The sequence below is a fragment of the Dromiciops gliroides genome, chromosome 6 (assembly GCF_019393635.1).
Source record: "Dromiciops gliroides isolate mDroGli1 chromosome 6, mDroGli1.pri, whole genome shotgun sequence".
Taxonomy (NCBI): Eukaryota; Metazoa; Chordata; class Mammalia; order Microbiotheria; family Microbiotheriidae; genus Dromiciops; species Dromiciops gliroides.
Window position 1 is genome coordinate 4,211,544 of NC_057866.1, and position 51,289 is coordinate 4,262,832.

The 51,289-nt window shown below is 44.8% G+C and overlaps 1 protein-coding gene across 1 annotated transcript; it reads left to right on the top strand.

Moving 5' to 3' along the window:
* Positions 1–5,782: 5,782 nt before the first annotated feature.
* Positions 5,783–19,075, top strand: LOC122730469 (actin, clone 302-like). Its single transcript, XM_043969607.1, has 9 exons — positions 5,783–5,819; positions 6,359–6,498; positions 9,640–9,768; positions 9,899–10,009; positions 11,163–11,247; positions 12,728–12,889; positions 14,049–14,234; positions 16,667–16,848; positions 18,932–19,075. The coding sequence occupies exons 1-9, from the start codon at positions 5,783–5,785 to the stop codon at positions 19,073–19,075; spliced, it is 1,176 nt and encodes a 391-aa protein (XP_043825542.1).
* Positions 19,076–51,289: the final 32,214 nt, after the last annotated feature.

The window sequence follows — 51,289 nt, forward strand, 5'->3', positions numbered from 1 at the left end:
GCTAATCTTGAATTTGACTAGAAACCTGGTGCAGGTGCATTTTATATGCTAGCAGTTATGAAGAATAGCCTAGTTCTGGGGGCTGTGATACCAACCTTCTTATCATCTTAAAAATGATTTAGGTCTCCAAGAACTCTTATGACCTGATCTACTTTAAGTTAAAATAACTTTTGTGAATGCATAGATGCTCTCTTATTATGCCTTTGTCTTTCTGGACTTTAAAATAGAGATAATGCATAAGATTGCCATTGTAGTTTCTTCAGAACAGGCAGTAAGTAGGCTCAGTGGTGCTTGGCCAAAATTTTATTAATGATTTTAGTCAAGGGCAGTGAATTATTTTTATAGCAAACTCCTTCAATTCAATACAATTCCACAAGCATATATTAAAAACCTATGGGGGCGGTTAGGTGGCACAGTGGATAAAGCACTGGCCCTGGATTCAGGAGTTCCTGAGTTCAAATCCGGCCTCAGACACTTGACACTTACTAGCTGTGTGACCCTGGGCAAGTCACTTAACCCCATTGCCCCGTAAAAACAACAACAACAACAACAAAAGCAACAAAAAACCTATGGTGTCCCAGGGACTGTTCTAGGCACTACTAAAAAATAGAAAAAAAATGGCCCCTGACATCAAGGAATTTAAATTCTACTGGAATACAAATAATACATTGGGTACTTCCCAGTGATTTTTAATTAAATAAATCCAGTGTAGAATTTTTTGTAGAAATCAGAGCTGACTAGAGACTGGATCACAAGAGTTGGGAGATAATAATAAAAGGTTGATTTTACTGTGAATAGTCAGCATGGGGGAAAAGAGAGAAAAGTTAATGCATTGATTAAATAAAGAGGCAACCAAGAAGCAAGAATGCACAACCAGTGTCCATGCTTCCTTACCTGTTATGATGATCACAAGATATTCATTCGCTTGTTCAACAACCATTATTAAGCACCTACTGGGTGTCAGGCACTATAATAAGTGCTGAGGATGCAAAGGCAAAAAGCCAGATGCTGCCCTCAGTGAGCTTACACTTTTGGGGTTAAACAATGAAGTACAAACAAGATTTGTGAAAAATCAGTTGGAGGCAATCTCAGGGAAGGACAGGAGGGGGACTGGCAAAGGCTGCTTGCAGCAGGTGGGGACTTGAAGGAGTCAGGAGGCAGAGGGGAGGGGGGAAAGAACTCTGGTTCCTTCTATAATCATCCCTGTATTTTCCAGCAGGTGGGGCTGAAGGAAGCCAGGAACAACCCCCCTGCTCCTGATTAGGATGACTGTTTTGGAAATCACTTGGGGATTAGACCAAAGTCTGACCCAGTGATCCCATGACTAAGTCTCTATGTCCTGAAGGAGGTTATTGTAAAAATTAAAAAGTCCTTTCTGTAGAAAAACAATTCGCAGGAGTGGTATTCGTAACTGCACAAATCTGGAAATTTTGTGTCCCTTGATTGTAAAATGGCTGAGTATGTTGTAGTATGGAAATGGGATGGAATATTATTGTGTGTGGTAGGAAATGATGAGTGTGAAGCATTCAGAGGGATGTGGGGAGATTATATACAGTGATTCAGGATAAAGAAAGCAGAGCCATGGAAACTATATACTTAGCAGCTTCAAGAAGGCAAATGAAGACAATTCTGAAGGGAAGCAAGATATAGGGGTGCAACAGTAGATGTGGGGTTGGTCTTAGCTCATAAAAGTTAGATTTCATGGCCTTCCTTTTTTGGGGGTGGCCCATGCTACGTATTTTAGCTCTCTCTGCGTTGGCTTAAGTAGCAGTTTTCAGGAAGGATGATGCTTCGTTCAAGTTGGGTGTTTATGTTTGTATGCTCAAAAAATATGTCCATGATAAGCTAATAAATGCCACATGAAAATGTTATTCCTGATCAGCATAAGCAACATTTTCTGGCCATATGAGGTAACAACCACCTCCATGAATTCATTTCTTCACTTCATTAGCCAAATATTAACTAAATGCCTACTGTGTGCCACATCCACATCCTATGGGCACCTTGGGATTGGAGTGAACACAGTAAGTACTAGATTGCAATATAGAAGATCTCAATTAGAATCTACACTCTGCCACCTGTGAGCTGTGTGACCTTGTCCACAGTCTCCTTACCTCTCTAAGCCTCAGTTTCCTCATCTGTAAAATGAAGGAGTCAGGTGGGATCATCTCCAAGGTTCCTCCCATCTTTGTGATTACAATTCTTCATCTTGGGGAGTCCCACTATCAAGCATGGGTAAAAGACAGCAACTCAGAAACTCACTACAATACACAATGATACATTATGAGGTCCTCAGAGCTGGGTCATTTTTTCTTTGTTAACAAGGTAGTAGTGTTCCATTGAGGTGGGGGTTGGAAATAACTGTGATAGTAAATCAAAAATAAACAAAATGCATATTGAAAACAACAAAGTATTATAGAGATGGACAACCAAAGTAGAGCTCCCAAGCATGGAGAACCAAACAACTTTATGCCAAGACCTGCAGTATGGCCCAAGGGACTGTTAAGTTCCTTCACTGTGACTGGTTCTCTATCCAATATACAACACTGCCTCTCCCTGTAGGATAGCACTTCAACAATAAAGCAAAAGTGTGCTTAACCTGGCAACATTTGCTATCTGCCACAGAGCTGAAAAAATAGTAAGTGAGCAAAAAAAAAATGCTAAACCTCCAGAAGATGTTGCAAAGTCCATGCATTAAATTAATAATTCATGTGCTCCCCCCTCATAGCAGAGCCCCTCAGGCCCTCACCACCCATCTGCTCTATTCTTGACACAGCACTAATGAACCTGTTATTTGGCTTCCCAGCCCACAACAGATGAGAAGGTGTAAACTATTACTCACAGGAATTAGTTATGACTCCATGGCTTTTTAAGATTTTCTGAGGTTTTCCTTATACACAACTCTTTCCCATGATTCTTTCTCCTTAATGCCAGTGTCTTCCCTCCAAGACTGTCTCCAATTTATCCTGCATATAGCTTGTTTATACATGGTTGCTTGTTTTCTCTTTTAGTAGACTGGTAGCTCCTTGAAAGCAGAGACTGTGTTTTTTGAAGGAGAAAAAAGGAGAAAGAGGAAGAGGAGGAGGAGAGAGGAAGGAAGGAGAAGGAGGATGAGGACAAGAATGGGAAGGAAGACTAGTAGGATGACATGGAAGATAATCAGGAGGAGGAAAAGGGAAAGAAGAAAAGAAAGAAGGAGGAGGAGAATCAGAATCAAAGAGCCTGCAACAGACTGGGGCCATTAAGTGCAGGGACAAACAGCTCTACACACCTCAGCAACCCTTGAGGTCATTGCTTTATGAGAGCATAATATCCAAAGCATGGATCCTCCTAAATGACCCTGAAAACATAGAAAAAAGCTTGAATTGTTTTAGGTGTCCTTGTTGAAGATGGCCGGGAAGCGTGTCATGAATGTGAGGAAGATTGTCGTCTTGAAATGGAGAATTTCTTTGAAATCATCAACTCTTCACTTTCCCTCAACCACCACACCCAGTCACATCAATTGCCAAATCTTAACCATGTTACCTTCATGATGCCCATCCCCTTCTCTCCACTCACAGTCACTACCCTGGTTCTGGCCCTTATGGCTTCCTTCCTGAATTCAGTATCGGAGTCACTTCCTAACTGTCCCCCGACTCCAGTCTTTCCTCTCCCCTCTTCGTAGTCAAGTACAGGCATGGCCATGTCACTCCCCTCCCCACTGAAACTTCAGGGGTTCTATACTGAGTCTTTGATAAAAGGCCCACTACCATTTGGCATTTAAGCTAGTTCAATATCTGGCCCCAAACTATCTTTCTGACTTGAAGTCACTTCCTCTCACATACTCTATCTTCCAGCCAAACTTATGACCTTACTGTGCCTTATAGGCAACATTCCTTTGTATGTGCCACCTCCTCCCCCACCCATGCCTGGAATGCTCAGTTCCCTCATATTTGCCTTTTAGAATCCATAGGTCCCTTTGATTCACAGCTCAAGCATATTTCTCACAAGAGGCCTTGCTCCTGAAGGATTATGCTGAGTATTGCTGTGTAGGCGATTCTTGGTTGGAATGTTAGCTCCTTTGCCTTCCAAAAAAAAAAAAAAAGCCAATCATTTATTCTCTGTGAAACATCAGCATGGATCCCATTCCCTTTTTTCCTTCATGGCGCTAAATGGATATACTTATCCTCTAGACTAGAATCACCACAGTCCATAGACAACAAACTACTTGACCCAATAAAACTGATCGTAATGATTTTTACCCCTCTTTAGGCAAACTCTTGGGAAAATATATTGATCTTCTTGGAAGTCAATGCTTTGAGCAAAGCCAGCAGTTGTGGAGTAAAGAACAGGTAGGTTCCTCCTCTGAGAAAAACTTAGGGTGGGGAGGGCAGCTAATTGCTCCCTCCATAGTACAGAAGCAGGGTTTAGCATTCTGCTTGACTCCGAAGGGCAGAACCAGTCACAACCAGTGGAGCATTAAGAGGCAAACTAGGGGCAGCTAGGTGGTGCAGTGGATAGAGCACCAGCCCTGGAGTCAGGACTACCTGAGTTCAAATCCGGCCTCAGACCCTTAACACTTACTAGCTGTGTGATCCTAGGCAAGTCACTTAACCCTAATTGCCTCACCAAACAAAAACAAAACAAAACAAAAATAAACACAGCCATTTAGAAGTCTATATTAAAAAAAAAAAAAGAGGCAAACTGATGGTGAACATCAGGGAAACTTCCAAACAATGAGAACTGTGCCAAAGTGGAATGGGGCTCCTGGAGAAGAGGTGACAGCCCAGAATGAGGCCTTGGAGGGATAGTTATAAGAGATATCAGGGAGGGATTCGTGCCCAGGTGAGGATCCTTGCGGTCCTACCCACCTCTCAGTGGGTATCTCTGTGAACCTATGAGAAATAGATTAGGATAGGCTATGTAACCTTTTATTCTATGAGAAACTAAGGGGATTTAAAGAAAAAAACCACAAATTCAGAAGTAATCATTCACTTGATCAAAGAACTCACTTCTGGGTTCAATCTCTAAACACTAGCCCCGTTTTAAATCACACCACCAGGACATTCAAAATACTTTAAAATATTTGATAACTAGACAACTTTTCAAGAGAACCCCCAAAGTGACCTTTGTTTTTACTATGGTGTTCAGAGACCACAGTGATGAAGACAAGATTGCAGCTTTCAAAACTGTCTCAGAGAAGAGCTCATGGATGAGGAGCAGAATGAAAACTCAGTTCTAGAAGGAGTCCTTGAGCAGAGAGAGAAAACAGCTGATTTGACCTATCTGTGGCATAGGCCTAGTGAAGACCGCTTCAGACTACTCAAGTCTAAGGAGATGGGTACATCTGCTATCATATAGGTTCAGTGTCCATGTGGAGTTAGATCACTGGATCTGAAGTTGGGAAAGTCCCTGGAACAATGAACACAGAATGGAAGAATGAGAAGGATCTTTAGAATTTACCAAGCCCAAGAAGCCCCTCATTGTACAGGCTCAGAAACTAAGTCCTAGAGAAGAAAAGGAATGTAGCCAACATCATGGGCAGCAAAGCCAACCGGAACCCAGGTTCTAGGACTTCCCATCTAGGAGCCTTCCCATTATCCAACATTGGTCAGGAAAGTGTGTAGAGGTGAATAGAAGCTCAGGCAAAAGCTGTCACAGTCCAAGTAGTTTAGACAGAAGTGAAGGCCAGGATACACAGGGTCAGAGATGTAGGCACTGGAAAGGTCACAATGCAGACAGGCCCTGCCAAGTCAGGGCCCTAGCATGTCTGGGTCAGTAAGCAGAGAGAGTCACTGTAGAAATGGTGATAAGTGCATGGGGCCATCAAAGCCAAACATGTGAGAGAATGAGGAAGTGGGAGGAGGAGGGGAACTAGCAACAAAGACAGCCAATGAAAGCTGGTTCTGACATCTCCCTGGGTCCCCAAGTGGGTGGGATTGGACAGCAGGGTGCTGAGTGACCTTCCCCGAGTGGAAAGGGCTCGACTTCCTGTGGGGCTCAATCTCTGCTTAGCAGCTGCCTTCCCCAATCTGGTTATGGGTGGGAGGAAGGGTGACTCCTCAGGGACCCAAGGATTGATCTCTTCCAGGTCTCTGAGGTCCATAGTCTTTGCCTCTTTGCTGAGGACCCAGAGGCCTTAAGACTGGACCCAGGACAAGGCAGGACTGTGCTGTCTCTTTTCCTTTCTTTTTTTTTTTTTTGTTTTTTTCTTGTTGTTTTTGTTTTTGCAGGGCAATGAGGGTTAAGTGACTTGCCCAGGGTCACGCAGCTAGTGTCAAGTGTCTGAGGCCGGATTTGGACTCAGGTTCTCCTGAATCCAGGGCCGGTGCCTTATCCACTGCGCCACCCAGCCGCCCCCACTGTCTCTTTCCAATAGCCACAGAAAAACTGGGAGAAGGTGAAGTTTGCTCAGCTGTTATATTTGATGGCGGCTCCAGATACTTCAAAGTGGGGTTTGGTGGAGAACAGGCCCCCCGATTTGTTTTCCCATGCATGGTTGGGCGCTACAAAAGGCAGGTTAGTATCCACTATGATAAGAAGTCATGTCTGTGGAGCCCTCGGGATTGTCCCAGACAAAGGAAAATGTTAGCTCTGTGATATTACAGAGTGTACAAAAGGGGAGTCTCTGCGTCTCAGCCACCACAGCTGCTCTGGGGACTCAGAGGCTGTAACAAAAGAGACAGAATGACTGACCAGTGATGGGAAAAAGCCAGAGGTCTTCAGCATAGGCACCTTTAAATTCACACAAAGGACATTTTGAGGCTGTCCCTAAGATAGTGAGGACCATGAAGGACAGTGAGGTTCAGGACAAAGGATGACTGGAAAAATTGTAGAAGAGATCAATCATTAAAGAGATGGTTGCTGAACAATTAGAAAGGGAAGTGGTGATCACAGAATGCAGATGGGTTTCATACAGAGCAGGTCATGCCAGACTAATCTCATTCTCTTCTTTGACAGGACTACTAAACTATAATAGATGAGGGAAAGAAAATTATACTTTACTTAGATTAGCAAAGCTTTTAACATGGTATCTCCTACAATTCTTCTGGAGAAGATGACGAGATATAGGCAAGAATGCAATAATACAGTCAGATGAATTCAGGACTAGTAGGGATTGATGGTTCAGTGTCAAGACGGAAAGTGATCTCTACTGGGGGACCTTGGGGATCTATGCTTGGCCTATTGCTCATTGACATTGTTATCAAGAACTTGGAGAAGGCACCAAGAACGTGTTAATCATTCACAGATGACACAAAGCTAGGAGGGAGGAAGAGCTAACATAGTGGGCGACTGAGTCCAAAAGAATTTTGACAGACTAAACCATTGGGTTGGATCAAAAAAGATAAATCCACTTTATCCAATAGGGATAAACATAAAGTTTTGTACTTAAGTTAAAAAACCAAGATGGGGGACATAGGAAAAGACCTAAGGATTTTAATGGTTTGCAGGCTCCTTATTCATTACCAGTGTGGTTAATGTGATTTGGCGCTCTATTAAGAGAGGCATTTCTTCCAGGAATAACCTGATCCCACTGTACTTCTAGACACAGTGGGAAGAAAAGGAAGGGGGTGGGGGGTCACTGCTCACGCCAGAAGCTGCTCTCTGGACTTCGGACACCAGATGACACCAATCTCTTCACGCCTCTGTAAGTTTGGTAGGAGGATGTTTGGAGTTCCCTACTTCACTCTCAAGGCTAATCAGTGACCACAGGAAGAGGTCTGGGAGAGGGTAGGGTTTCCCTCAGGAATATCTGATTGGCTTCCCATCCTTGATGTCATAAGTAGACAGAAGTCAGGGATTGGCTAGGAGGTCCAGACAGTACAAGTGTCCAGCACAGAAAAAATATAGATGGAAGATTCCAGTAAGCAGGACAGAGAGCTTCACATGAGTCTTATGATTCTCAAAGAGGTCCACAAAACTGAAGGCTTTTTTGGATGGCCCCACTTGGGTTCTAGTCCTGGATCTGTTCCCAATCTCTGTGTGACCTTGGTCTAGTCCCTTCTACTCTCTGAGCCCCCTTCAGCCTCTCTTCCTTTGGATATATCCTATTCTGCATCCCCCTGTTCTGACTTAAAGGAACCAGATGCCTCACTGTGCCCTCTCTGGTTCTGTCCCTTTCCTGTATTCCAGGTGGCTTATTAAAGGTGCTTTAAACTCTATAGCTTGTTATACCCCCGAGCCAACGGCCTCCATCTATCTCATGAAGCTTTCCAGGTAGAAGCCAAGAAGAGATAGTAGTATTTGGGGAGATTTTCTGCAGGATTCATTCATGTATTCCTCTTGGGTATAGCCCCTCCCTGCGTCCTTCACGATGACTTGCTGGGCCACCTTGGACCAATCCCTTCACTCCTGTGGGCTTCACACTCTCACTCCTGTGACATTGGGGTCATAACCACACACATAAGCCTTAAAAGGCTTATCAAAGTGAGTGACTCTCAGTTATCCAAGAGGCTCTGGATTTCTGGGCAATCTAAAGTAGCAGGGGTCCACATTCAAGGGCCGATTGTTTCTATTTTGCTTTGGGAGACAAGATAGGAGTCATCAATAGCTTTCCAAATCATGTTTGACTCTGGCTGATTTTGACATGAATTTATTTTCCCAGAAACCCGGCTTGGTCAGGGTAGAAAGATTCTTGGTTTGAATCATAGAATCTGGGTTCAAACTAGGGCTCGGATACTGGGGGAAAGGAATAAGCATTTATATAGCCCCTACTGTGTGCCAGGCACCACAGTAAATAGGTACTTTACAAATATTATTTCATTTGATCCTCACAACAACCCTGAGAGGGAAAAATTATTATTCCCATCTTACTGTTGAACAACTGAGGCAAACAGAGGTTGTGACCTGCCCCAGGGTCACACAGCTAGTAAACATCGGAGGCTAATTTTGACCTGAGGGCTTCCTGGCTCAAGGCCCAGTACTCTATATTCTGTGGCATCACCTAGTTGTTGCTAGTTGTATGACCATGAGTAAATCTCATTTTTCTGAGCATTGGTTTGCTCATCTATGAAATAAGATTGGACTAGCTCTGTATGGTCACCTCTAGCACTAAATTCTATGTTCATGTATGTCCAAGGAAGCAGCCAGGAAAGGCAGCTTTGGGTGAAGTAAGGAAGTGGTCCTTGAAAAGTGCTCCCGGTGACCCACAAGTCAGTAGTTGGCACACAGATCACTGAGCGTTTGACTGAGTTTTGTTCTCAGCTTCCCTCAAGAGCACAAGAGTCCTGAGGCAGGCTTGAAGGTGGCCCGGGGTGGACACCAACAGGCCCAAGAACCCCCAGACCACAGACAGGCACCAGACATAACCCTACCACAGCAGATAGCGTAGGGAGAGGATAAAAGGAAGCCCGCAGAGCAGTTCAGAGAAAAGGGGCTTTGAGCTGGGAGGTACTGGGGAGAGGATGCAAATTCTGCAGAAAATCCAAGGGAATGAGGGTCATCTTCCTGAAACATCAGACTGACTGGGTCAGGGAAGGAAATGGGTCTCATTTTCTTTATCTATAAAAAGGGTGAATAGGGTGCGAATGAGCACACTCAGCTACCCCCCGGAGGAGTAGCTGGGAGGCGCACCCGTGCAGCACTGCCCCCTCCCCCAGTGCCCTCCTCTTGTGGCACAGCGGGTGCAGCCCGTGAGAAGCCGCTACCTGCCTTTTGCAGAGTGTGATGCCCGGAATGGACGCAAGGGACACGTTCATCGGTAACGAAGTCACCGATAAGCGGGGAAAGCTCACTATCAACTACCCCATTGAACATGGGATCATCACGGACTGGGATGACATGGAGAAGGTCAGCGCGCAGCCCGAGGCGAGGCGGGGCCGATGGGCCGCTTATTCTAGCAGGACGGGCGGGGGGACCGTGTTACCCGAACGGAGCGCGGCCCGCGCGCCGATGACCCCACGGGGCTTCTCTCCCTCAGATCTGGCATCACGCCTTTTACAACGTGCTCCACGTGGACCCAGAGGAGCGTCCCCTCCTGGTGACAGAGAACATCAACACCCCAAAGTCCAACAAAGAGAAGCTAATAGAGGTGAGTGAGGTGGCGGTGACGGAAGGACTAAGAGTCACGTTTAAAGCCCCTCCCAGCCTGATGCCTTCTGTTCTGAGGTTCCTCCCAGCCCCGTCCCTCAATGCTCCACGTTCTAAAGGCCGTCCGAGTTCTAAAGTTCTCTTATCCCCTCTGGCTCCGACATTCTGTTTTCCAAGATTCCTTCTTAGATCTGGGTTCCTGTTATTAATGTGGCAAACACTGGGGGGCAGGTAGGTGGTGCAGTGGATAAAGCACCGGCTCTGGAGTCAGGAGGACCTGAGTTCAAATCCTGCCTCTGACACTTGACATTTACTAGCTGTGTGACCCTGGGCAAGTCACTTAACCCTCATTGTCCTGCAAAAACAAAAGGGCGGAGGGGGGGGGGGGGAGAGTCAAACACTGTCCACCGTTTGAACACACTGTAATCCTGATTTATTCTCTCATGAATTCATAGACTGTATGAGTGTGTGTGTGTTGGTGAAGTGGAAAATGAGGGAGGTGTCCAGGGCCTTCCCTTGCTGCTTCCCTCTTTAAGGACGCAGGGCATGTGTTGCCCCAGTGCCCTGAATTGGTCTTCCCTTGTTGGAGGTTGTAATAAGATGCCACTCCCCAGCATGGCCCTAGACATCAATGCTCTCTAGGAAAGAGCAATGGAAGGTTTGCAAGCACTGGTGGCATTGCTGTTTGGTGAGTTTGCAGTAGAGGAGAATCCTGTTGTTCCAGGCGCTGTGCTAGGGGCTGGAAATGCAAAGGACAAAATGCCACCATGCCTGTCTTCACGGAGCTTATATTCTACCTGCAATATAACATCTGTCTCAGAGAGGCAAATGCAAAGGAATTCCAAGCAATTTCAAGAGGGAAAAGCACTAGCAACGGGGCAGGGGGGAGGAATAGGGAAGGCCTTAAGCCGAAGGCAGCACATGGTGGTGCTTTGAAGGAAGTTGGGGGTTTCCTGAAGCTGAAGGGTTCGAGAGTGAAGGAGCGCCAATGGGCTGGGGCCTCTTCCAGCAGTGATATTCCAGGTCTGTGACTGAATATTGCCCATGCCCTGAACCATGGAGGAAATTCCCATTGTCTCTTGGAATCCTGCCTCTCCCTGCCTCCCCCCCCCCCCCAGGAACAGCCCCTTCTGACTGCGGACTCTCTTTTGTAGGTTATGTTTGAAACCTTTAAAGTTCCAGCCCTGTACGTAGCAATCCAGTCCATTTTGTCCCTTTTTTCGTCGGGCCGGACCACTGGTGAGTGCTGACACCTCCATTAAGTTCTGCCTTAAAGCTGGTTTTCCCAAATATGTAGGCCAGAAAAATTCTGTCCAGGTGATACAATTAGCATCTCAGTATCCCAGTCTTATCAAATGAGGGGCTTGGATGAGACGCTCCCTGGGCTCTCTTCCATTGCTCTTCCAGTTCTAAGTTCCTTCACATCTCTGATATTCTATGTACGATGTTCTAGGGCCCCTTCTAACTCTGATATCTTATGTTCCATGTTCTAACGTCCTCTCTGTTCTGTATCCTAAAGCCTCTCTTAGCTCTAACATTTCTCCTAGCTCCAAGATTTCATGTGCCACACTCTCAAGGCCATCCTAGCTCTGACATTTCATGCTCTAGGGTTCATTCCAGCCCTGATAGGCCACATTTTATGTTCTAAGTGTCCTCCCACCTTCAACATTCCATGTTTTATTTTCTAAGGTCCATCTCAACTTTGAAAGGCTGTATTTTATGTTCTACTCTAGTCAGGTGGGGAGTCACACCTCCTAGAGCACCTGCTCAGACTGCCAGCCAGTGAGCAATGCCACATCACCAGTGTTGGAGAGCTGGTAGTGCCTGGTTTATTACTAAGGCCACTTAGCCCCTGTGGGCCTCAGTCTCCTCTGGAGTAAAAGGAGTGTTAAACCAGATGACCTCTGAGGTTCCTTCCAGCTCTCAGAACCAGGATTCCAGACCCTCATTGCTCTTGACACACAAATGCCTCCTTGGAATTCTTGAGAAGAGTGAGGTCTTTCTCTGACCTGCAAGAAAAGGTGCCAAACCTGGATCAAGGAGTCCCATTTGGGGATTTTGGGAACTAAAGTCCATTTCTGTCAGGAGACCCTCTGTGATGAGGCTCTTCATCCCAGACCTGGGCTTTTACCTCTTATCCAACAGAAGGGCACATCAGCTTGGCGTGTGCCCTGACCTTCATCCAAATTAATAGGCCAGAAACACTATAGCCAGGTCCTAAACCATCATCTCCATTATAAAGGAGGATGGGGTGGATTATATTATCTCTAAGGATCCTCTCCACTCTGATATCCAGTACTCTCAGGTCTACTCTATCTCTGACATTTCCTTTGTTCTCAGGTCCCTCCCAGCTCTAGCATCCTATACTCTTAGCTCAGTGACAGCTCTGATCTCTGATATTCTCAGGTCTCTCCCTGTCATTAAGATTTCATGTTATAAGGGCCCCACCAGCTCTTTGTTCTAAGGGTCTTCCAAGCTCCGTAGTTCCACGATTCTCTGACCTTAAAGCCCGCTAAAAGACTACAAGGACATCTTCATTAACAGGTGAAGGCATTGTAGGCTGTGGCTCTCTGAAACCCTCCAATCCAAGCTCCTCCTTTCTCTTCCTAGTTTTCCCAACTTAGCTCAGCTGCATATAGCAGGCTATCTATTATCTAATTCCCTTGAGAGGAGGCCAGACCTCTTCCTTGGGATGCACCAGGGCCTTCTCTTCTTCCAGGATTTGTCGTGAATTCTGGGGATCAAGTGACCTACAATGTTGCCATCGATGGTGGCTACATCTTGTCTGATGCCATCATGAACCTGCAGGTGTCAGGCTGGGACCTCTCCATGTACCTTACGAAGATTCTCGTTGACAAAGGCTACTCCCTGAGCACCCTGGGTGAGACAGCGCAAGCCCTGACCAGACAATGCAGGGAAAGGAGCTAAGGTCCATCGCATAGTTAAAAGCAGACTCCTCCTCTGCTGCAGAGGGTCAACCAATGGGACCAGCAGCACGCTAGGGATTGCCCTTGAGGTCCTCATTGCATCTCCCCTAAACTATTACAGTAACTTCTAACTGGGCTCCCTGTCCCCAGTCTCTCTCCTCTGATCTGTAGTGCCCATGGCTTCCAAACTGCTATTCCCAGAGCACAGGCCTGATCGTGTCACTGCCCCTGCACAAGAAGCACTGGTCAGTGGTCACTAGGATGAAATACCAACTCCTCTGTTTGGCATTAACCGCTCCCCCCCCACAGTCTGGGTGCCACCAATCTTTCTAGGAGGCTTTCCAGGAGATAGGGTTCCCTACTATCCCTCACCTCTCCTAGGAGCTGTGTTCCAAGTGCAAGGTTCCCCCCCTTGCCTCTGTGGCTTGGCAAAGGCCATGCCCCTGTGCCTGGTGATCCTCCTCTTGTCCTTCTCCCCTTCCAAGGCTCAGCTCCTGGGCCACCTCCTTCAAGACACCTTTCCTGATCTCAGTCTTTCCTTATTAATGCCCCCATCCAGCAAAATGACTTAGTGTTGATTTTATTTTATCTTCATCGAGGTCGGAGTGGGCATCAACCACATTGATGACATCATGGGCCCATGGGAGGAGAATGTTTTGTATTTCCTTATGTGTGCATTGGTGTGTCTGCTGTCCATTATCCAAGCCCCTTCCCGGAGCCCCGCCCCAATGTAAGGTCCAAAGTCAAGCAAGCCCTCTTTAGTTTGAATTTGTATCCCCAGCACCTGGCATGGGCCTGGCATATAGTGGGGATACTCACATAGACGAATGCGTGAGCAGATGAGTGCATGGAAGGATAGAAGGCTGAATATGTGTCAGGACCTTTGGAGATCATTCCAAAGAGGAAGAAAAGGGGGGAAAGGTCTTGCCTCAGAGAGTGTCCACACTACCTTATCCTGGGGGTTGTTTCTTGTAAAAGTCCTTTCTAAAAAAGGAGACATCCTCGCCTCCCCCCCTTCCCTAGCCCTGGCCCCAGAAGGCTCGGGATCCCTGACAAACAGACCTTGCTTTCTGGAGGCAGGTTTCCCCATACAGGCTTCTCTCTCCCCACCAGCCGAATGGGAGATGGCCAGAGCCATCAAGGAGAAATTGTGCTACGTGGCTTTGGACTATGCGGAGGAAATGCACACTGAAGAATCCTCCATAGAGAAGAAATATGAGCTCCCTGATGGCCGAATCATTACCGTGGGCAAGGAGAGGTTCCGCTGTCCTGAGGCTTTGTTCCGACCATCCATGCTAGGTGGGGCCACCAGACATAGAGCACGTTCCCCCCCCCCCAACACACACACACACACACACACACACACACACACACACACACACACGCTGCCTGTGGGACCATCCATCACTCTAGGCTTTCAAAGCAGAAAGTAATTCCATGGGCGGGGTGATGAGGACCAGCACTGAGCAAGTGAATTGGAGCACACTGGATGAGTGGATGAGGAGGCTGGAGGAAACACAGGTTTGATTCTTGAGAAGAGATTTGGGTGAGAGGAGGGGAGACCCGGCTGATTCAGTCATTTATTAAGTGCTCACTGTGGGCCAGGCACAGGCTAAGCATCCATGGTGCACAGACAGAAAGAAATGACTCCTGCTCCCGTGGAGCTTACACTCCATCAGGGAAAGGGGTCTTCATCTTGCTCATGTCCTGTATCCTGTAGGCATGAAGCCTGAAGAGCTCTTCTCAGAATAATCTTTTAAAATGCATCCAATAGAAGGATTTCAAAGGAAACAAGTATATAGAAATGAAGAGTTCAAAATACTGACTTCGGGAGAGCCAAGGCATGTGTCCTGAAGAGAAACAAGATGAATAGTTAGATTTGGAGGGGACCAGGGGCAGGAGAAGCCTCCTGTGAGAGAGAGGTGGCATTTCAGCTGAGTTTTGGAGGCCACTGGAAATTCTAAGAGGTGGAGATGGAGAGAGAGGGCATTCACAATGTAAACATAAAGGGATTTCTAGGGAGGAGGCCACTGGGGAGGAACCAGGGCAGAATAAGCTCATCATAGGAAGTGGTTTTTGAGCTGCACCTTGAAGAGCGCTAGTGCTTTTAGGAAGCAGTGGGAAGGCAGTCCAGAGTTGGGGGTGGGGCACAGTCTGTTCAAAGTCATGGAAACAGGAGATGGAATAGTGTGTGAGAAGACCAGCAACAAGACAAGTTTATTTGAAATGAGAGTGAAGAAGAACATGCAGTAAACCTGGAAAGGTAGGCAAGAGCCAGAGATTGGAATACCAAACAGAGGCATTTTTGTTTTATAGTAGAAGCAATTGGGAGCCCCAGGGCTTCTTGAACAGGGGAGCAGCACAGTCAGATCTCTGCTTTGGAAACATCATTTTGGCAGTTGTGAGGAGGAAAGATTGGAGTGTGGAGGCACTGGAAAGCAGGGAGACCAATTAGGAAGCCATGACAGTTGTACAGACAAGCTAGTGGGGCCAAGGGCCTGGGCTAGGAGAGTGCCTATATGAGTGGTGAGAAGGGGATGGAATGGATAAGACTTGACAACTGATTAGAAATTGGGAATTAGAAAAGGAAAGGGAAAAATAAAGAACTCCAAGGCTTTGAACTAGGGTGACTGTAAGAAAGGTGGAACCCTTGACAGTAACAGGGAAGATGGGAAGAGGGGAGGCTTGGAGGAGATAATGAGTTCAGTTTGGGACATGTTGTGGGGCATCCACTTTGAAATGCTTAACAAGCAGCTCTAGTGATGGTGGTCTGGAGCTCAAGAGAGAGGTTAGAGCTGGGTATATAGACCTGTGAATCAGCTATAGAGAATGGATAATGGAACTCATGAGGGTTGGTTTCAGACACACAGAGAGAAACGGGGTGGAGAGGGAAACAGAAAAGAAGAGGGAGAGAGTGATAGAGACAATCAGACCCTCATTTTATATGAGATGTACCCCAAATTGTCTCACCACAGGCTTATCATCATAGACTCAGATCAACAGATAAATACCATCTTCCTCACTTGGGGGTAGCACCAGGAATTGCTGTAGGATACAGAACACATGGGCAGGGGATGGGCAGATATAGGATACTCTTCCCCAATTGCCTCCCTGCTGGTCTGTGCACCAGGGAAGAGACCCAGAGATATACTAAAATCCCACTTTCTACAAGAAACCTTTCCTGATTTCCTCCTGAAAATTAGGGGCTTTCCATCTGTTGTTTATTTATGATTTGTAATGTCTATGTCTAGTTTCTACATAGTTCATTGCATGTTGGCTCCCACATTAGACTGAGCTCCTTGAGAACAAGGATTCTTTTTCTTATCTTTGTACCCCCACCAAACACTTGTTGACTGACTGACCCATATCAAGGACATTTCTCATTGGAAAACACAAATAGTACCACCAAGAACTTTCTGACGCTGGTGGGTTTACCTGCATTTGACTTATTTTAGGAACAACCCGAAGTCCCTAAGGGCTCAGGTGGTAGCCCAGTTAGATAATTCTAAGCCCCTGAAAAAGTTCTCCCTCCCTTTTACATAGCTTGGCCAGCCCTGTGGGGTATCAGCTGCAGTTGAGGATATCAAGCAGATTGGTTCTTTCCAGATCCACTGCTGGCCCTAGCCATGGTGCTGACAAAGCTCAGTTACTGCCTGCTCTGCTATTTGCCTGATGCTGGTGCGGACAGCTTTTCTAAGAGACAAATACTAATGCATCCTTTTTCTTTGCAGGGGTCACATCTCCAGGTCTTCACAAAAACATATACGAGAGCCTTGCAAAATGTGACTTTGAAATAAGGAAGATCTTTTATGTGAACACTATCCTTTGTGGAGGTAACATGCTCTTCCCAGGCCTGGGTGAACGAGTGGCCAAAGAAATCAAGGCCCAGGCACCCCAGATGACTAAGATTAAGGTACTTTCTTCCTGAAGTAGGGTGGGGCTTTCCCATTTGGGTGGTCTTGAGTCTCTCAATGCTTTCACTGAGACACCTATAATTCACATCCCCAATTTATAGCCCAGGAAACTAAGGAAACTAAGTGATTGGTCCCTGGCCTTCCAATGAGTAGCTGACCCTTCTCAGCAGGCTGCCCACAGTACAGGAGAGTTCTTTGGACAAGCTCCCTGAAGGCTTTCAGAAAACATGACTGGTTATTTGATTTCATCATCCAGACACTTATTTTTCCTTCTCTTGGCCCCGTCTGTTCCTTTTCTGCTTGTTAGTATTTCTATGACAGGAGGGGGTGGAACATGGAGTTGACTCCTCGTCTGGACTGTCTTCATAACTTACTATGTGACCTCTGCAAGTCCCTCCTGAGAATCTATTTCCTCATCAGTGCAATGTGGATAACTACCTCTAAAATCATGGGGGGCTTCTTATGCCTCCCTTCTTTTAAAAAGATTTCATTTATAACTGCCACTTCCAATGACTTTCCCCCACTAGAAAGTACCCTCCCTTGTAACCAAGGGTACGAGTTAAGCAAAGCAAGCAAATGTGCCTGAGAACATGTAGAGCATCCCTGTATTCCTCTTATTTGTTTAGAAGAGGGCAAAATCTCCCTTTTCACTGAATAAGATTATTGTGGTTTGCTTTAGAAATATTTTGGAAATGAGAAGAGAAAGGCAGAAACAATCAAGAGGAATTGGAGACTGACCTAAGGAGGCACAACATGTCAGTGACAGGGCAGGTAGCCAAAGCCAGAGGATATTCCTCTAAGGTGGAGCCCTTTCCCAACAAGGCTATGGACTTGAGGCAAGGTTGGCTGGCTTGCTGGTAGCCCAGAAAGCTCAGGGGCAGAAATACAGCCCTCTCTCCCATTGAAAATGAGCTGCTGATGAAAGCTAATCATCTCAGCTATTGTTTCAGTTATAATTACAGGAGAAAAGCCCATCATTTTCCAGACTGCTTCTCTCTACCACCTGCCTGTCCTGGACCATCCTCCTGTTTCCAGCTAGGTAGGGACGTCTCCTATGGCTGTCTAGAGAAATATGGAAACAGAGTGGGCTCCACAGCACTGATAATGTCTTGTTGGGGGCACCTCTAGATAGCAGTCCACTTGAGAAGACCTGTGGGTTTGGGTGGATTCTTGACCAACGTGAAGAGGCAATTCCATTGGGTAGCTCAAAATACTAATGTTTTCCCATAGGATGCACTAATAGTAAAAGAGTATCGAGGAATAAGGTTGTTCTCAAGGACTCTGACTGTCTCAGAGCCTCGTTGCAGTATCAAGCTTACATGTGTGAATCATATTTCTTACGGATATAGACAAGCTGGAGGGCTTGAGTTCAAATCCCAACTTTTCTCCTTATTTTTTGAGAGTAGGAGAGCTCCAGTTTCCTCCTTTGTAAGATGTATGGGGGTGAGAATAGGTGGTCCCTTAAGGTCTCTTGTAAGGAATGCATTAAAAGCATTTGCTGTGTGCTTCCTAGGGGCCAAGACATAGAGATACAAACACACACTCCAGGCTCTATGATCTATGAATGCATTTGCTTTCCAGGATCATGAAGACCCACTGTAGAGTCCTGGTGAGCACACATGAACGCCAGCCCAAAGTCTTTAAGGAGGCCATTGGCTCAGTCAGGTCTTTAATAATCTGGAAAGTGCCTAAAAGCACTGGGGTTGCTTATGCAAAGATAGGACTAATTGTATGACCTTGAGCAAGTCAGTGCCTTCATCTGATGACATGGGTGTCTCTATTCTGTATAAATGCCTCTACCAGCTAGCTCATGAGCCTAGAGAGCTGAAGTGACTTACTCCAAGTCCCACAGGTAAACTGAGGCCCATAACATTGCAAACACTAAGTGCCAGAGGCAGGATTTGAATCCAGGTCCTTTGAGTCCACAGTCAATGCTCTTTGCCCCGTAATACAGTCGGTAAGAGTTGAAGTGAGGCCTTTTCTGATTCTGGGTTCAGCCCTGTTCCTGCTCCACCACCTGCCTTGGTTCTTTTGGGCAGCCACAGGAGACTCCTGCCTACTCCCTATGGTTCCCTCCACCAGGTGATTGTGCCTGCAGAATGCCGCTTCTCTTCCTGGTTTGGCGGCTCCCTCCTGACCACTCTGAATTCTTTTCAACATATGTGGATCTACAATTATGAATATGAGGACTTTGGTGCTTCCATCATCCATCGCCGATGCTTCTGAGCTTTCCCTGTCCCCCAGCCCTAACTTCTCATCCTCAGATAGCCCTCAATAAAAAGCTACAGTATCGACATACATCCTGTTGAGCTTCTTTCTGAAGGTTCATCCCTGCATTTTCTTTGGGGCATCTAACATTTGGAGATAATAATAGTTTTAGCACCTACCCAGTAGCATGGTTGTTAAATGGCTGAAATGAAAAGAGACACATGTACAATACATGCATACGTGTATATCTACATATGTATGCAAAGTGCTTTGCAAACTTTAATGTACTATGTACATTAGTCAACAGAACTGTCACTGTCCTTAGACCCAATCCAATTCAAAATACCATTAATAAAACAGCTGAAGTTATTATGAAAAGAAACACTAGCCTCTGAAGTCAATCCTGAATATACATAAATATAGGCATATACACATATATATACATGCACATAACACATGCACACACATACATATGCATATACATACACACATACGCATACACATACACAAACCTATACACCTTACTACTAATCCTTGCTTTTTTCCCTTAATTTTATGTGTAACCTTGTAAGGACTAGTCAACCAATCCACAAACATTTACAAAGCACCTACTATGTGCCAGGTGTTGTACTAAGTGCCAGGGGCAGGGTACAAAAAAAAGCAAAAGACAGTCTCTGTCCTCAGGAAGCTCTCAGTCTAGCAGGGGAGACAAGAGGATGACAGATAGATTATAAACAAACCATATACAGGGTAAATGGGACATAATTAACAGAGAGAAGGCACTAGAATGAAGAGAGATTGGGAAAGACTCCCTGTAGAAGAAGGAATTTTAGTTGAGACTTAAAGGAAGTGAGGGAAGTCTGCAGGTGGAGATGAGAAGGGAGAACATCTCATTTATTTATTGGGCAATGGCCTTTACTATACAGTAGTGAGCCTCCTCTACTATACAGAGAGCAATTAGTCACGCTAACAGCTTGTTACAACCTAATTAGATTCAGAAAATGCCAGATGAGAATTTAGGGCAAAACCATCAAGCTAAACCTTCATATAACTTCAGATTCAGACCTTGTGAAACTGTCCACAGAGACCAGGGTGTATTCCAGGTTACTGTAAGACTGGGGCACTTTCCAGCCCTCACGTAGTTCAGACCAGATGATGATAACCATAGTAAAAGCTAACATTTATATAGAGCTTATTATGTGCCAGGCCCCATGCTAAGCATTTTACAATTATTTCTCATTTGATATTCACAACCACCCTGGGATGTAGGTATTACTATTATGCCCATTCTACAGATGAGAAACTGAGGCAAACAATGAGTTAAGTGACTTGGCTAAGGTTTCCCAGCTAATAAGTGTCTGAAGCCAAATTTGAACTCAGGTCTTCCTGACTCCAGACACAGTGGCTTTCTATCCACTGCTACATAGCTATCTAGGTGATTTCATAAGCAACCCTCAGGAGAATCACAGGAAGTAGAGCTTACCTGAAGATTCTGACAGTGGAGCTCTGCCCTCAGATAGCATCCTGAGCCCAGGGATGGGAATGATTATTCAGCTTCATGGATCTTGCAGTCATTTTTGATCATGTGAGTGCATTCTTGTCTAATTTTCACAGATCTAACATGGGTCTAGCTCTGGGAGAGACCACAGACTGGGGTTCAATGAATATCACCCACATACGCTCCTATATAAATGCCATCCAGCCAACCCAGCCTTGAGAAACTGACCTCATGCCAAATTCTCTGGGATTTTTTGTAATGTCTTGCTCTCACAAAGGCATGGCACGTTTTGGACCAAGAGTCCAAAAAAGCCTCTTCTTTTCTCTTGCTCTGCTCCAGTTGCACAGGGCACTTAACTCTCTGGGACTTAGCATCCCCTTTTGGACACTTGTCATAACAGACCTTGCTTCTGACCAGGTGTGAGGCTTCATAAGTTCCTATTTGCAAAAGCACTGAATCTGCAAATGATCATTTTGATTACTGCCTTATGGTATGACCATGGACACTCACTGCATCCCTCCCTCAGGCTGAAACTGGACTGCTGAAACTTGTAATTCAGTTGAATGAGAAAAGAGACTGGGAAGATGGGTAGAAACCTCTTTCCTAAGGGAGGACAGAAGTGGCACTCAGTTTTTAGTTGCTTAAACAAAATGGATAAGAAATCTGAACCCCCATAGGAATCCCAGAGCTAAAAGATATATGAGGGATTTTCCTGCACAGGAATCCCCTCTCTATCATCTCTGACAAGGAGTTAAAAGACTTCCAGTTTGGAAACAGCTACCTGTTGTTAGCTACACCCCATTCCATTCTGAGCTGGCTCCAATTGTCAGCGAGTTCTCCTCCACCCCAGCCCCTAGGTGAAGTCAGAATTTGCTCCTTCTTTTGCCCTTGGGACCAAAGAGAACACATCGAACACTCTTCCAAATGATACCAAATGACAGCTCTCTCACGTCTGTGCAATCTTACTCTCTTCTAGCTAAACATACTCCATGCCTTTAATCCAGGCTCATGTGGCATCATCCTAAGGTCCCTTCTTGGGATATTCTTCAGGTCCTCAGTATCTTTCAAAAACTTGGGGACTCAGAGCTCAATGCAACATTCCAGGTCGGGTCTGACCAAGCCAGAGGACAAAAGGACCTCTGAAGACCCTTCCAAACAGGAGAACTGACAGATCTGGGGCTTTCCGGGTAAAAATTCCCATTTGCCAAAGCTCCCCTCTGGCAGGCATTATATTCTGCCTTAGGGTGGATTCCTAGGCCTCTTCATTTTTCTGTCACTTTTGAGCCCTGGGGTTTGGCAGCTCAGTGAGGCAGAAGGTACAGTGATGGACTTGGGACCAAAAAGAGCTCACCTCAACATGTGGAGTAGCTGTGGCTCCCCAGAGTGTCTTCATCTGTAAAATGGCGATCCCACAGGAGTGCCGTGAGGAGCAACGAGATGATGTATATGGAGTGCTCTGCACACCTTAAAGGGGTATGTGATGCACACAGAAACACACTTGTACACGACACACAGATGTATGTATGTGTATAGCTACATGTACAAGTATGTGAATGTATGTTGTTGCTCAGTCATTTTTAGTCCTGTCTGACTCTTCATAATCCCTTTGGGGGTTTTCTTAGCAAAGATACTAGAGTGGTTTTCTATTTCCTTCTCCATCTCATTTTACAGATGAGGAAACTGAGGCAGAGTTAAGTGACTTGCCCAGGATCAGACAGCTAGTATCTGAGGCCAGATTTGAATTCATCTTTTTTACTCCAGGCCTGGAGAAATATCCACTATACCACCTTAGAAGCCCATGTATATGCATATATACCAGTAATTTATTACTGTTGCTGTTGTTATTATTACTTCCTCTCAACTCTTGGGGGTGGGGAGAGTTGGTACCAGCTCATACTGAGGACTACACAAAGCTTCAATTTGTGGTTTTAAGGTAGTTTTGAGGCCAAAACACTTCCCCAGATCCTGTGCTTATCACCTGCTCTAGTGATTCACAAGGTATTGAAGAATGCACACAACAGAGTTTTGGATACAAAAGTTCAATTGTCACTATTGATCAGAGAAATGCAAATTAAAGCAATTATAATGTGCCATCTTTAACTTATGAGAGTGGCTAATATGAAAAAAGGAAAATATTGGATATTGAAGGGGATATCGGAAAACTGGGCCACTAATCCACTGTTGGTGGAGTTGAGAACTGATCCAACCATTGTGGAGAGCAATTTAAAACTATGCCCAAAGGGCTGTAAAACTGTGCATACCCTTTGATCCAGAAATACCACTGCTAGGTTTATATCCCAAAGAGATCCCCCCAAATAGAAAAAAGACCTATTTGTACAAAAATATTTATAGCAGCTTTTTTTGGTGGGTAAGAATTGGAAATCAAAGGGATGTCCATCAATTGGGGAATGGCTAAACAAGCTGCAGTATATGATTGTAATGAAACATCACTGTGCTATAAGAAATGACAAGCAGGATGATTTCAGAAAAACCTGCAAAGACTTGTATGAACTGATGCATAGTGAAGTGAGAAGAACCAGGAGAACATTGTACAGAGTAACAGCAATATTGTCTCATGAAGAACTGTGAATGACTTAGGTGTTCTCAGCAATACAAGGATCTAAGACAATCCCGAAGACTAATGATGAAGTATACTATCCACCTCCAAAGAAAGAACTGATATTGATTGAATACAGACTGTAGTGTGCTATTTTTCACTTTCTTTCAGTTTTTCTTTCATTCAAGGCTTTTTATACAAAATGACTAATATGGAAACCTTTTACATACCTGAACATGTATAACCTATATTTTATTGCTTACTGCCTTAGGGAGGGGGAAGAGAGAGGTAGAATTCAGAACTCAAAACTTTAAATAACAATGTTTATTTTTTTTAAAAGTTCAATTGAAAGTTGACCTTGTCAAGGATACTTTAATCAGGGACACTCATTGTGAAGCTACTAGAAGTTTAACTAAGAATTCTGCCAGCATCTGGGCTAGTGGGGGCATCCTAGAGGTTCCCACTAAGAGCCTTTCTCCTCCTGATTTCCCTGGCTCCACAGAGACATGCCCAGACAGGATCCAGATGGACTCTCTATGTGTGGGTAGGGGGAAGAAGTGACTCCCCTAGTCTGAGGAAGTTGCCCTTTGAGCCAGCCTGACTTTGCTGATTGCTGGAGGAATGACTTGGCCCCCACTGGGCTCAGCCTCAGACCCTGACACATCCAGTTGCTGATCAGATGCCAATGTGAGTTGCCCCCTCCATTTCCTAGAAATCATACAGATACAACTTTATAACAGTTTGGATGCCAGATCACAAACTCCCATATAATTATAACTTTGGTTATCATTTACTCTTAGCTCTAGAAATGGAAGAGAGCAAATTAATCACTGAGTCCAATCCCTCACTTTACAGATGAAGAAGCCAAACTTCTGGAAAGATCAAATGACTAGCCCAAGGACACACAAATAGAAGTGGCTGACCCAGGATTTGAACCCGGGTTCTCTGACCTAGCACTTCACTGGAAAAAAAGGAAGCCCATTTAGAAAACCCGTGAAAAGAAGCATAGATTCACTGAACTTCTTCTTTCCCTTTCCCTTCTAGTCAAACTCCAGCTAAATTCAAGCCCTGAGTCCTTGCCACACACCATGCACACCACCTTACCATATTCTGCTGAGGAAGTCAGACAACCCCAATCCTATCTCATGCTAACTCACCCGTCTTGAGCCACTATTGTCGATGGTGTCTTAGAGCAAATCTACTCACCCACTAAGATACACAAGACCAAACAGAGGAGCACAGGAAGGTGATACGCTTGGAAGAGTCTCTACAACCACAAGGAACTTTGGGAGGATCCCAGAAGAAGAGAAAGGATAGTGGGGTCTTATAGAACTAGGAGCATGAGTTTATATGGGCATATGTGTTCCATACATATGTGCTTTATTACTAGTGTGTGTCCATTCTTCTCACTGTTGTTAACGGGAGACTTATCATATACACCCTGGATTTATTGGAAAAATGTTTTATAACTACTGTTCTTAAAGATATTTATGATGTAAATACCTTTGCTTTGAACTGATTTTGTCTTCTGGCTAATAATTAGAGATAAATGCACTTGTGGGGGTTCATGAATTACAGTTTTAGAAGCATGGGCCCACAGAATTCATTGAACCTGAGTGAGTGGTGGAAAGATACAATCTAAAAATATGCAGGTGTCCCAGAAAGAATGCTACATATATAGAAAGTCATACAAAGTATCCCCCCAGGGGGATAGGAGCACTAGCAACTGGGGCAATCAGAATAATCCTTTGGTAAGAGGTGGTACTTGAGCTGAGCCTTGAAGGCAACTAGGGATTCCAAGAGTTGATGGCATGAGGTATACATAGTGCAAAAACAACACATGAGTAGGAGTTGAGGAGCCAGATGGTGGATTGATACAGGGTTGGGGGTTGGCAAGGGAAGAGGGAAAGGAAACAAGCAGTTAATGAGGTCTAGTATTTGCCAAGTACTTAGCTAAGTGCTTTACAAATATTCTCATTTGATCCTCACAACAATTGTACCAAATAACTTCTATTATCATCTATATTTTATAGTTGAGGAAACTGAGGCAGATAGAAGCTAAGTGACTTGCCCAACATCACAAAACTAATTTATGTCTGAAGCTGGATTTGATCTCAGGTCTTCCTCATTCTAGGACCAGCATTTTATCCATGGATTAGAGAGTAGATGACACTATGAAATTCATTAATTGGGAAGAAAGAAAATTAGGGCAGGGATAGTGACCAAAGGAAATACTAGGGGATAGGATTGGCGGTCATAGTGAAGGGAAGGAAAAAGGGTTAGGAGGGATAAGGCAAAAAAGAGATAAAATTATAGGAGTTGTTGATCAGCTAAAGGAAATTCAGAGTTCTTGATCTTGAAAGTGAAATACTGATTGGGGGTGGCAAGATGAAGGGTGTGACCATCTCTATATGTGGCTAAGGCAGAGGGAAGGAATATCAAGTTGTGGGCATTAAAGAGCTTGAGGAATAAGGAAATTAGGGTCTTTGAGGGTGTCTCCACATGGATATCGACATCTCTTAATAGACAAGAAAGAATTGTGAATGAGAGGAAGACAGTGAGCAGGGGCCTGAACCTGAGAAAGGAGAGAGAATCACTGGGTCCAGGAAACAATAACCACCATGAAATGAACAGGGTGAAAATTTTAACTAATTGAAATTCAAAATAGAGGCTGCTGAATGACTGCAACAGGAGAATCTGGCAGTGCTAGTGAGGAACAAGGAGTATTCTTGACTCATTCTCCAGGACGTGTGTGTGCAAGGGTGTGCATGTGATTGTGTTTGGGTAAGAGGATATAGAGAACACGCGTCCCATTCTGGAAAGGATGGTCAGGGACACAGTGTTGTCAGAGGAGAGACAGATCTCAGAGTGAGGAAGATGGAGAACACAAGAAGAAGTCCAGTGGCCAAGGGCTGTCAAACCATGCATACTCTTTGACCTAGTAATACCACTACTAGGTCAGTATCCAAAAAGAGAGAAAAAAAACAAAAAGTTAAAGGACCTATAGGTATAAAAATATTTCTGGCAGCCCTTTTCTGGGGCAAAGAATTTGACATTGAGGAGATGCCCATCCATTGGGGAATGGCTGAACAAATTGTGGGGTGAGATTATGATGAAACATTATTGTGCTATAAGAATGATGAGAAAGATACTCTCAGAAAAACCTGGACAGACTTACATGAGCTGATGCAAAGTGAGATGTACTGTATACAAAGTAATAGCAATATTGTAAGATGATCAGCTGTGAATGACTTGGCTAATCTCAGCAATGCAGTGATCCATGACAACTCTGAAAGACATGAAAAATGTGATCCATTTACAGAGAATTGATGGTTTCTGACTACAGATTGAAACCTATTTTTTTTAGTTTCTTAAGTTTTTTTTGGCTGTTTTCTTTCACAACCTGACTAATATGGAAATGTTTTACATGACTACATATGTATAACTTATATTGAATTGCTTGCATTCTTAAAGGGGGGTGGGGAGGGAAGGAGGAAGAGAATTTGAAACACAAAATTATAAAAATTGATGTTAAAATTGTTTTACATGTAATTGGGAGGGAAATAAAATCCTAAAAATAAAAAATTTAAATCTAAAAAAAGAAGTGGGGCAACTAGGTGGCGCAGTGGATAGAGCACTGGCCCTGGAGTGAGGAGTACCTGAGTTCAAATCTGACCTCAGACACTTAACACTTACTAGCTGTGTGACCCTGGGCAAGTCACTTAACCCCAATTGCCTCACCCAAAAAAAAAAATAAAAAGAAGTCCAAAATGAAGGGAAGTTGTTAGTTATGGAATGTGGGTTTCAGAAGTCACAATGGAAGAGGCAGGCTGAGTTGAAATGGGACATTGGTGGAAAAGGTTGAGGAGTAAGGGAATGAGAGAATGTGAAAAGACGATTGGCAAAGATAGTAGATTGTTTATAGTCAGTTGGTGACTAAGAATCACAGGTATTGGGAGGATAACAGGTGGTGGGAGTTTGATAGCCATAGGGGATAGCAGTGAATGTCAGATGGTTAGATAATTAGAATGCTCATATTCTTTAAGCAACCAGCTATATATCTGTGTGGTGAGTCTAAACAAAAGAAGAAGGATTTACTGTTGATTAAGATGTTCTCAAAATGGTTTTCTTCACATGGAATAGTCTTCTAATAATCCCTTTGTGCTTAAAAACATAGCAAAGACCTTTTAGCCCATAGCATTGCAAAAGAAATCATAATCACAAGACAAAGAAGGTGAAAAAACTTCACATGAAAAGGGTTGACAGGCAGCTAGATGGGCAACCCATTGTAGAAGTCTCTTAATTTGGATCAGTGTGGTAATATGCTGGGCTAAGAATTACACATGAGGACAACATTGGGATAAATGGCATTGGGGAAGTCCCTCAACAAATTAAATGACACCATTGCCACTAAACCTGATCTTTGTAACATCAAATTTCACTCAGTGACCATAAACCCTATGAATAATGGAGAACCACAAGCCCAGAAGAATAATGATTTAGTAAATAAGTAAGTCTACAAGACACATAGTGGGCCTTGGTATCCATTGTCAATATCAGCTTTCTTGGAAGATGTAAAAGAAAAAGGTGTATGAAGGATGTGAATGACAAAAAGAAGGGGGAGATTTAGTCCTAAAGCAAAAGTAAGGGACAACCAATGGACAAAACAAAGGGCAAAATGTTCTCCCCCTTAAGGTATGAGAAATAGGCAAAGGGAGATTTCAATCAATTGGGTTAGCTCTTGTCCAGAAGTCTGATGGGAAATCACAGACCAGAAATGCATCAGTGGAGAAGACAGAGAGACAGCAAGCAATTCCTACCAGAGAGAGAGAGAGAGAGAGAGAGAGAGAGAGAGAGAGAGAGAGAGAGAGAGGGAGAGAGAGAGAGATCATTTCCTCCTTACCTTTCTACTTAGTCCTGCCCATTTTTATGAAGGAAAATGACAGTTCACATAGACATAAACTCACAGTAACCACATTAATCCAAAACACACTTTAAAGTAGATGTCTACTTCTTTGGATTTCCAGTCCCTGGAAAGACCTGCCCACCCCTTCTTCCTTACATCTTTGTCTGCAATTGTCGGAAATAGAGTAGACAGCAGCAAATTCTTTGTGGTGTGTTTGCCAAGGCCTGCAATTATTCTGAATCGAGCAGGGATGCTTGCCTTTTGATGAACAAAGCCTAACATTCAGAGGCCTTGTTTGTCTTTGTCTATATTCAGTGCACCAGCTGCTGCCACCACCAGGGATAGAGAACTCAAGAGTCCCGCCAGGGCCCTCAGCATCCCAGCTGAAACCATTTTTCCCTTTGCAATGGGCTGATTAGGCCCTGAATGCATTCACAATAATCCAAGCAGCTCATTCAAAATTAAGATACATTTTATAACAAGAATTAATTACAGGCTAATGCTTAGTCCACACAAAACACTTTCCCAAACTGATGGATGCAAGATGCAAACTTCTTCTTACCCAGACTTTAGGTGTAGGGTTTGTGGGAGAGACTGGAACAGTAAGGTCCCTATGGCCCAAGAGCAAGATGTGAGCTGTCTTTATTAAGTGCTGCTTCCATTTTCAGAAAATGCAGTTCATGCATTCATTCTTCAAACATTTTCTGAGGGCCTACAATGTGCAAGGTACCATGAGGAACACAAAACAAAATAAGAAATGGTCTCTACCTTCATGGGGTTTACAATCCAGTAGGGATTTTAATGATTCAGCTTAACAAGAACAAACCCCCAAGCCCCAAGTCGTCTGGGAACTTTGAGGTTCCAAACAATGATTCTGCAGAATGAAAAGTCATATTCTAATTTTCTGTCTGTACCTGTGTTGGACCCCACCTGCTGATATAGCTTCTCATTACTCTGGAAATTGTCTCATTTCTGGTAATATCGTGACCAAACTTTTATTCAATGAGAGCTATGCCATCCTGTTCTAGAAAAGCACCTTAGTTCTCTGAGAACTGAAGACCAGGGCACACGAGAACCCATGGAGGGGATTAGAGATGTTAGACCTGGAGATGAGAAGGTTTGGAACACATGGTAAATATTCTCAAGTATCTGAAGGCCTTTCATGTGAGAGAAGGATCAGCCTTGTTTTGCTTGGCCTAAGAGATCAAAATTAGGAGGAACAAAGAGAAATTGCAGAAAAGGTGTTGACTCAACAAAGAGAGTTGTTTAAGATATTGAAGCAAAAAGCATTTGGCAATTTATTGATTAGACTAGATGGTTCTGGGGTCCATTCTAATGAAGATTCTATAGCCTATTGCTTTATTTATGTAATCATACCTAATGGCCTATGGGGACATGAATTTCCCTCCAAGGAGGGCACTACATTCTTTGGGCTGCATAATTTGGTCTGATTAGCTAGATCTAAAGAGTAGTAGTTAATGGCTTTATTAACTTGGTCAATGGATTTTATTAGTGTTGGGGGTGGGGCGGGATACTATTTGATATTTTTACTGACAATTTGAACAAAGGCATAGATGACATACCAATCAAATTTGCATGATAAATCTGGGAGGGTTAGTCAGTATATCAGATAATAAAGTCAACATCCCAAAAGATCCTACCTGACCAAAAACTGGGAACCAAACAAGTAAGCTGAAATTTAATAGAGACAAATGTAAAGCTTTACCCATAAGTTTAAAAAAATCAGCTTCTCAAGTCTAAGATGGAAAGAACTATGGCTAAATTGCAGTTTGCCTTGAAGTGATCTTTGGATTTTATTGGGCTCAACTTGAATTACCAGTGTTATATGTCAGCCAAGAAAAGCTAATGTGATCTTAGGAGAAATTAAGAGAAACATACTGATAAGGGCTAAGTATGTGATGGTCCTGCTTATTTCTGCTATTAGCAGAACATATCTATAGTTTTGTGTTCAAGTATAGGGCCCAGATTTTAGGAAGAATTTTGGTAAACTGAATAACATCCTGAGAATTACCAGGATAGATGTTCCTTGAGGTCTTACTGTAAGAGGATTCATTAAGACAACCGGGGCCATGGAACATGGATAACAGATTTATAGGACACATAGAATCACAGTTTGGAATTAGAGTTAGAAGTAATCTCCACATTTTATAGAGGAGGAAACTGAGGCTGAGGGAGATAAAGTGACTTTTCCAATGTCACATGGTGTTAGGTGTCAGAAACAGAATTTAGACCCAGGTCTTCTGACTCTAGAATCAATGGTCTTCTACTCAACCACTGTACCTTCTACAATAGGTGCCCTCATGTTTTTGAAAGACTTTGATGTGGAAGAGGAATTAGTTTGTTGTGCTTGAGCACCAAGAGCACAATTAGAAGTGATCAGGAGAAGGTTGTTTGGATGGGGAAAGAATTTCAGAGGCCAATTAAGACTCGATACCAGGAAGTTTCAGGTTGTCTCAGTGAAGATCTCCAAGTAAAAGCTGGACAAGCTAGAACAGGGATTCTTGGTCAAGTAACATTTTTACTAAATGTATCTAAGCTCCCTTTCAGATCAGAGATCCTGCTGGGATGGGTCCACTGGCATGGGCGCTCCCATGGGGAAAGATCGCCAAAAGCACAGGTACTCTGCAGAACAGAGAGGTATTTTAGCCTCTGAAACAAGAGGCTATCAGCCATAATGTATATGTATGTGTGTGTGTATACATATTTATTTGTATGGAGTATTAGTAACTAACATTTTCATTGCAGTTAAAAATTTGTTACGACTTTCCATGCCTCATTTGACCCTCACAACAACCCCAGGAGGAAGATACTACAGGCTAAAGCAGAAGGAGGAGAATAACTCAACTTTATACAACTCTTGACAAAGATCCACTTGAGGAGGAAATGGCAAACCACTCCAGTCTTTTTGCCAAGAAAACCCCACAGACAAGTACATGAGTGAACAACTGAGCAACAGCAATATAACTCTGAAGCTCAAAGTTATGCTGACAGCAACAATGGCAGCTGGGTGGCACAGCAGATCAAGCACTGGGTCTCGAGTTGGGCAGACCTGAGCTCAAACCTCGCCTCAGAGACTTATTAGCTGTGTGACTCTGGGTGAGTCACTTAACTCCTGTTCATCCCAGTTTCCTCATCTGTAAAGTGGAACTCATCATAGCGGCTACCTCCCACATCTGTTGTGAGGATCAAATGGATATTTGTAAAGCACTTAGACACTGCCTGAAATAGAAGTTCTATATAAATGTTAGCTACTATTATTTGAGAAAGGATTATTGCCCCCAGTTTACAAGTAAAAAAATGAGGCCCAGAAAATTGAAGTGACTTGCCTCAATTCAGACAATTAATGTCAGAGCCAGGATTTGGGTCCAAGTTTTTCCCAACTCTAAGTCAAGAATTCTTTCCATAATAACCACCATCAATCGGAAGCACCACCAGCATCACTGCTGCTGATCAACCCAAGAAAAAGAGACCGTTCCAGATTGAAAGCATGAGCAAAAGCTGGGAAGGAGGCAATCTCAGAACATGTTAAAGGGGTGGGAATATAGACAATTAGCCTGAACATATAACATGTGTAAAAGGGAGTAATATGAGATAACGATGGAAAAGGTAGATGGTGCCAGACACTGCCGGGCCTTGAATGTCAGGCTGAGAAGATGTGGGGACTCACTGATGGCATCATCAGATCAATACATAACTACCCTCCAAATCTTCACAGTTCATGTATGGGTGTGAAGTAATTAGGGAGTATAGCAGAGTCACAGCGGGCTGGCCTCAGAATAAGGAATCCCTGGATTTGTCAGGTCTATAGACCTATCTCTTGGGTCAATAGACCCTCCCTCACCCATGATTTGAACTTTTTCTGTCCATCTCACTTTACAGATGAGGAAACTGAGGCAAATGAAGTTAAGTGACTTGCCGAAGGCTACACAACTAGTAAATGGCTGAGGCCAGATTTGAACTCAGGAAAATGACTCTTCCTGACTCCAGGCTTGGCACTGCCATCTCCTTCCCAATCTTTCTATGCCAACCTAGTACATATCCCACTTTGAAAGCCAATAAACTCTTGCTGGCTTACAGACATCAATTGGTATCCCTGGTGAGAGAACTCACTAGTGGGGACTAACAAACTGTATTTAAAAGACCCCCTCCCAACTCCCAAGGGTTAGCTAAAACTCTGAAGGCTAAGTAGCCAGCAGCCTGCCGAGGATTAAGCCTATCAATGAGATTGGGGGTTGGGAGAGTAACTCCAGAGTGGTCTATTCCTTGTGACCCTGAATCAGCCGGGTGAGGCTGAACCAGGGCTTCTCAAACTCCAAATCCATTGTTCCTTGCATTGTATGCACCGCCTTCGTCTTCTGTCACTCTTGCTAGTGAGTCCCTTCAAGCCAACCCAAATATGAATGCTTTTTACAAGATTCTTGGCAAGTGGACATCCAGTCAAAGCTTGAAGGTCGCCCGTGAAGAGGAGCCCAGTGCCTCCCGAAGCAGGAGTGCCTTTCACCTTGGGATGGCTGCAATTGTTATGAAGCTTACTTGACTTTGGGATCTGGAGCCAGAGGATCTGCATTCAAATTATTACTCTAACACTACCTGCATGACTGTGAGCAAGCCGTGGACCAAGCAGCAGCGTCCTCATCTGTAAAATAAATAAATGAGAGGAAATGACCTCTCCAGTCCCCTCCGTCTCCAAATCCATGAGCATGTGATCCTAAGCTTCTTCAGCTGCTGAGCCTCAGTTTCCCCAGCTACAGAATGGGAGTGCTCCTAGGTGCATTTAATACACATGAAAGCCCTTTGGAAACAGTAGCTCTGATGTCTCAGGTGCCATCCTGCTCTCATTCTTGGGGATGCTGAGGGATGCTTGGTGGTCCTTAGGATGCAATGGGAGTGATGACCCACTCCTGTCAAAGGGAGCCAACCCCATAGCCCTTGATTGGCACCTGATGTCCAATGACAGCTTCAGGCAGCTTCTCTCTCAGGCCAGGTGGTAACATCAGGGTTCTCACCCCAAACAAACATGCTCTTTCTCTTGGGACCTTTGGTTTCCTGAGGCCATAGAAGGAGCCCCAGTTGGAGAGCCTGGGAGTGTGGGCTCAAGCCCTGGGTCCTTCTAGTGGGATTTCACTCATTTCACCACTCTAGGTCCCTCTGCTCTCACCCCCCTGTGCCTCCAAGCAGAGCCCTAATGTACTAGATCAGTGGCCCTCTCCCTGGCCCCCTGGCATTGAACTACTGCTAGGGAAGAGCAAAACAGTTGCTCTGTTTTGAGTGGGTTGGCAACAGATGGCTGCAGGAAGTGATTAAGTACTTTATTATCCTGGCTGATAGAAATAATAATGTTTAGCATATATTAAGAGCTTTTCATTTTCCAAGCATCTTACAAACTAATTAATCCCCACATCACCCTCAGAAATAGGAGCTGTTAGCAGGGCACTGATGCTCATCAGGCTTGTGGGTCTGGTAGCCATGGATTAGCACTAATTGTCATGAATAATAAGAATGCTGATTCCCTCTGAGGAAGGTGGTGTAAGGATTATGATCCTCCACTTAAGGATAAAGAAACTGAAGCTCAGAGAGGCCCCCCTCCATGGGTCAGAGTGTACTCCCTTCCCCATAGAACTGAAACTCCTTGAGAGCAGGGATCATTCCACTTTTGTTATATCCCCAGCACTTGGCCCATAGTAGGTGCTTAAGAAATGCTATTGGATTGTTTGGTCAGAGTTCTTCTGCTTGGTCCCAGAGGGCAGAACTGACAGGCCACCAAGATCGAAAGAAGGGCTGCCTAGAGCTGTCATTAGATATTGGGTGCCAATCAAGGGCTATGGGATGGGGTCCATTTGGCAGAGGTGGGTTGTCACTTTCATTGAACCTGAGGAGCAGAGTTAAAAAGGGCAAGTTGCAGAGCTGAGGACAAGGAAAGACTTTCTTATACTTTATAGGTTACCCAAATTGGCACGAACTGCTTTATGGAAAAAGGAGTTATTAGTAAAATCAAAGGGTGTAAGATGTGCTATAGAGTAGATTCTGTGTGGAGTAAAGAATGAGAGGAGGTGACTTCTCAGAGCCCTTCCAGCTCTAAGGTTCCATTCTTAGAACCAGTTGACCAACCCCACACCTTTTGCTGACAAGTTGGGTCCCCACAATTGGGCTCCTATATCTGTTTGGATTCCTGAGGGCTTGGAGTATCTTTCCTAATTCTATAGAACATGAGCCTCCACTTATATTTTTCCTCCATTGATATCACTGACATCAATTAGTTGGCTGTCAATTAGTTTTTAGAAAGGTGTAGTTATTAAGATGACATGGCTAGAAGAAAACATTACCTCCAATGGTTTGCGACACTCCTCAGTATGTGGAGAGTTGGGGGCAAAGTGGGCTCAAGCTTAGACAATCCATGTGACAACAAGTAACTAACACAAGCTCTCTGATGTCCTTTCACAGGAGTCTTGAAGAGATTTCCCTGAGGTGCAGTGCAGCTTTCTTTCTGGCTTCCTTGTAGAGCCTTAAATCTTACTTTTCTCATCGCAATCAGAATCTTCTCAGCTCTCATTCTTGCTATTGCTTCCAGTCTCTGTTGTCCCAAGAATGATTTGGGGATATCAAAGGAACGACATGAAGTTCCAAATCTTCCTTACCCTTCTAAGGTCCTTCTTTTTCCAGGAAGATTGCGGGGGGGGGGGGGGGGGGGGGGGCGGGGAGACTGAGACTCTCCCCTCTAAAATGGTGCTTCTTAGGAGTTTGATGTGAATGTTCTCTCCTGGATCACTGCTTACAATTTATATTGGCCCCAGAACATATAACCAAATTGAGCCAATCTGAACAGAAGTCCTTCAATATCTGTGGAGGTGTCTAGGCCTTTAGTATTAGAGTTAGCAGTAAATATTTAGTAAACAACTGAGATGTATTCTTAGCTGATAAATATATCTAGGCTAAGAGGAATGGAAAGATTTATATCCCACCTCCAGTTTTAATTTTTTCTGTTCAAATCTACTAGAGTATGTTTGGCCAAGTCTATAGTCTAAAGTGAGGTAATATTTGTAAAGCATAGTGCCTAAAAAGTAGTAGGAATTCAATAAATTCTTATTTCCTAACTTCTTCCTCCTTTCCTTCCCCTTCCCTTCCCTTCCCTTCCCTTCCCTTCCCTTCCCTTCCCTTCCCTTCCCTTCCCTTCCCTTCCCTTCCCTTCCCTTCCCTTCCCTTCCCTTCCCTTCCCTTCCCTTCCCTTCCCTTCCCTTCCCTTCCCTTCCCTTCCCTTCCCTTCCCTTCCCTTCCCTTCCCTTCCCTTCCCTTCCCTTCCCTTCCCTTCCCTTCCCTTCCCTTCCCTTCCCTTCCCTTCCCTTCCCTTCCCTTCCCTTCCCTTCCCTTCCCTTCCCTTCCCTTCCCTTCCCTTCCCTTCCCTTCCCTTCCCTTCCCTTCCCTTCCCTTCCCTTCCCTTCCTCCCTTCCTGTCTTTCTTCCAAATCCTTCCTTCATATTTATAGCAGTTCTTTTTTTTGTGGTGCCTAAGAATTGGAAATTAAAGGAATGCCCATCAATTGGGGAATAGCTAAATGATTGGTGGTAGATGATTATAATAGAATATCATAGTGCTATAAGAAATGGCAAGCAGGATGATTTCAGAAAGATCTGGAAAGACTTATATGCATAATGAAGTGAATAGAACCAGGAGAACATTGTGCATAGTGACAACAATATTATTCAATAAAGAACTGTGAATGACTTACCTATTCTCAGCAATGACAAGATAATCCTAAAGGACTAATGATGAAGCATGCTATCCACCTCCAAAGAAAGAAGTGATACTGATTGAACACAGACTGGTGCATACTATTTTCATTTGATTTCTTTCATTTTTTTTTAGTTTTCTTTTTTAATTAATTAATTTATTTATTTAGAATTTTCCTTGTTACATGTAAAAAGAAATTTTTGGTTTGGTTTTTGTTTTTGTCTTGGCAGGGCAATTAGGGTTACGTGACTTGCCCAGGGTCACACAGCTAGTAAGTGTCAAGTGTCTGAGACTGGATTTGAACCCAGGTATTCCTGAATCCAGGGCCAGCGCTTTACCACTGTGCCATATAGCTGCTCCCCAAATCGATTTTTAAAACTTTGTTTTCCAAATTATCTTCCTCCCTCCCTCCCCCCTTAAGAACTCAAGCAATTCAATGTAAGTTATACATGTGCAGTCATGCAAAACATTTCCACATTAGTCTGGTTGTGAAAGAAAACAAACAAAAAACTTTAGAAAGACAAACTAACAAAAAAAAATATACTTCGGTCTATATTCACAAGTCCTTCTGACAGCATCCTGATCTCATCCCACAATTTGTTCAGTCATTCTCCAATTGATGGGCATCACCCCAATTTCAAAGTCAACTTTTAAAAAATCTCTTTTAGGATACCAATGTAGTAGTGGTATTGCTAGGTCAAAGTGTATGCATGACTAATATAGTAATGTTTTACATAATTGCACATGTAAAACCTATATCTGATTGCTTACTGCCTCATCTCAGGTAGGGGGAGTGGAAGAAGGGGAGGAGGGATAGAACTTGGGACTCAAAACTTTAAATAAAAAATGTTTGTCATAAAAAAAGAAACAAATGAATCCTGAATTCAAAATGTAATGGAAATAACATATTTAGAAGAACTAACACCCATATAGTTCTCGACTTTTTCAAAAATTATATGTATTTCTTTTTTTGTGGAATAAAACAAGCATTTCCATAACAAAGTATAATAAGAAAAAGATGAATGCACATGAAACTGCACATCTATTATGTACAACTTCCTATTCCTTTTAAATATATAATAAAGTCATCTTGTAAAAATATCCTTCCTTCAGTGACTTGAAGTGCCTTTTTTTAAAAATGCTTTCCCCAGTGCTGTGTACCAAAGAATCTCAGGAAAAGTCCATGTGGTACAGATCATAACTAAATCTGGTAATTAATATTTCCGCATATTTACAAATGGTGATACAACTTAACAAGTAAATATTATTTTACACACTTCTATTAGGTTAACTGCCTGTCTTGATGTTTGCAAAAGGCCTTCCTCGACCCCAAACAATAAAGAAACAGGAAAATAAAATAAAACTTCCCTCTCAAAGAGCAAGTCTGTTCTTTTTCAGAGTCCCCTGATCATGAGGGATTCTCCACATCATGACTAAGGACCTGGACCAACCATAAAATGCAATGCTTGCCTTTGGTGCTGGGAAGTGCTGGCAAACTCAATCCATCCCTCCTCTGGCTTTATACTCACATAGAGTATTTTAATGGGCTCCTGAAACAGCAAAGGATGCCCGCATTTCTCTCCATGGATCTCTAAAACTCAGCACCTCTAACTGGGGTTCTCCTCAAAATATCCAGGTCTCCCTTTCTACATGGGGCACACCAAAATGTTTGAGGTCCTTGCAGCCAGAAATCATGCCCAATTTTCTCCTGGAATGTCTGAAATGTGTAAGGAATCCAAACAAAGTTGGCAAAATCTATGGCATTTTTCTCTTTTTGTTTCAAATGACAATTGTAGAGCAATCAATAAACAGCTATGCCATCACTCAGTAGGGAGAGAGCAGGGGGAGCATCTTGAGGACTCTAGCAAAATCACTGGCAGGAGCTGTTTCTATAGGTGCTCTCTCAGCTGGAGGCCACTTTCCCTGGGCCGTGCATGTACTGGGAAGGGAGGGTGGCAGACACTGGGAGTAATTGTTTGTACCAACTGTGGGGACCAAATTTAATATGTAGAGAGTTAATTGGGTGGCTTGCCTTAATATTGAGGTTCAGAAAACAATGAGGGACCTCTAGGTCCATAACTCCCTCCCCTCTGAACTGCCCTTTTGGATATTTCTCCCAGGCCAATAAGAAAGGAGACTAACAGCCTCTTTTCCACAAATGAATCAGGTTTTATTAATGGGAATAAAATACACAGCAAAGTTGAAGTTAATAAAGTCAAAGACAAGGGAATAGGGAAAAAGAAAAATGGATAGTCCCCCTAACTATAACAAAAATCCTGTACAATCCCCAAACTCTATTCCAACTCAGCTAATTTCAAAGAGGCGGGCTTATTAACTCACCATCTGGGGTCCGTAGATTCAATGGGAAAACAGCTATGCAGTCAGGGCCCAGTGGAGAAACTGCCAGGAAAAACCTCTCTCGTCTGCTCCCGCCAGTTCACCCGACTGGAAGAAAACTGACTCCAGAAAGAGACTGAGCTCCCCTCAGCAAGCATTTACTCTCCCTCCCCCAAAAGGGGAGGTCCTTCAAACTGCCTGGGGAGAGTGGTTTCTCCTGCTGACATCAGCAGCATATGTCACTCAGGACAGGACAAGTGTGGCCCATCCCAATCAGTCTGCCAAATTCCATTATTTTACCACACAAACAAACATACCCATCACCTGATTCAATGCCCTTTGGTGTTACCCTTTACTCTCCCCTGTGTCTGGTACTTTAAAAAATGTTTCTTACATTGTTACACTCACACTCACTCCCTATATCCAATTCGTAGCCAAATCTTGTCATTTCAGACTGTGGCACTTCTCTTGCGTGCCCCCTTCTGTCTTCAGACACTGCCATCCCCCTGGTGCAGAGCCTCCTCTCCTGATGCCTGGACTATTGTAGGAACTGCTGGGAGGGGGGTGGTGGGGAATGCCTGCCTCAGGTATCTCCCCTCTCCAGTTTAGCCTCCATTCAGCCACCAAAGTGATCTTCCCAAAGTGAAGGTCTGACCATGTCACTCCCTTACTCAGTAAGCTTCAGTAGCTCCTGATGACCTTCAGGATCAAATACAGAATCTTCCATGTGGCTTTTAAAGATTTTCACCAACTAACCCCCTCTTCCCTTTCTAGTCTTCTCCCCCCACACACTTTGTGATCCAGTGGCACCAGCCTCCTTGCTACTCCTCCCACAGGATAGTCCATATTTAATAGGTGGAACTGCACTAAGACTTTGGGAACACCCTATATATCATATAGACATATATTTGTGTGTCATTATATCCTTTATTAGAATGTAAGATGTGTATATATGTATGTATGTATGTATGCCTAGCACAGTGGCTGGCACATAGTAGGCATTTTATTTAATAACCTACAGTCATAGATCCATATATCTTGAGGGACTCCCTTAGATCCTTAAGTGATTTAAGCAGCAACAACAAATCATAACATTTCAGTCTGGGAAGGAACCTCAGAGCTCAAGTAATCTACTCCCACCCCAATACCATCATTGTCTGTACATAAAGTACAAACCCCTGTTAGTCAGAGCCCTTCTGAATCTGGGTCCAACCCATGTTTCTAGGCAGATCGAAGTCACAGCCCCTTACATGTCCCATGCCCACACCACTCTAGGCTCTATACTGTTCCTGGAACTTGACATTCCATCTCCCTTGTCTGGTCTGCACCTTTGCCCAGGCTGGCCCTATGTGAGTAATGCCCTCTCTCTTTCTCTCCACCTCTTGGAGCTCCCAGCTCCCATCAAGGCTCCACCCAATAGCCACCTCCTTCAAGAGGTTTTTCCTGATTCCCCCAGCTGTTAGCACCCCTTCCCGATCACTGGGTACTGATTTTGTATGTGTCCCATAAGTTATTTATCATGTTGTATCTCACAAGTAGAATACAGGCCGCATGAAGGAAGGAGCTATGTCCTTTTTGTTTCCTATCTGCAATACCCCGCACACAGTAGGGACTTAAGAAGAATGTGCTAATTGTGCATGAACCAAGTAGCCACAGCAGTAAGCCCTCCTCCTTCATTTCAACAGAGCCCACTGCCTGGGGACAAGCAGCCTTGTGTCAGGGTCTCTGGGGGTGATGACTGGCTAACCCATTGTGAGCTCCATGTGCATGGTTCTACATGAGCCTGCTGATTAGTGTACCAATGATCTGAGCTACATAATGATGTCTGTGGGCTGCATCTGTAGCTGCCAAGGGCTGTGTACTCTGATTATATGCTCTATTAAGTTGCCTTCTGCAGAGGTTTTACCTGGGTCGTTCATTAGAATAAGGTCTGATACACACAGTGTGGCTGGACAAAGGAACTAACAAATGTTGTACAAATGTGTTACAGTTTACCCACTTACAAATAGTTAAATATGCCCTATGTACTGTGAGATTTAAAATTGGATATTAGATCATAAATCTCCCCTCTTTAACCTTTCCCTTAATTTATCTCCCAGACTAGTAAATGGAAGAAGCTTCTGGTTTTAGTCACAAGGTGATGTTGATTAGAAGGATAGGAAAGTAGAAACACAATACAAATCGTCTTAAGTCTAAGCTTAGTCTATATTCCGTATAAAACTCACCAAAACCGAAGGCCACCTTTGGGGAGAGAGAGAGACCGTGTCAAGCATGTGCTGCTGCTAACCGCGAGCCGGGCCCAGTCGAAACTCTCATCAGTATCAGCCTGTGCAGCGCAGTCAGGAGACCAGCAGAGCAGGAAAAAAGCCCCACTTCCATTCTCTCCTTGCCTTTTAAGCTTGCACCCCAGAAGTCGAGTGCGTAGCTCATGTCGTTGGTCTCCTCCCCGAAAGGGTGGTCCTTCAAAAACTGGCATCTTTCAGTTATCCTAACCGACTGATAAAAAACTTTCATATTTTTTTACCACAGTACAAAAAATATAAGAAAGACCCCCTTTGTGAAACTAAGATGAAAACATAACACAATTATATACTAAAGTCCTGGACTTGGGGTCAAAAAGATATGGATTTGAATCTCAGCTCTGATATTAGCTGTGTGCCTTTGGGCAGGATAGTTTTCTTCTTTTATAAAACTCCTGAATGTTTCCCATTGACTCACCAGTCAGAAGAGGTGTCTGAAAGGCTACAGATGACCCAAGATCTGTTGTGTTATGTCTAGTCTAGATACCACATTGAGGAAGGACATCTGGAAAGTATACAGAGAAAGGCAACAGGAAGGCAGAGGGTCGTGCATTTAACATCCTATGAAGATTTGGGGTCGGGTCCTCCTGGATTCAAGGTGGGTGCTTTGTCCACTGTGTCTCCTAGCTGCCCAATGATGACATCTTTAGGGTAAAATTGAGGGGGGAGAGGAATGAACTGGGGAAGGGGAGAGGTAGAATGAGGTGAAATCTCACATGAAAGAAGCAGGAAAGGGATTTATGGAGTGGGGGAAGAGATGGGGGGAGGAGTGGGGAAGTGAATGAGCCTTACACTCATCAGAATTAGCTCAAAGACCTTAATTTTATCAGAGTTGGCTCAAGGAATGAATAACATACACACTCAATTGGGTGGAGTAATCTGTCTAACCCTGCATGAAAGGAGGAGGGAAAGGGGACAAGGAGGGAGGGATGAAAGAAGGGAGGGCAGAGTGGGGGAGAAGGCAGACAGAAGCAAAACACTTTTGAGGAGGGACAGGGTAAAAGAAGATAGAAAATAGAGTAAATATCATGGGAAGGAAATAGGATGGAGGGAAACGGTTAATTATAGTAACTGTGAAAAAATTTCCGAAGCAGAGGCAAGAGTAATGTAAGAAGAAGATGATGATGATGGATTGATGAAGATTGATTGATCGATGATGATGATGACAAACCGTTTGGTACTTGCTTTGCTGGGCTATTGTGAAGAAAATTCTTTGTCAAGTTTAAGGTACTATATAAAAGTTATCGATTACTGTTGTTGTAATAATCCACCTCTTGGGTTTGTTGTAAGGACATCTCTCTTTCAAGTGCTATATAAATGTAGTTTACTATAAAAAATGCTGAACAGGATACTATCAGAAAGATGTGAAGGGACCTCTGCATGAGCTGATGCAAAATGAAATCTACTGTATACAAAATAACAGTAATATTGTGAGATGATCTTCTGTGAATGACTTGGTTATTTTCAGCAATACAATGATCCAAGACAACTTGATGAAGGTATTTGAATACAGATTGAAACATATTTTTTGTTAGTTGATCAGAAACAAACAAAAAAATGATGAGCAAGATGCTATCAGAAAAACCTGGAAAGACCTACATGAACTGATGCAGAGTATAATGTACTGTATACAAAATAACAGCAATATTGTAAGATGATCTGCTGTGAATGTCTTGCTTATTTTCAGCAATGCAATGATCCAAGATAACTTTGAAGGACTTATGAAAATTGCAGTCCATCTACAGAGAAAGAACTGATGATATCTGAAAACAGAATGAAGCATAATTTTTTGATAGTTCCTTAATCTGAAGTTTTGTTTTTGTCTGTTTTCTTTCACAACCTGGCTAATGTGGAGGTGTTTTGCATGACTACTCATTTATAACTTGTATTGAATTGCTTGTGTTCTTGGCAGGGGCAGGAGGGGGAGGGGGGAGGGGGGAAGGAGGAAGAGAAGTTGGAACACAAAATTTAAAAAAATGTCCTATGAAGATTACTCGAAGGAATTTTTAGTCTGGGGAAAAGAAGACTGGGGACAATGTGAGAGTTGTTTCCAATTATGTCGAGGGCTAAAAGAAATATTATGTTTTCCTTGTCCTGTTTAGTCTCAAGGGGGCAGAACCAGGTGTAATGTAGGGAAATTTCAAGGAGGCAGATTTAGACTTGAGGTCTAACAATTGGAGCTGTCCCAAAGTGGAACTGTTTCCCTCAGCAGGGGGTGGGCTCCCCCTCCCTGGAGATCTTCAAACACAGGCTGGGCATCTCTTCCTGGGGAGACATAGAAGGGATTCTTTTGCAGGTGTTGGCTAGACTATATGCCTTTACAATTCCTTCCAACTCTCAAATTCTATTATTCCATAACTGGCCTTGCAAAAGAATCTATTCCCCTCCCTCAGTCTCAGTTTCCTCATTTGTCAAATGGGGAAGTTGCACTAAGTGATGCCTGTTTCCTTCCACCTTGGATGTTCTATGGTCTTTGAGTCTGTTAATCAAGAACTAATTTCCCTGAGTTTAGTGATCAGTGTATTGGCTGGGTTCATGTGCAGAGCAGACTCTTGGCCTCTTGGAGTACTCTGCCAGTTAAAAAAAAAAAAGAAAAGAAAGAATTAGCTTTTTAAAAAATGCACAGATCTCGTTTAGACCTGCAGAGACTCTAGGAAGAAACAGGATGTTGAAGATTTTCACACTGGACATCGCTTGGTCAAGGGTTGGCATCCTTGGATCTCTGGCTTCAGCATGAAGGCCACATCTTTGGTCAATATCCCAGCACATCACTGACCCACCTACACCTTTGTAGGGTACCTGTTTCTGCAGTTAAGCTGCAAAGGCTTCTCAGGCACATTTTAGTCTTCACCAGTAGGTGTCACCCTTACCCAAGATTGGTAAAACAGGTGGTCTCGTCATCCTCATTATCCCAGAGGCAGGGTAAGGATTTGGGTTAGTCACCTAATCTGTCTGAGCCTCAGTTTCCTCACCTATAAAATGGGTATAGCATCCCATTACCTATCTCCCAGCATGTTGCCAACCTTAAAATGTTATATAGCAGCTAAGGCTTGTAGAGATGGAATCCAAGCTCTGGCAGCTACCTGTGTGACTTCAAGCTGGTTTCCTCCATGGAGGGGAAACTGAGGCCTCAGGAAAGTAAAGGGGTTGGGCTAGAAGTTTTCTCTCCATTCCAGAGGTGGCATCCCATGACTTGTTTACTGAAGATGACAGAACTGGAAGACCTAAGAGACACAGGGAAGCTCTCTACCAACATGGAGCTGACTCCGTTTTTGTTTTGTTTCTCATTTATTTCTATTTGTCCTTTACTCCAGAAGGGGAAATTGGAGGAAAAAGAAGGTTGTTCCAGACTTCTTTATAGAATGACTCATCTATGGCTGCCTTCCTGCAAGACCTCCTGGTGGTTGGTGGGGAAGCCAGGCCCTCCCACTGAACCTTCATGACTGAACTTTGAAAATAAGTAATTTCTGGGGCAGCTAGGTGGTGCAATGGATAGAGCACTGGCCCTGGATTCAGGAGGACCTGAGTTCAAATCCGACCTTAGACACTTAACACTTATTAGCTGTGTGACCCTGAGCAAGTCACTTAACCCCAATTGTCTCACCAAAAAAAACAAAAAGAAAAGAAAAGAAAGGAAATCAGTCATTTCCATTCTCCGGGATTTCATTTACTATGTAAAAGGAAGGCTTTGGATTAAATTCATTCATTCATTTGAGAAAAAAAATTCACAAGGCACCTTTTGGCTGAGTCCCAGGAGTAAGAGATAAAGCTTAGATTCAAGGGAGGGAAGCGTAATGGATCTCAGGCTTGAAGTCAAGAAAGCTAGTGTTCTAATGTCACCTTGGGCACTTATTCCCAGGGTGACCAGGGAATAGACAGTTCCCTGATGGGCCTCAGCTCCCCTCTTGTGAAATGCAGGTGTTGGGTTAAGCTCCCTCACCCAACACACATTTGTTAAGTGTGCAGCTGACTCTGCTTGGGGAACTATGGAGTTTTCCATAAGTCCCTTGCCCTGTGTGATAAAATAATGGAACTTGGCAGACGCCCAGAAACCCTACCTGAAGATTGATTTGGAATTGATTGAATTGGGTAAGACTCAGGACTGAGAACCTACTTAAGGATGATTAAATCAGGACCACACCTGGCCAGCCCTGAGTAGGGTGTTGTTCTCAGAAGTTGAACCTAGTTAAGGTTGATTAAATTGAAACCACATGTGCCAACCCTGAGTAGAGTGTGTTCTCAGAGGCTGTGGACTGCAACATCAACAGGAGACTACTCTCGACCAATCAACTTGAAGAATCTCCCATTTCTGGGAGGAAGACAGGAAGTAGGAAGCTGAGGCTGGCTAGATCTTGCTCTTTTGGTTCGAGACATTGGCTTGGTGGCAGAACTTCATGTGGGCTGCTAGGAAAGCTAGGATTTCCATGCTATGAGGATTCTGTTCTCAATCTTTCCCTCTCTTCACTATCTTATACTATATATTTTAATAAATCTTTAAAAGCCTAAACTCTCGCTGAATTTATCAGCGATTTTAGGCAGCTCCCCCGCCCAAGACTGGGGCAGGGGCAGATTAGGACCCACATTTAGATTTTTAAACAACACATTTGTCTTCCCTTCCAGTACTCAAGCTCCAGAGAGGAGGTGAGGGACCACTCCAGACAGACCAATGGTCAATATCACATGAGAAGCGTGTGGTCATTAACTCTCAAGCATCCATTTGGGAAGTATCTCAGAGGCCAACTCCCCCATCGGACAGATGAGCAAACTGAGGCCAGGGAAGGTTCCAGGAATGTGGTAAATAGAACAGGGAGTCAAGGAGGCATGAGCACAGTACTAGGCGAAGCCCGAGGGGGTAGAAGTCTCCAGCGCTAGCATGTTGTAGCGTGCCAGCATACAAATAGCTAAGGATGCCTTCTGTGCCCCCAAAGATGGCCTTGTGGAGGGAGCTTCCTCACCTGGGAGGTCCCCATGCAAGTCCAGTTCTCGTCCCTAACCTACCCTACCTGGCAAAGGGTCATCCACTCGTCCTTGGAGACCTCAGGGACAGAGCATGTGGCACTGCCCAAGGGTCCATGGGGCTGCTCTCCTCAGTCCTGGGCACTGGGGCAGCTGTGCCCCCAAGCTCTGTCTGGGCACATGCATCCTCCAGGGCCAAGTGGAGGGAGGCACCAAAGCCTTTCAAGTCCTTTTACCGGCAGGGATGTTGAGGATTTGTAACCATAAGGCATGTGCCTGCATGAGGTGACAGTGGGATGGAAAGGGGTCCGAACCTGTGGTTTCATTCATGCTGGAGACTCCCCTTGGGGAAACTCTGCCAGCACCTGGTCTGCAGCTAATAGTCTTAAGGCTAAATGACAGTCACATGGTATGTATGTGGCAGAACTCATCCATCAGGCTGGCCCCTAAAAAAGAGCGGTATTGGTGGTGTTTTTTTTTTTCTATATTGCTGTCAAGGGCAGCAACTAGGTGGCACAGTAGATAGAGCACTGGCCCTGAAGTTGGGAGGGCCTGAGTTCAAATGTCATCTCAGACACTTACTTGTGTAACCCTGGGCAAGTCACTTAACCTCAATTACTTTAAGCATCCAGGGCCATCTCCAGTCATCTTGATCTATATCTCACCACTGGACCCAGATGGCTCTGGAGGAGAGTGAGTCTGGTGACCTTGCAGAGCCCTCCCTTACTTAAAGCCAATTCATTGCAAGGTATGACATCCCCATCTCCCATGTCATGGTCCTCTTTGGGAACAAAGAACAAACAACAAGCATGGCCGTCACTTCCCAATGACTCCCCTACCCCAATAAACCACCCCCAATAACAAAGGACTGTTAAGCAAAAGCAACCGGGGCATCGGCCACAGTTTCATTCGGCATCCATGGGCCAGCACCTCTCCAACAAGAGGCAGAAGGTGTCTGTCGCCCTCAGTCCACTATTCCCAAGTTCACTCTTTAGCATGAAGGGCATCGCAGTGAGAGTCAAGAAAACCGAGCTCAGGTTGGCACTTCAATTAGCCCCTGCCAGGGACCCGATTTAGCTAGAACTGCCTTGGTAATAACTGGCCTTGGGTCCCCTGGGACTGAACACTTAAGGCTGCTGCTGAGAATGCTATTACAGTGGCAAGAGGAGCATTTACAATTCTAGGGCCTGGCCCTGGGAGCCAGAGGGACTCGGAAGGACTACAGCTGGCTGGGGGCCTGAGAAGGGGCTGGGGGCTCCAAGCCTCAGGGCTGGGCAGGAGTCTGGCTCACCCCAGGACTGGGGCGTCATGTTTTAGAAAGCAGGCCCCTGGCCTCGGGATGGGGACAGATGACTTAAAGACCACCAAGCAGCCAGGCCACAGCCTCACTGGCTTACCCAGTGACTTACCCAGGGTCACACACAAGTAGTAAGTGTCTGAAGCTGGATCTGAGCTTAGGTCTTCCTGACTCCAGGTCCAGCGCTCTATCCAGGGGCCGCCTGGCTGCCTGATGCAGGCTTCTTTCTACTTCATCCCAGTGACTGGTCATCTTGTACCTTCTTGAAGACGTCCCGAGATGAGAAACTCACCACCTCCCCAACCTGCCCATGCTCCCTTTAAACAGCAATTACTGTGAGGATGACATTGAGCCTCAATCTTCCTCTGAAACTTTCAGCCATTACTCCTTGCATTTGAGCGATGGGCGTAGGAAGCCAAGAGGGGAGATCTGTCCAAGGTCACACAGCAAAGCAGCAGCCGCTGGGACAAGGCCCTGAGGGTCTCCGGTCCCAGGCCAGGGTTCTTTCTCCTGCATCCCCCCCAGCCTGAGAGTTCAGGCCATTCGGCTCCCTTGTCGTAAGGAAGGCTCAGGCACCACCCACGTGACTGGGGTCCCTGAGGGCCTGAGAGATCCTGTGCTCTCATTAAAGAACCCCCCCAATTCACATTCAGTGACTGGTAGGGGGCGGCTTTGGGGAGTTTTCTCTCTGCTGACTTTAAGGCTCCTGTGTCAGTACACAGCCTCCTCTCAGGAGGGAAGCCTGGCCTATTCCTTAGGCCATATGACCCTGGGCAAGTTATTTACCCTGTCTGCCTCAGTTTCCTCCACTATAAAATGGTGGTCACAATGGTGCTGCACTCCCAGGGGTGTTGTGAGCATCAAATGAGATCATACTTAGGTACACAGAAGAGATTGAATAAATGCCTGATTCCTTCCCAGCCTCTCCTGACTGGATGAGACAACTTCCTGGGTTGCTTTCCTGCCAGCAAGGCTGTGGCCTGGTGGCTTGGTGGTGCCCGGCACTGTGATGTCTTCCTGGCCTCCAGCCTCCTTTTCTTCTTCCCGCACTCTGGCTGTTCCATCCTCCATCTCCGGTCTCCAGACCTTTGCCCAGGCTGTGCCCATTGCCTCAAGTGCTCTTCCTCCTCACTCCCACTTTGTCCAATTCTTAGGGCCCTTTGGGGCTCCACCAGGGGCCCCCTCCTACACAAAGCCTCACCTGATCCTGCTCACAGTGTCCATTCCCTCTCCCTTTCCCTCCAGTACAATGTCAGCTCCATGAGCAGCTCTTTGTATCTCTAGTGCTGGGCACACAGCAGGTGCTCAATAAGTGCTCAGGCTGAACAGAGCAAAGCTGGCAGCCTCTGTGTGTGACCAGGGAGGGGCATGCAGTGAGGTCCCCAAAGCCCAACCTGGGAATACCCATACCCCCATCACCATCTAGTACTTCCTTGGTGCCCAAGAGCATCTGGGAGCACAGAGTCGCGCTAAGCCCATCTGAGCTGGGCTTCCTTGGGCTGTTTCACCCTCCGCACTTGGGGACACCATCTGCATCCCGACAGCTGCCATGTTCCTGCAGGGATGGACAGCCCTGGGCCGATGCTGATGTTGAGAGACAAGCGCTCTGATTACTGGAAGGAAGGTCCTGCTTCTGACACTCTCAGACTTCTCCCTCTCTAGAGCTCCTTCCATTGTGCACAGTCAATCCCAGGGTGTCTGGAATTCCCAGATGAAGACAATTGAGCAATATCACAGGACCCCTGGTTACGAGGCTCTGGAATACAGAGGAAGAGGGCGGACTCAGGTTCAAACTATGCCTCTGAGGCTTAGTGCCTTGGACCCTGGGTAAGCGACCTCACCTCCCTCGGCCTCAGTTTTCTCATCTGTCACACAAAGAGGTTGAATGAGTTCCCTTCCAACTGAAGATTCATGATTCTGAGAAGCAACGAGAACAGAAAGCACTAAATGCATGGTCTCCCCCACAGGCCAAGCCCTAGTCAATGATGCTTCTTCCTTCCAATTTTACAAGACTTAGCCTAGGCTCAAAAAGTTACTCTGACTAACATAATCTTGCACCCCTGGGACAACCCTAGAATGACTTAACAGCAGTTCAGCTTTTGCCTTCCTCCTCATGATTGAGTCACATGAGGTTGGAGCCAGGGGACACCTGGCTTCAAACCTCACCTGTGATCCTTACTATGTGACCTTGAGGAAATCAACTCATCTCTGAGCCTCAGTTTCCTCATTTGTAAAATGAGTGTGATGGAGCCATGGATTTGGTGCTTGAAGGGAATGTGCAGGCCCTCTAGTCCATAATAATAATAATAACAATGATGATAACGATAGCTAGCATTTATTTACTTATTTGTTTGTTTATTTATTTTGCTGGGCAATGAGGGTTGAGTGACTTGCCCGAGGTCACACAGCTAGTATCAAGTGTCTGAGGCTGGATTTGAACTCAGGTCTTCCTGAATCCAGGGCTGGAGCTTTATCCACTGCACCCCCAAGCTGCCCCTGATAGCTAGCATTTATTTGGCACCTTCCATGTGCCAGGCATTGTGCCAAGCCCTTTACAGATATGATATATTTTATTTAGTGTCATACCACAATTGTGATGCTGCTGGCTGACATCTCCACAGGGCTTTAAAGTATAAATGCTTTCCAGACATTCTCTCCTATGGTGCTCAGCGCCAGACAATGAGACACGGTGCAGTGGGAAAGGGTCTGGATTTGGGGTGTGAGGACCCAGGGTCAGAATCCAGCCTCACTATCTGCTTTCTGTGGGACCCCAGAGAAGTCATATAACCTCTCTTGACCTCAGCTTCAAAGGACTGACTAGAATTCCCAAACATTTACTGCTTTAGGCAATTCAAGTGATCCCAACCCCCAGATTTACACCTTCTCCCTCCCCATCCTTAAAGTCTGCTCTCACTGCCCCAGGAGAAAGGTTCTGAAAACCAAACTCACTTGGAAATGCCTTAATTTTCAATAAATGAATTAATTTTCACTAAAGTGTTAGTTTCTCAAAAGCTTTTCAATATCTCCCCTTTCCAGAGTGCTGGTATTTCCACAGAAGCTCAGAGTCAGCAGAGAAGGCCAGAGTTAAAGCCATACTTGACTGAGAATCCTGAGCATCTGCAGCCTTGACCTGCAGACCCCTACCAAGGGGCAGCCCTGGCTCTCAAAATCATCTCATTCCACTTTGGGATGGTCTGATTGTTAGGAAGTTCTTCCAGACAGCAGGACGGAATGTGCTTTTTTTTCAACCTCCCCCTTGTCCCCTTGTTTCTGGGCTTGCTCTCTGGGGCCAAGCAGCAGGTCCACATGGCTGCCCTTCAAAAGCAGGAAGACAGCTCTCATGCCCCCTCCCTTCCCCAGCCCCCCAAGTCCCCCCATCAGATCCCCCTATCTCACCTTCTTTTCTGCAGGCTACATACCCTAGTGGAAGGAAAGCATCCTGATCTCCTTCAAGGAGGTTGTTGCCCTGCATCCCAAGTATGCCTTCTCCACATCACTGTTCTTTTGCAAAATGGTTAAGAAAGAGGGCACTGGAAAATGAGGCTCACAAAAGCCAATTCCAGAGTCACCTCTTGCTTGCAGAAGGGCATCTAAGCAGTCCCTAGGCACACTCACATTCAAACAGAGCAGGTGCTCAATCCTAAGGAAGGAAGGATACAATTTTTGAGTATGTGGCAGATAGCGGCACAGGATATTGGTGGCAAGGGAGCTGTCAAAGCCCATCACAAAGGAAGCCCCTTGGATGCCCTGCATGGAAGGTAGTCACTGGCTGGAGATGGGCTTGTTGTCTTCCTTCTCTGCCTGACAGGGATAAGGTCTCTGGCATCTCCCAGGCCTCATGCTTCCCTCCCCACTCTGTTCAGGGCTCCCACAGTTTGTCAGCACTCCTGAATTCCCTTGGCAGGCTCACAAACTCATCCCCCACTGCCACGGTGCTCTGATTACTCCAGAGGTGATGATTGCGCATCTTTAATAGGGCACTAATAATGTTACTAATGGAGCTCACTAATAACTGAATTTTTCATTTACAGGCTGAGCTGGGGCTCCATCTTCAGAAGCTAGAGCTTAGGTAAGCAGATGGGTCTAATGAGCTGGAGGCTTTCCAGAGTTGCACTGACCTCTCCTATAAGCACAACAGCTCCAGGCTGGAAGGGACCAGAAACAGGCATGTAGCTCAACCCCATCGATAGCCTTCTGAACAAGGTAGGTAGATCCAAGGCAGAAAACCAGGACTCTGTGACACAGTCAAGCTTGGAGAATTGTGTGATCTGATGGATAGTGAGATGTGTGAGAATTGGAATGACACCCCTGCTGGAGAGATACTTTAGGGAAGCTCTGCCATGACGAGAAGCCTGGTGAGGACAAGTCAGGTGGTCTTTGGTGTTCAGGAACTCATCTCTGTAGAGTCGCTTGTTAGTTCTGTCAATCAGGGCTGCCAGCCAATTAGCTTGGGGCTTTGTGTGTGGACGGCCCTGTTTCCTGTGGGAGAGGGGGCTTTTGGGATAGAGAAGGGAGGAAACAGCTCGCTTTGGTGTGCGTGAGAGAGGGAGAGGGATGCTGCACAGTTGGTTCTCTTTGAAACTGATGAATCTGGGTGGTGGTGAGTTTGTGGGTCATATATTTTTTCCTTCTCCT

Bases quoted from the DNA above. Each gene is read 5' to 3' on its own strand.
- LOC122730469 (XM_043969607.1), top strand. From the start codon at position 5,783: ATGGTGATAAGTGCATGGGGCCATCAAAGCCAAACAT. The intron at 5,820-6,358 runs GTGAGAGAATGA...TCTTTCCAATAG, and splicing joins GGGCCATCAAAGCCAAACAT to CCACAGAAAAACTGGGAGAA. The intron at 6,499-9,639 runs GTTAGTATCCAC...TGCCTTTTGCAG, and splicing joins TTGGGCGCTACAAAAGGCAG to AGTGTGATGCCCGGAATGGA.